Below are 72,089 nucleotides of genomic sequence, written 5' to 3' on the forward strand. Positions count from 1 at the left end.
CATTGTCAGTTTACCTGCGATAGCTGCCGCTAAAAACATTGCCAAGGCTGACAGCGACAACTAATGCTAATCATATGCAGAGTAGGCGTTCCCGTCCAAAAACTCACAATATCACCACTTTGCGACATTCTCAACGACCAGCCAGATCGGCGGGCCAAAAACAGGCGAGAAGGCACGTTAGCAGCAGGATCTTAAGACCTGCTTTTTCTGGTCTTAAGTAGGACGAAAACCTACAGTAGAAAGGGAGCCCAGCGCAGAGCCACATCTGAAGACCAACAGATGCCATGGAGCTACTGATCATGCAGCTCGGAGACCCAAGACAACACCCACCGCCACCAGCCCCAGGACCACCCCCCCCCCCCCCCGGACTACCACAGAGGCAGCGCAGAGCAAGACAGCGTACCTTCCAAAAATGCACCAGCCTCGGAGACTTAACGCCAGAGGATGTCATTGCCCACTACAGGCTCAAAAGGACAACCATCCTCCGCATCCTGACCCACATTGCACACAGGCTAACAGTACCAACACAGCGGACAACCACCATCCCTCTGCAGACAAAGCTGCTGGCTGTGCTGCACTTGTTGGCCTCTGGTACCTTCCAACCAACAACTGCCACAGCCAGCCCTATCAAAGTTCCTCACACCTGTCTTGGATGCCATCATCAGCTCGATACCTCAGCACCTTCACTTACCCCACACTACGCAGGAACAGCTGGAGACCAAGCAAGGCTTCTACGCCATATCTGGCTTCCCGCACGTGTTAGGGGCAGTTCACTGCACACATGCCCTACTTGTGCCCCCTGTCGACAGTGCACACAATTACTGCAACAGAAAGCACACGCATTCCATCAATGTGAAGGCAATAGTGGACCACCGAGGACTGTTCACCAATGTTATCGTCAACTTCCCAGGCAGTGTGCATGATTCCTACATCTTCCGACAGTCCATCATCAACCAGCGCTTCCAGGATGGCACCTATGGAAATGGACTGCTCGTTGATAAGTACCAGCGGAACACACCACACACCTCAACTCAACAATCATACAACTCACAGCTGTGGGAATGCACACATAACAAAATTACATACAACATGCCAAACAACATGCCCACCTACCAGACACGACAACACAAGTAACTGCAGTAACATGGGCCGGACATGTAGACAAATCATCCACAAAGGCATTGCCCCGTGGAATGTGGGGAGAGGTGGGAACCAAGAATGTGTGAAGGAGGCAAGTGACCCATGAATAAGAATGTACACAATGCCAAGTGTGGCAGTGATGTGCTGGAGAGTCTTGAATATGCAGAGCACAGACATGTCCATGTGGACATATACTACTGGTGTTTGCAGTGTTGTGAACAGTGGACGCAACCATGTTACCTCAAGCAGTGGGGAAGACCTTGGACATGTAGCTATGTCACCCCCCCTGTAAGCGTAAGGGTAGTGGGCTGGGTCGGCGTACGCCAGTCCAGCGCAGGAGTGTGAATAAATAGCCCGGGGATCCGGGCGTGGTTCACTTCCGGGATGGCCACCAAAGTAAATACTGCGTGTGTCTCTGTGACCGCCATATCCTGACCATAGGCCTACACACACGTGGCCGAACACCTTCAATGGACAAATCTACACCGGAGACAAGGTGGCTACGTCACCCGCCACCCGGCGCACGTCTCGTCATCCCCTGCATGGGCGTGTCTGCCAGGGCGGCGCCCCTCACCCTGCCACGAGGCCGCCTCCGTGACCGTTGGTGCCTGCGCGATCCTGTGCGCCTGCTGCACCCCAGACTGCTGGTCCCCAGACCCATTCGGCGCCCAGCGGTGATTGCCTGCCCCTGTGCACCCAGGCCTCACTGCTCACCTGCCGCCACTGGCGTGTCTCCAAGAGGGCTCACCATGTGCAGGTGCAATCTTCAAGCCCAAGGCCCGCGAACTTGGCAACCTCCTCAGCCAATCGCTGGCTTCCGCCCACCAGGCACCCAGCGCACCCAGTGGCACTGCACTGCGGTGTTCTGTGTGTGCTGACTGCTCCCTTTGGCCTACACTGCGGTCCAGCAGGTTTCAGACAAATCCATTCCAGTCCGCCCCAACAGGCCCACTGTATCATCGCAGGCTGCACACCTGCTCATCTCTTCCCATGGGCCTAGCTCAGTGCGCCACAAGAGACCGTCCCGCCTCCAGGCCACTGCAGCATCGCAGGCTGCACATCTGCTCAGCTCTTCCGGTGGGCCTAACTCAGTGCACCACAAGTCATCGCCACATGGCGGTAGGCCCGTGCCGGAAGCAGTGCCTCAGGTGCCACTACCTCAGTGCACCACAAGTCATTGTCCAGCCTTCAGGCCACGGCATCATCGCAGGCTGCACACCCACTCAGCTCTTCCGGTGGGACTAACTCCGTGGGGCTACCCCACAAGTCTGCCTCCAGCAGCCAACATCATGTCCTCGGTAACGCCACTGGAGCCCTTCACAGTCACGGGGCCACCCCCGTCCCAGGCAGGCCACTGGAGAGCCTGGGTGGAACATCTGGAGACGGACTCCGAAGCGCACGTCATCCCAGCGCTGCAGCGGTGGACCATGTGTAGGCGTGTGAGGAGTGTGAAGAAATGGCCCGGGGCTTTGGGCGTGGTTCAGTTCTAGGCTCTGGGCGTGGTTTAGTTCTGGGCTCAGGGCGTGGTTCAGTTCCGGGCTCAGGGCGTGGTTCAGTTCCGGGCTGGCCACAGAAGTGACTATGGCGTGTGTCTCTGTTGTAGTGTCGGCACCACCCAGCCCTTAATCGACAATGTTGCAATGTAGCATGCATCCGGAGGGTGGGCTCGCCCGAATGGATAAATAAAAGAGCGCAAGATCGCTCGGGTTCTTGGCTCATACATGCCAACTATTGTGTGTATATCTTCATTGCCGCAGCATAAGCCAAAGGCCTAGCCTCAATCACAGCACGAGTTCAGCTAGGCCTGAGCTCTTCATCTGTGTGCGCCCTATCCTTACCATGGGCCTACACACACGTGGCCACCCACCTTCAGTGGCCCACATTACAGTGTTGTTGTCAGGCTTGCGGACATGCGCAGACAGGCATAACAATGGTGTGCCGTAGGAGTGCAAGTGATGCAACCGTGCAGCGCACACAAGTAAATAGGCTTGGGGGAGGGAGGAGCAGCTGTAAGGCTATGTAATTCACATTGATCCCGCACATTTGCCAGAAGCAAAACATGGCAAACCTGAATCCCAAAGTCACACAAATCACACGCCACACAACTTCTGAGTCTGCCAACACAGCATGCAGAACCACCAATTTACACTAATCTCATTTACCTCTCACAGGTGATCAAGGATATGTACTCTGCCCGTGGATGATGACACCCCTCGGAGCCCCGAACACCCCGGCCCAGAGGCAGTACAATGTGGGCCACAAACGCACCAGGGGCATTGTTGAGCACACATTTGGCATGTTAAAGTCACATTTCAGGTGCCTGGACCTCACAGGTGGAAGACTCTTGTACAGCCCAGAAATAGTGTGCAAGATGATCATTGCATGTTGTGTATTTCACAACATATGTGTACGCACCAATACCTCATAGATCCAAGTGCCAGATGCACCGGACGATAATGAGGAAGATGAGGCAGGTGGATCACACCCCGCTGCAGCTGCAGCAGGAATAGCCCGAAGGAACACAATCATTGACAATTTCTTCGCATGAGCACGTCACATTGTGACTGTCCTTAGCAATCATGGAACAGTACAAAATGACCACATGAACAGTATGCGCTAGTAAATTTATTGAAACACACATTCCCTGTGTGCATGTCAGTCCTCTGCATTAGCACATCACTCTGACAACTGTAAGTGCAACATTAAGTGCTAACAATCTCACAAATAGCAAATAGATATCGGGGATGTCACCTCTGTGCAGAGAGGCTGTTTAGGGTGTCACATATTCGAAATGCCATTTCAGGGTGTCAGATGTAGTACGTAATCCCACTCATCAGCGTATCACATGTGTACAAAAACATGACATGAAGGCTGTCATTGGTGTTCAAAAAAAGACAACAGGGTGTCATCTGGGGTCAGATATGAAATTTTGGGTGTCATTTTGAGTTAAATATGAACCACTCTGATGCAGTGATGCACCCTGTGACTCAAGTCCCACAACATGAGCATCATGGACGTAAGGGGGATGACGTCAGGGGTTGTTTATGCATGCGGATGTGTCAGAGTGTGACCTACTCCTTTACGGATGTGGTCCACACTCAGTCACCTCAGTGTCGTGGCGTGCATGATAATTGGACTGCAGCCATGCTAATCATCATACAGTGTCACTTGCATTGTCAGTGTGGCTTTTCTGGGTTCAGCACATGTGCATGGGTTTGTTGTGAGATTAGTGATGTGTGGGGAGGGTCCCCTCTGGGCACATTGTCGATGGGGGCCTACTTGCTGTTTCTATGTGTGCTGCAGTATGCCAAGGAGATCAGGGACATGATCCAGAGTCATTGTGGTTGTGCACTGTGCTATACTTAATTGTGCATGTGTGCCATTATGCCCATCTCCCCCCGCTCCCCCGTCCCTGGTTGCTACGCACCCTATTGCTGTTGGGTCAGGTCATGTTGAGCAGTGTCCGGTCTCCCAACACCTGCCACCGTCTCCCCACTGATGACTGTGGACACCATTTCCTCCATCTCGTCCACCTTCTGCTGTGGTGCTGGACTCCCACGTCCAGTCTGCATTGCTGCTTTCTGGTTGTTAGCGAGTTTCAGCTTAGTTTTGCGCTTCACATCATTCCAGCGCTTCTTGCAGCCATCCACTTCCCTTCTCTTCACTCCGACTGCATTCACCTTGGCAAAGATGGACTGCCATATTGCATTTTTTGTTGCCAATGACACAGTGGAGGTGATGAACAGTTGTTGGTGGTGTTCTATCACCTCCGTAATCAGGATCTTGTTTTCCTGCGTACTGAATCGCGGGTTCCTCTTCTTCTTCTCCTTCTCCTTCCCGAGGTCCCTGGCTGGTCTTCCAGGGGGTTTATGGGGGTTCTGGTTGGCCTTTGTAGTTGCTCCAGCTTCCTCCATGGTGCTTCTCAGTTCTTTTTTTTAGGCAGCTTTTCTGGTGAATTTTCCCGCCTGACTTGGGAATAGCAAGCCTGGCGCTGGTTATCGCTGATATCTTTATCGCTGTTGGGCCCATCGCAACTTTTTTCACGTTCAGGTTTCCTTTCTTATCGGCGTCCCAGTAATTTTAACGTGGACATTTGACGCGTTATCGGGGAACTATCGCCTGTTGCTGCCGTTAACACAGCGTTAGTTTCCGGCGATAGATGGCGTATGTAAAATTGCGTTAGCCTAGGTTGGCGATGATTATCGCACGTTCTTGAGAATATCCCCTCCTCGGCCTCTGCAGCTGTAGTGCCTGCTCTTCTCTCTGCCTCCCGGTGTAGCTGCACTGAGTTACAGAAACCAACCACTGGAGGGGACCCCATAGGAGCAGGGGCAGCAGCGAGTGTTGAGTCACCATTGTGGAAGTAGAACTTCCCTTTACACAGTGACAATCCATCCAATGTGGCACTGCCCTAGTACTATATAAAATCCTTGCGTTTCTTGGTTTGTTTTTTGCTTCCCTTTTTTTGTATTTAGGGTGATGTGGGCTGTCCCTCAGTGCCTCACAACGCTCCTGGTTTCATTTGCTCATGGAACTGTCACTCCTTGTGTAATACATATTTTTTTACCTCTGTCTGTGTTGCCCTTTTTTGAACTCAGAACATCACTATCTTGGATTTGTTTATTGTACTGTTACATTTGTTTCTGCCTGTGGTGTGGCTTAGGCAATTGTACTGTTAACCTTTATGCCTTGCAAATCTTCTGCTCCAGTGTCACAGTTCTAATATTTCCAGGGTTTTTATGCCACTTGATTTTTCCTTTTATAGCAGTGATTCATTTTGTGGAGATCTTTGCATACATTTCAGCTTCCATACTATTCCAAATGTGCATCTCAAGACCATGCTTTGCAACTGTCCTCTTGCTCCACAAATCACCCTTGCATTGGGAGAGTATCACAGCACGTGCTGGCGCTGTCCAATTGCAACAAGGAATAATATATGAAACCAATGAAGGATGCTACAACTTGGATCCGTGTGCATTGCCTATATTTAAATGGACTTTCATTATGGCCTTGTATTATATAGCACCTTGCTATAGAGTGATGAACCTAACTTGGTTAAATTTAATTTACTGAATAAGGGCAGCAGTTTTTATGATCCCGTTTAAGTGTGGAGTGTGGTGAATGATCGCCTAGTGCTCAGAGTATTACAGTACACGATTAATATGTGCAACATATCTTATTGCCCTAATTGCCAATTGTAAATTATTTGTTGTCAATATTTGCACAGGACGATATTTTTATAGTCAGTGCTGTGTCATACAACCTCACAGAACTCTGTGCCAAATCTCAGTCTTCCATCACCTTAGGCTGATTCTGAGGAGCCTTGCGGTCCTCTCATCTCGGAGCCTGTCACAGCATCCCAGCCTCCTGTCATGAGCAGGTGATCGTCTGTTGTGCTTACTTGGCGGTCGACCCTCCTCCAATGGCAATCTCTAGTTTCTGGCCAGTCCTATGCCTGTTCCGGGCTCATGATGAATGTTGATTGTTCCCCATCAATAACTTGAAGCATCTGGCTTCTTCTTTGCTTCTGGGTCAGTTGTGCATAATTCGTAAACAAAGCAGTGTGGTGGTGTTGTCATATTTTATCGGGTCTGGCATCTAGCCACCCGCAAGACAAGTGTCTCTGTCCCTATAGTGAAGAAGTTGACATATAATGATTCTTGGCGGAGTAGGAAGACTTGGCAGTGTGACTGAGGTTCTGTGAGCCCTTTCAACTCAAAAGAAGGTGCAGAGATCTGTGGCACGCAGTATCTTTGAATCTGTTCCTCTATAAAGAGTTCAATGCTTGGCTTTTCATCTCCCTCAGGAAAGCCACCATAAAGGGCTTGATTCCGATCTCGTTCAGAAGGGCTCCTGATGGGATCCAGAACAACCAAATCTGATTCGGAGCCACTTTTCCGTCTGAATCGTCCCCCATTCCAAACGACCAAGTATGATGCGAAGATCTCGTACGCTCCGACCAAATTGTTTAAGAACCCAAATCTGTCCGTCCGACTCGTCTGGAGACGAATCGTGCCGCGCAATCGACCAGGCTTCCGAATGAGCGAGTACGATGCATGATTCGGACAGCTGTATCGACTTGGTCTCGGCGAGATGAAACAGCTTTCGGAATCAGACTTTGGGGGACCAGAGCAGGCCCCCTTCACCTGGAGCCCTCCGAATCGGTTGCAGGGGGATGCGCATGGGTCCCCTCGATCCAAGCCTGCACAGTGTGGCGGGCAACATGGGGTGCCCACCACTAGGTGTACGCTTTTCCGTTCCCACCCCCTTTTTGCTATGGGAGCCTGTGTACGCGTCGGTATACGGGCTCCCATTGTGTTCAATGGGAGTCCAGGCGAACCGAGTCCTTTAACATAAGGCTGCATTGTACTCGTTCAGTTGGACTCGTACCGCGCGATTCGCTTGGGTAGGCCTCCGGATCCGAGTCGTACAAAGGGCTTTCCTAGCGACATCAAAATCGGGCCCATAGATGTTATTACCTCAAGAGCTCCCTGTAGCATCTTAAGCATGCCATTCCAATTATTCTTGTTGTCTCCTGTGGATTAGATATTGCAGCTGACATGCATTTGACATCCTCCACGTTTTTTTTTTATAAATCTTTTTATTAATCAATAAGTGTCAGCAAGGTAGCATATAACAAATTGACTTGATGTACATGGGAGGTATCCTCCACTGTTTTTGATGTGGTCCTCCCCATGTACTTGAATCTATATGACACCTTATAGAGGTCAGCCCTGCCCAGGTTTATGCCTTTAGCGACTTCGTCAATACAAGATTCTGATGAGGAATAGGTTGTCTTAAATGCATGCAAGACACTGCAATTAAGGAGCTGGTTGTGTCAATGGATTTGTTGTGGAAATACTAAGCTGAATTAATTTGTGAATTCCTTTTTCCCAAGGATATATACTTATATTTATTGTTCTAATGTAAGTATCTGGGAAGCTTTTCCCTGGCCATGATGACTAGACAGCATTCCACCTGCTGTCAGTTGTGCAGCTGGTACCTGATGAAGGGTGACACATGGTCCTCAACCCCTGCTAGTGTGCCACAGTTCCAACACTCCTCGGTCTGCTGCATGATATCTATATTGCATGTCAAAGGGTCAACCCTGACCACATCCGGGACATGTCTTTTGGCTGCAGGGAAAGTGCAGTTACACCAACCTGTCAGCTTGAGCAGTAAAAATGGACAGGTGGCGTCTCATGGGACTCCATTGAACCTACCAAGAAAGAGTGTGTGTTTGAAACAAAGGTCCCTGTCAGAAGAATGGGGCCTTACTTATGTGGGATATAAAGCATTCTTTTAAGGGGTTGCGGAAGCCAGTCAATTGCAAAACATACATAAAACTATTGTAGCTGATATTAAAATAAATTATGAATTATGAATTTAGAGATTATGAAATATTGTAGACATAGACAACATAATACAATAAATACATTTCCTTTGTATTTAATTTTGACTGCTAATAATGAGTACTACAAAGATTTGCCATTGTGAAGGGTGCACAGTATTAGTCACACACCGGAATTCCCAAGGCAAACAGCTCAGAACTGCCTGCAAGGACACTTTATATCTTTGAAACTCCAAGTTCCCGAGGAGTTCCTCTCTTCCCAAGGGGACTGAAAATATAGGGGCATCTCCGCTAATCAGCAGGGATGAGCCAGAAGAGTTGCGACACATCTGCCCACCCGTGCGCCACCACTGATGCGCCGCATTTACAATGCGGAGCACCGTGGTGCACGGATGGGCAGATGCGTGTCGCATCCCCCCTGTGGAAAGGCAGCGCATTGCTGGAGATCCGTCGCAAGTGCGACGGAGCTCCAGCAACGCTCGGGGTGCCCCTATCCCCAACATGCTGCGTCAATCCTTACGCCTGCTTCAAGCAGGCACAGGGTTTTGACGCAGCATGGCCGTAAAAGTGACTGAGTGAAATCTTGTAGATTTCACTCAGCCACTTTTCGGAGGCGTTCCTGCGCCGGAACGCCCCCCCCCCCCGTGCACGCCCCCCGTGCAGGAACGCCCACATGTAGCGCAGGGCGTTACAACATGACGCATCCCCCTAGATGCGTCACGTTGTAAATAGCCCCCAGCATGGCGCTGGCTTTGCGCCGCCGCTGCATCACAAAAGTGACGCAACGTTGGCACAAATCTGGTGTAAGGGGCTTGTAAATTTGCCCCTCAGTTTTTATGTTGATTGTCACAACCATCTGGAAAAATAATAATTGTTATTTTTTATTTAAAGTAAGAGAACACTCAGGAGAATACTTAACCCATTCTACACATACAGTGTATACTGACATTGAAACACAATTCGAAATTGAGCACATGAATATGAAAACTAAATGCACACTATCAGAACTCATAGTGAACATAAAACACACTGTCATAATAACAATAATAATAATAGTCGTAGTAAACAGAGATACATGCACAACAGTTTTAAACCTATGAGACCTGTAGGCCCTAAAAAAAATGATAGGCAGGTGCACAAGATGAAGGCTCCTGTACAAACAATACAAATCTACAAGACCCAAGTAGAGTGCAGCACCTCACCACCTGATGTGCACCACATGTCTATGAAGTGTCCACCTAGTCATAGGATACAGCTGCCAAATCACCTGCTATAACCACAAGGAAAGGAACAGAGAAACGTCCCTTCATACTACAAATGTATCCCAAGCCCTTGGCTTGATGCAACCATTTATGACACTGACTCTACACAGTACTCCAGTAATTCATGATGACAGCTTCCAGTTCTTAGTGACAGGTACCCCTTGAAGACATCATTTTGACAACCTACCACAACCGAGCCACCAGAGAAACAGATGCAGCACGACAGGAAACAAGATGCACCATCAAGTAAGCCACTATGTTGTTCAAACTGAATAGTAGTAGCAGCAGCAAAGAAAATGTTGGAGCCTGAAGGCAAGCGTTTGCCGTAGGTTTGCCAGTCTGCCACATGGCCGACTGGCAAAAAGAGACTTCCTCATTAAGACCCTTGTTTTGGTCCATAGGGCCCTGAACCAGGCTGGCACTGGTTATCTTAGGGCACAGATTAGTTTCTATGCTCCTTCCAGATGTTTTCGCTCCACCAATGCTTTTTTGGCCAAAATTCCCAAGATCTGATGATCTAGGGCCGGAGCCAAATCTTTCTCTTTTTTAGGACAATCCGCCTGAAATAAACTGGGAAACAGCGTTTATATCGTGGATTTTACACCGCATGCAAACACAACGCGGTTGTTACAACTACCGCGTTGTTACAACGCAGTGCAATTACTACGCAAGTAGTTACAATGAATTGCACCAGATGGCGCTCTAGGATAAGGAATAGTATGATTTACTATTCCAACACTTTCCCTAGTGTTGCTCACACTGGAGTTGGAATAGTAAATCATACTATTCCTAAGTCCAGCGCGCCATCTAGCGCAAGTCGTTGTAACGACTTGCGTTGTAATGGCAGTAATGGCATCGCAGAGAAAAATCTGCGTTGTAGAGTCATATTTAATAAACTACTTCCTGAACTTTGGGCCATCTCAGCTACCTCCGCGTTCAGAAGAAACTAAATCCATGGCTTTTTAATTTAGCTTAAATCTGCTTTGGTCCCCAGTGTAGTATTTATAGAAGTGCAGAGTGCCAGGACACTCTCTGGAGTAACAGTGCGCTATACAAATGCCCTTTCATTCATTCATTCATTCATTCATTCAATCATCAGATGGTGATCAATAGTCAACTGCCAATCCTGGATGATTTCAACCAACACTTACCAGGGCACATTTCACAACTACTTTTACATTTCACAACAATTTCTAAATGGGATTGTCGGGAAATGCTGTTACATCAATGTATGGGTACAGCTGCAGTGAAGGGCGTCACTAGTCTGTGTCAGTTTCGCTGACACATGCACCATTAAGAACCACACACAGCACTAATAAGCCCCAAGGCAGCACTGGGAGTACCAGGATCTATCTGGCATCTTATGGTTGAAGCACAACTATGCCCACACCACCAACTATGGATCCTTGACTTTACAGTCCCTCAGCAAACCCACTCACTGCAATCTGACACTTCTTAGGTCCACAGGGCCTGTCAATGCAAAATGGGAGTGGTGGTCAAAGCTGATGTAACCTGTAAAGCTGTAGGGGCTTATTTACAAGCCCATTGTGTCGCCTGTGCATCACTTATTTCGATGCACCGGCGGCCCTCTGTGCCTGCCCGCATTTACAAGGCCTTGTAAAGCCACCCTGAGTGGCTTTTCATGGCCTTGTAAATATGGCCCCCTTTCACGCATTACTATGCGTAAAAGGGCCGTTCCGTGGGTGTTGCTGTGATTGTTCCCATTCAACATCCATGGAACCAGATGCATTCCCAAATTCACAAGGTTTTGTAAAGCTAGGAATGCGTCAAATTCCTACGCCTCCCCAGAAAAGGTGTAAGGGAGGCGCAATGAGGAAAAAGGAATGTTTTTCTCCTCGTTTTTCCTTTTTATATGTGTACTGCATTCTGCAGTACATATGAAAGACGGAAACACTCTTGTGATTGTTTCTGTGCAGGAGGATGTCCCATGGCGTTGGCTCATGGCAGCCCATTGTGCGTCAGTGCAGGGGAAAAGGACAGGAATGCGCTGTATGTTGTAGATATGGCGCATTCCTACCATTTGCTTTTGACGCATGGCTGCGCAGCAGGAAGGCTTGCTGTGTTGCCGCGCGTCAACATTTTGTAAATAAGGCCTGTAATGCATATAGCCTTCAGGCTCAGATGACATTTGTTCCAACAGTTTCATAGGGGGAAGAGAACACACCCTCAAACAGACTTGAACCCTCGCTTATGGTATCCTTAGGGACATGCCTTCCAACAAATGACCAAGCCCATACTTGCCTCTTCTACCTGGCAGCAACATGATGCTGGAGCCTAGCATCCTCATTTCCTGCCTACATTGTACCTTAACTTGTGAATTGTCCTTCCCGCCTCTGTACGGCCTCCAATGCCTTGTTATGAACTCTGTTTTCATTTCCTTGTCACACTGAGACTCAACCAATATTTCCCGCTCCTGATCAGATTCAGGTGAACCATGTGGGAGACACTGGCAATTTGTGGTGTTCAGTTTCTGTTCTCACAGATCGCATCTGTTTGCCTCTGTTCACTGTTCTCCTTTGGCATACCTGACACCACACTCTTTCTCTCTATCTTGGAGCCATTTTCGTCGCCAGCACAACTTGTCCTTCAGGCATGGTACCCCTACAGGTGGCTCAGAAGTGTCAATTCAAGAGCATCTTTAGCTCCTCACTTGCCCATTGCTACTTTCCATTGTGTGCAAGATATCCTGCTCTCCCACAGCTAGGACTAATACCCTCTTAAATCTGTTGCCAGCTAAGGCTCCCAGCATCAGAATGGACTGGCTCCATGTGTCCTCCCTTCGTGTGCTGATGTTCTAGAGAGTCAAACACTTTTCCAATGTGGGGATGTTGAGCAAGACCACTGGCCACTGTTTGTGTAGCTCCTGCATGGGCATAACAAGTACATTTCTGAGAAACCAGATTGTAGGGTAATAGATGTCTCTGTGACTTTGTGGGTGGAGGGTTGGAGGATAAAGTGTCTCTAAATTTCTACTTCTCCCAAGACAAACTGCTGGGAAATCATTTGCTGCCTGAGCTTGTTGTGGAATGTGTGTACACCTGTCTATGCTTCCAGTAGTTGGTTACACTGTCTGTATTTTGGGAGTATCACCATGTCCTTTGTGTTCTCACCAAAGTGAAGTATTCAGCAGGATTAAAGTTTCTTCCAAGTGAGCCGACGCATTCTAGCTTGTTGTATTACACCGGGCGTGTCTCCCAATACATTGTATAGTGTGTCCTTTGGGCATGTTCTAAGACTCCCTGAAGTGATGCTTAGTTTGTAAAAAACAGAAGTGCCGGGGCCCTCACCAGGTGGCCAGTGCAACTTGCACCTCCCATTGCTCCGGCCAGCGCTGCTCAGGACAGTAACAACACAACTATTAACTATCACACTCCTAAAAGTATGACTATTAAGACAATGCCAGGCCCTCAAAGCTATAAGAATGGCATGAGCACTCATAATAGTCACTTTAATGTATCTTGAATTAACAAGCATGTGTTGTTGTGCTCGTCTCTAATTTAGACAGTCAGCACCACCATGGTACAGACTATCATAAGTACTGGTGTGCTGAGCACCGAGAACCACCGGCTCAAATTAAGCACTGCCCTGAAGCCCTTCCTCTTGTTGGTGTTCTATGTCAGGATTCTTTTAGTGCCTTCCCAACAGGGATGTGAGGCCTGTGTGATAGCATACTATGGAATCACTCGACACCTGATCTTTCAACGTCTGATAGTGAAGGTGATACAGAGGTAATTTTCCTTTATGTGGCACCAGGACATAAAGATGCACTTGGCTTTAGTTCTGGTCTGTCCACACAGAGAAGGTGCTTGCAAAATTGGAGCTGTGGACTTTCTATTGGGGATGTGTCTATTTTGTATACCCTCATTGCTCTTTGACCCCACACCTCACTCTTGGGGATATTCTCAAGAACGTGCGATAATCATTGCCAAACTAGGTTAACGCAATGTTTCATATCACCGTCTATCGCGGGAAAAAAACTCTGTGTTAACGTCCTATTAACAACACGGCGGTAACATGCGATAGTTTCCCGATAACACGTCAAATGTCCGCGATAAAATCACCGGGATGGCGATAAAAATCTAAACCCGAAAGTGAAAAAAGTTGCGTTGGGCCCAACCGCGATAAAAAAATCAGCGATAGTCTGCACCAGGCCTGCAATTCACACACATCAGGCAGGAAAAATCACTATGAAAGTAGAAAAAAAACCACAAACAAAACCAAAACCACTGTGAAGCACAATGGAGGTAGCCGGAGTAAGTACAGAGGACAACCAGAACCCCACAAGCCCCACGGAGGACCAGCCTGGGACCATGGGGTCAGGGGAGGCCAAGAAGACGAAGAAGAGGAAGACGCGGTTCAGTCCGCAGGAAAACAGGATCCTGATAACGGAGGTGATAGAACACCATCAACTACTGTTCATCACCTTCACTGTGTCATTGGCAACAAAAAATGAAGTATGGAAGTCTATTGTGGACAAGGTGAATGCAGTCGGAGTGCTGAGGAGGACAATGGAAGAGGTCAAGAGGTGCTGGAATGATGTGAAGCGCAAAACCAAGCAGAAACTCAGAAACAACCAGAAGGCAGCAATGCAGACTGGAGGTGGAAGTCCAGCGTCACAGGAGGAGCTGGATGAGATGGAGGAAATGGTGTCCACAGTCATCAGTGTGGAGATGGTGGCAGGATGGGGATCCGGACACTGCTCAACATGACCTGACACAACAGCGACAGGGTGAGTAACGACCAGGTACTGGGGGGACAGGGGAAGATGGGCACAATGGCACACATGCACAATTAAGTATAGCACAGTGCACACCCACAATGACTCTGGATCATGTCCCTGACCCCCTTGGCACACTGCAGCACACCTAGAAACAGCAAGTAGGCCCCCGTCGACTATGTGCCCAGAGGTGGCCCTTCCCACACACCACCAATCTCACAATCAACCCATGCACATGTGCTAAACCTAGAAAAATGGAGTGTCTGTGAGCAACACTGACAATGCAAGTGACACTGCATGATGAATAGCATTGCTGCAGTCAATATATCATGAAATGTTGCACGCCAAGACACTGAGGTGGCTGACTGTGGACCACATCCGTAAAGGAGCACGTCACACTCTGATATATCCATGTGCACAAACAACCCCTGACCTCAACAACACATCTGCGGAAAAACCATGCCCCACACTCCCAAATCCCACCAAGAGCCAAATGTACCCTAGTATGCAACATCTCAGTTCTGTATAAGCAAAGAAGTCAAAGGGACACCGCATGAAAGGGATAAGGGCAGCAAAATCGGAGCTGCAGGGGCGACTCTCCCAAAATGCAGCACACACACATAACATTCAGAGCACATCAACATTGACAACAATGTGGTACAAACTGCAACACGTTCACAACAGAACAGAGGACACAACTGGTGCTGCTTGTGTGTAGAAACTGGCCAATCACATCTGGCATAGCAGGGAAATGTGAAGTGATGATGTACAAGTACAAACACACATACGTGATGTTGGTGAAATGTCCACTGTCCCACATCAAATAGGCAGCTCCTTCCAAACAGTCACAATGTACACTGTCATGCAGTCTGTATGTTAGCATGTTCAATGTGCTAACATACATGTGAACACAATGTTAAACTGCATCTCCCCTTCACATTGCAGAGGGAATATCAACAACTCCTGCAGAGCAGACCGAACATCTCTGCACTGATGACGAACAGGACCTCCACACCATCGACCCCGACTCCCTCCAACAGCTCATGGACAGCCTCAGCACCCCACCTCCAGGAGCAGGGCAGCCCAGCCACATCGAGGAGACCCCAACCCCTGCACAGACCACACAGCAGGAAGCACTCTCCACCATGGCTGTCTCCCAGGACCCCCACGAACAACGCATGGCCTTCCAACGCCGTGTGTTGGGGTGCCAGGAGAAGATGGCTGAACAGGTGCGGGTGGGGTTTGACCTCAAGGCATCTAAACTAGATGCCATACGCTGATGTCTAAGTCCCATCAGGGACCACTGACAGTCCCTAACGGACACCCACAGTCCGCTCCATGCTCTCCAATGATCCATGGCTGACATCACTGGAGTCATGACTCTGAGACAAAAACAACTGTCTAGTCAGAGTGGCTGCAGCAATGTCACCTGGGAGTTGGGACACATGCGGAGGATCATGGAGAACATGGAGCAGATGCAGGCAGAAAGAACAGCTGCCACGGCTGCACACCAGCAAGAGGTAGCTGGGTTCTTCCATGCCCTGCAGACCCTCATCATGGCATTGCTGCCACAAGGCTGCAGATGAATGCTGCTGCTACCACTCCATCCACATCTCCGCCCCCTGAAGTGTCAGTGCCACACAGTGCAACAGATATTCCACCTCTGGCCCCTGATGTGTCACTGCCACACAGTGATGCAGACAAAACAACACCACCCACATGTGAGGCACATGATACATCAGAGGACGAAGATGCGGAAGATTCTGCCTCAGTGGTAAGACGGACGCAGTAGCATTCATCTTCGCCATATGGCCTGTTTCTTCTTGGCTCTGCCCTCTGCATCATCACCTTCCACTGTCCCCCGATACACTCTGCGACACTCACCTTGGACCTCGACATGGACTGCCATATTCTGTTTGGTTACTAATGACACAGCAATCAGACTGCGGACTGAACTCTTCCTCTTCCGATGAACTTGTCATTCTCCAAAGGACTCTGGCTGGCCCTCCACGGGGCAACACTGTAAAGTGGGGTTTGCATGGCCCTATACTGCTCCAGCTACAACACTCCACTGAATGTGCATTAAACATTCAAATTCACACATATGTGTCATGTCTATGATTATTTAAGTGTGAAAGTATGGATGAATATAGGGTCAGTGATTCCCCCTTACGTCCATGTTGCTCATGTTGTGGGACTTGAGTCACAGGGTGCAACATTACCAATTGCGGTCCGGGTGGTGCGACACTACAACAGAGACACACACATTAGTTACTTCTTTGTCCAGCCCCAGAACGGAACCACACCCAGAGCCCCGGGTCATTGTTCACACCCCTATGCTGGACTGGCATATGCCAGGTCAGCCCACTCCGCTTACGCTTACAGGGGGGGTGGAACCACGCTACATGTCCCAGGTCTTCCCTGGAGTGATCTGCTGATCACAGGTCTAGTTATCAGCATGCCACAGCCACTCCCTGAGGGCCGATTTACACTCTCACCACACCCATCCAGCACAGGCGTCACAGGATATGTGACCCTGCCAACAAAACAGGCCGGGCGCACGTGCTCGAGGCCATTTCCATTATCATTCTGAGTGTGTCCGTGTGGTCATTATTTATGCATGAGAGCCTAGGGTCCTACCACATCACATTCCCCATTGCCGGAGGTGACATGGTGGCGTCCGCACCACGAGACTCAATCATAAAGGGCCCATGACTTGTGGTGCACAGAGCTGGTGGCAGCCGAGGCACTTGGGCCGGCACGGGCCTACAGCCACGAGACGGTGACTTGCGGTGCACAAAGTTAGTGGCACCAGAGTTGAGCGGGTGTGCAGCCTGCAATGATGCGTAGGCCTCGATACGCCATCCTGCCAATCAAGATTCGATTTGAATCGTGAGCCCAGCTGGACTACAGTGTATGCCGACAGCAGCAGTCTGCACAGACATGACTCCGCGGCGTGGAGCAGCAGGGTGCGCAGGAGGCCTATCGCGCAGAATCCAGCGATCGGCTGAGGAGGTTGCACCGGCACGTAGTGGGCCCTCTTGGAGACACACCGGTGGTGACAGGTGAGCATTTAGGCCTGGGTGCGCAGGGGCAGGCAGTCATCGCTGGGCGGTGGACCAGTCTGGGTACCAGGGCTGGGGTGCAGCAGGCGCACAGGGTTGTGTAGGCACCACCGGTCACAGCGGCGCCCACGTGGCTGGGTGGAGGGAGTGAAGGTGCATGGGTATCAAGCTGATACCAACTGTGATGCTTACAGGTATGAGAAATCCTGCATCATGAGACCTTAACAGGGGTTCGTGTGACGTACCTTCCTTTTTTTTCCTACGAAGGTTACGACCATACGTACTTCTGTTATGGTCTTTTTTAGCAGGATTTGTCTTTCCTGTAAGCGTTCCGGTTTGTCCAAGTGCTATACACTGTACCAGATTGGGTTTGTGACTATACGGACGCTTGACCATTGTCACCATTTGTCCAACAGGTTTCTGAATACTGACTTCCCGAGTATGGAATTGTATTGGGGAGTACCTGCAGCATATGCAGTTACTTTAATCCACACGTTGCCCTGATGAAGTTCCCCGTTGGGCGTTGGCTGTGCTTTTCGTATTTGTTATTTGTGTATTTGTATTAAAGGACTGTTTTTGCACTACTGTTGACTACTGGACTTCATGACCGTGCACACCCCCATTTCAGTTACTACAATCTTGGATCTGGGGCACAGAGGCGTCTGGCAACGGCAGGCGTTGGGGTTGGTGGTGCAGGAACACTACGAATTGGAACTGTCGGTTGGTGCGGATACAAGGGCCCGCCGTTGCTATTGTGGACATGCATACAAGACTCGTGTGAGGAAGTTTGATAGGGCTGGCCGTGAGACTCCTCCGACTCTGGTAGTTGTTGGTTGGGAGGTACCAGGGGCCAACAGGTGCAGCACAGCCAGCAGCTTTGTCTGTGGAGGGATGTTGGTTGTCAGCTGTGTTGGTACCGTCAGCCTGTGGGCAATGTGGGTCGGGATGCAGAGGATGGTTGTCCTTTTGTGCCTGTAGTGGGCAATGACTTCCTCTGGCATTGAGTCTCTCGGGCTGGTGCGTGTTAGGAACGTCCGCTGTCCTGTTCTGCGCTGCCTCTGTGGTAGTCCGGGGGAGTAGTCGGGGGGGGCATGTGATTGGTGGCGGTGGGTGTTATGGACCTCTTGGGTCTCCGAGCTGCATGATCAGTGTCTCCATGACATGTGTTGGTCTTCAGATGTGGCTCTGGGCTGGGCCCCCTTTCATACTGCAGGGAGTCGTCCTGCTTTACTCTAGTAAAAGGCAGGTGTTAAATACCTGCTGCTAACGCGCCTTATCACCTGTTTCTGGATCGCATCGCAAATCTGGCTGGTCGTTGAGAATATCGCGAAGTGGTGTTTTCATGTGTTTTTGCACGAAAACGCCTACTCTGCATATTATTAGCGTTAGTTGTCGCTCTCATCCGTGGCGATGTTTGTTGCGGAAGCTATTGCTGGAAAACTGGCGATATCGGCAGTTTGCACCAGCTTGAGAATGGGGCGATAATTCTTTCGCCACTTTTGTGCCGATAACTCGCCGATAAGTCCTTGAGAATATGCCCCTCGAGTTATTGTATCACTGGTAAAATGATCTGCAAGGATGGTGGTGGTAGAGTTACCTTGTGAATTACTTCACCTGCACCATGCCTGTGCATGCTTCTCATGTTGGTAGTTGTATTTTCTGTACCACAAGTCCTTCTGCGCCATAAAAATCAGGAATAGAGTGTTATTGGGATTCACTCGATTAACAAATATTTTTTCTTCTTACTTTCTTACGTGTGAAAGTGTTTTTTCTCTGAAATCAATATGTCTAGGGCTTGGCTGCTCAGCATTATGTCGGGTGCAGCTTGCAGTTGGTGTCTTGTTTCGCAGCTCTTTTATCCTGCACACACATCTGTGAGGTCGGCTGGTCTTCGGTGACTTTCAGTTTATGCTCGTGTAGTAGTGCTGGAGGGGCAGCGTTCAGGTATCTCTCTTTGAATGAACAGTATTTTTGGTTTTGTAGAAATGTATTGATCGTAAAGGCAGACACATTCAAACTAAGTTGTGGAAGTTATTGACCATCACATACTTACATGCTACTATTATAGCATATGTGTTCCTCTTCCACCTCAACCATGTAGACATCAGCACCCCATGACAGATGGACTGGATAACACCCAGTACCCTCTAACACAGTTCTACTCTGTAGATGTCTTGATAGTGTATTGGTTCCAGGAAACTATCAATCCATTTTCCTCCTCTCCTCCATCCTTAGCACTTTCCTACTGCCTTCCAACAGTTTACTGTACTGCATATGTGTTGTCTTTCTATTTTTATCCTATAAAGGCATTTCTCAGTTCCTGTCCAGTACCCAGATCCAATCTGCCCCATCCTGCTCCAGGGGCAGATTTACAGGCCCCTTGCGCATATTTTATGCCGCCGTTGCGTCACTTTTGCGACGCAGTGGTGGCACAAAACCAGCGCCATGCTGCGGGGTATTTGCAACGTGACGCATCTGGGAGATGCATCACGTTGTAAAGCCCTGCGCCAGAAGTAGGTGTTCCTGCGCAGGGGGGTGGCGGTCCGTCGCAGGAACGCCTTTTTAAAGTGGCTGAGTGAAATCTACAAGATTTCACTCAGTCACTTTTGAGCCCATGCTGCATCAAAATCCTGCGCCTGCCTGAAGCAGGCGTAAGGATTGATGCAGCATTGTAAAGATAGGGCACCCCAGAGCCTTGCTGGAGCTGCGTCGCGCTTGCGACGCAATTCCAGCAATGCGCCGCCTTTACGGCACAGATGCGTCACGAATCTGTCCGTTTTTTGCCCCATGGTGCTCCGCATTGTAAATGCGGTGCATGCATGGTGGCGGAGCCGTGACGCACAATAACTGGCGCATCCCTGCTGATATGCAGGGATGCGCCAGTTATTGTAAATCTGCCCCCCAGTCTTTAGCTTCTGCCCTGTCCTTCTCCTCCCAGGTTTCCCGTGCACATGCTAAACCCCTCCTCCCGAATTCACTTATCCCTGCAGAGAGCAGACTCTCCCTCTTAATAAGCTTGTGCTGTTCTCTGTCGGGTTTCTAACATGTTTGTGATAATGCGGAATCTACCCTGTGTATAGCTACAAGCAGTGCTTTAAGTGGGAAAAAAAGCTGGGGGTGCTCTAAAAGGGGCGTGGTTAATGTCTTGAAGGGGCGTGGCCTATCCGAGTAGGGGCGTGGTCTAAATCAAAATAACTAGCACTGTGTGCTTAAGAAAATCATGAGTACCGGCACTTCTCCGTGTTCTCCCATTGAGTACCGGGACAACTGGTGCATAAGTGACTGTCACTCTTTGTGCTCTGCAAATAGGCAAAGGATCAGATGTGCATGTTTTCTGAACACTTTTACATGAGTCACTGATGGTCACCGTGAGCAGCTCGCATTGCACTCAACTCCTACTACAGAGCTCTCAATAGTGGCCTGCCATAAAGACCCAACTACAACATGAATTCACACCCAGACATATGGAGGCAACTCAGTTCACTGTGCTCTATACAAGAGCTGCATGACAAAAACTACAGAAACACAGCATCAGCAAAAACAAACACTTACGAAAAGAGAGATGAACTAATATATGTGAAATGTAATCAGAGACTGCAATATTGATATGGATTACCTTTGGGTTTTTACAGTTATTGTGGAATAAGCAAGGCGTGTGGTTGCCTGTAAATGTAAGGACACGAATATGGGGTCCGGTAGGGAACGGCTTCAAGTCAGTTTTTTATTACTAATGGGTATGAGACCGAGAGGACCCGTCCAACTTAAAGGCCTGAGTCCAAGTACTTCCACTCGTTATCGAGGAATGGAAGGCAATGTCCGTCTGAGGGTGCACAGACAGTGATAGAGATGTTGCATTGTATTGATCGGAGTTAGGTGCTCCTGGGCGTTTTTTCTTAGCCAACTGTGCAGACTTCAGGCTTGGAGTGACTGGCCTGTCAGTCTGATGCATGAGTGGGCCGCACAGAGCTCCTACGTGCATCATTTGGAAGGTAAGGTCGTGTTTGCCGAGGGATATGCCTTTTCTTGTCTACCGCAAGCCCCAGCAATACAGAATGCTAGTATTCGGTGCTGCCACTCTAAGGGCAGAGGCGCCCAGTGTCGTCGGATCGTCTGGAAACAAACAATGTGTGATGCAACAAGGGCGATTACGGGTCAGAGGCGCAACTAGAGCCAAATTTCGGGGGGGGGGGGGGGGGGGGCTGAGCAAAAGTTTCGGGGGGGGGGGCTGAACTTTAAGCAATAGGCAGAGTGGAGCTGCAGGGGCTCTTAGAAGGGGTGAAACAACAGCGAGGCCTCATTAACATGCAAATGGTCTTTTAAAGACCTGTGAAGTGCTCGGGTGCGGCTGCTTTTTTGCCCGGGAAGGTGTCTCATCCCGGGCTGCCACACACGACGGGGGGGGGGCTGAAGCCCTGTGAGTCCAATGGGTGTTGCGCGCCTGTTACGGGTTGCATATTAACTTCGGTCTCTGGCGGCACACGATGTAAGGTCTTATGCGCTTACAGAGTCTGAGCACCGGCAGTTTTTTTTTGGGCCCTCAAAACGGGTCCGAAAAAAATAAATAAAGAACGGACTACCTTTAGTAGCCACGAAAATAGAGCCCGATAGAGACCCGTTTCGAGGGCCCCAAAAAAAAACTGCCGGTGCTCAGACCCGGACAGACCCGGCCCACTTAAAGCCCTGGCTACAAGGGACTTTGTCCATGCCGCTCTAACAGCACTTTAAAAAACACAACAATCATGAATTTTGACCCCAGTTTCTGGCCCAGTGGCGGTGATGCTCGCTAGATTTTATTGCACATGTCCCTTTTATGCGTCCATTCGTCTTGGGTCGGTTTACGATTGCTCCTCGCGTATCTCAAACGATTCAGGCCAGTAGAGTACAGCCGCAACGGACTTGGTCAAGCGGGCCGCAGAGTCACTTTATTATATCAAAGGTTAAAATTGCACCTTAGTTACGGGGGAGCTGCAGAGTCGCTTTGTAATGCACGATGCACTTTACCAACAACATTCAGCTTACTGCCCATTGGTCCGCTACAGAAGCCTCGAGCACACAGGTCATTTTGCTGCCCAGAGAAGACTTCTTTGGCCCCAGAACCCCTGCAATCCTCTCAGGTAAGGGTTCAGTTCGGTCCCTACTTCAATTCATTCGATCCTCCAAGTGCATGAAGGGCACTTCTGAGCAGAATATGGCATCTGTTGGGGCTCCAGAAGATGTCTTAATTCTTTCCACCTCCCCGGACATTGCGGGTCATCCCTACTGACTCTCATGTGACTTCAGCACAGTGTCCAGCCCCCCATCCAGGGCTCGAACTGTCCCCTTACCTCTTTGTTGCACGGCATTGCACCCTGCACTTTAGTGGCTCATGCTTATGACTGAGTGCATTGAGTTGCAGTGCGATTGCCTGGTTGACCACGGTTGTTAGATTATGCTAAATGTTGGAATTGAACATGCTATATTAGGCCATCCTGCAGCTTTTATTATTTTTAAGAAGAATGTTGTTTTTATATTGTGATGATTTTAAATAACTTGAAACAATAAAAATGTATCTATTTATCCTGTGAGGTTGGGTCATCTGATCACATTTGCACTGCAAAGTCGTTCTCTTTCACACGCAAGGGAAAAAAATCAAAGCGCCCCAGAAATGCTATAACCCGCATAACTGATGTATGACGCCCAATGAGGGTACTGATTGCCCGCCACTGTGAGAAATTATACCTATTAATTAACTGCCCCACAATTATGGACCTGGGTATAGTCTGAAAGTTAGCCAGGTAGGGTGGTTTAATTAAATGGATAGGTTTATAGGCCAGGTGCCGTTCATAAATTTAATCTTAGCTTGCAGTGGAAACCAGTAACTTTAGTACTAGGAAAATCTGGCGTATATTTTTTTGCATTTAATATTAATCTTGCTGTAGAATACAAAATCACCTTCTTCAGTGGTATAAGAGAGGAACATGGAATTCCAGATTGAATAGCATTTCTACGGGCAAGCGGTGATGGACAGTAAAAGCATATGAGAGAAATACTTCTGAGGTATCTAAAAATATCCAAGGTACTTGGTCCACGAAATATCCCTTTTTTGCGTTTAATTAATGTTTTTGATTGCCACATATATTTGTCCTGGGATGTTGAGTTTGCTATCAGTTGCATGTAGAGAGGTTTGTTTCTGGATGCATGTGGTGGAAATGTGAAGCTGTGATTTTACTTCAACAGTGATAAATGATCAATTCAAAACTCAACGATTCTAAAGTGAAAAACCAACATATTCAAAATTAAGATAAACACATTTTGAGAAATGGGAAAAATATGGAAAAAGGAAATCAAGGAACCATAAACAAAAGAGTGAATAAAGAAGAAGGAAGGGAATAGAAAGTAGTTGTACATAGAAAATGAAATAGAAAAAAGTAAACGCCAACTAAGAAAGATAAGAAAAATGGGCTAAAGCTAAACAAAGTAAAAAATAAAAAAGTAATTGGAAGAAACAGAAAAACGTGGGTGCAGGGGGCCAAGTTGCATAAAGAAAAAGAAAAGAGGAAAAATAGACAAACAGAAGAAAAAGGTGGAAGGAAGTGGACATACTGGGGAAACAATTTAAAGCTACAAAAAAGAAGTAAAGACGAAAAGAAGTGAAAAATTGTGACGTAAAAAAAGTTTAAGTTATACAGCTGATACAGTTTAGGAGTAAGAACTTTAATTTTCTAAGTAGTGCATTAAAACTTCAAAAAAATATAAGAGGAAATAAGAAGACAGACAAAAGGATATTAATATTATATTATTATTATTATTAGTATATAGATTATGGATACTAAAAATAATAACTATGCCTATGGTACCATTATGATTTTGCCTTTTTGCAAAGTTTACCTGAAAAGCATGTATTACCTCAGTGACATAACAATCTATGAATCGAAAATGAATGTTTGTGGTTGTGCTTCGTATCTGTATTGAACTAGTGGTCAATAAAAGGCCTGGATTACATATTTGGGTGATTTTATTGCACAAAATCCTGTGGTATAAAAACCCATGGGGGCATATCAGCAAGGGCCTGCGATAATTATCGCTCAGCGCTTTTAGCGCAAGGATAATTATCGCAGGCTAACGCTGGATTCTATCGCGGAGATAGCATGCTATCAGCAACGCTTATCTCCCAAGTGATAGGAATCCATGCGTTAGCTGGAAAACAGTGTGATTATTGCTGGAAATCCAGTGATTATCTCACTGCGACCAGCGATACCTTGCTGATAGGGCAGGGTGGTCTTAGCCATGTAATCCACCTCCCATTGGACTACATGGCTAAATCAGATTACAAGCAGGCGTAAGGAAAGTAGCGATAACTGTGGTTAGCGCTACTTTTCTTATCGCTCTGCCTGTTTGCGTGCAGCTTGATAATTGGAGAAATGTCGGTTAGCGACATTTCTCCAGTTATTTGGCACGGAACGCCCACTTTGCATCTTATTAGAGATGCAAAGCTGGGTGTTGTTGTAAGGGGCGCTAAATCAGCAAAACACGCGACAGCGTGTCTTTGCTGATAAGGCGATGAAATTATCGCCGCTTTTTGCCCGAAAACGGACGCAAAAGCGATGATAATTTCAGAGCGCCGCCTTTCTGATATTCCCCCATATTTCTGTGAGAAACATGAATTTCTTCGTCATAATCACAGTCCCAAAACCACTCTGCAAAGCTTTACCTTTGTCACAGCTACTAGGCTTATGTGGCATGGTGGGCCAGAGGCCGAAGATACCTGTAAAATATGCTACGATATTGCCACCTCGTTGTTCTGGTGGCGTCAACAAGTGGTTTGCCAATGTCACCAGAGTCCCGAGATTTCAATATTGAACCATATTCCACAGTTACCCCTTATCTGTTTGTTATATTACATTTGTATTTGCAGTAATTAGCAGGAAAACTAAATTTTCTTCAATGTGTAGCTGGCAAAGGGTGCTGATTGGAATTAGAGTGATTAGGTTTTGTTTACCTTTCCTTAATAACTTGTTGATAAAATAATGGGCACTGGTGAGGATAACTGGGTTTATGCAAATCCGTGGATGCATCATTTGCCACATAATTATGGATTCCCCACATTTGCCACATAATTTCTAAGTATCACAAAACATATTGTTTCTAGCTGAAGTGGATAAAAATAGCAGTTAACGTGGGGCATAATTTGCCACATAATTTAGAAAATTGGCCACATGATTTGGCCCCAGTGCTTAATTTGTGCCGGTGCTTTCTTGTTGCTGAACTGTTGAGGAGCCATACAAATCAGATGCATTCCCCTGAATGTAAATCTGGGAATCTGCCAGAGTCCAAGGGTAGATGGGTGGGAACAGCCACACTCCACTTATTGCACACATCCCTGCTGCAAAGTAATGCAAGTTAGCGTTTCCGTTCACTTGCTTTACTCTAGATGTATTAATCCATGCAGGTTCACGCAACATGGACTTCCAAAAGGATATTTAGAGTTAGTGTCACCCTTGCATCCTCTTGCATGTTGCAAGGGAGAGGCAAAACCATTGAAACATTATGCCCAGTATTTGCTCCTTATGCACACAAATGTTACATACACATGAAAATATACTTCATTTGGATGTACTTTGAGTAGCGGATTTAGGTAATGTGTCATGCCCCAGTTCCATGCAAGGACACATGGTGAAATATACTCGACATATATATATTAGTCTACCCACAAAAAAATAACTTGTGCAGCATGGCTAATGATATGCATTGACATTCTAGCCTTGGTGTCACTCTGTCTTGCCTTGTGTGTCACAAGGCATTCAAACATCGCTACTATGTTTTGCAAAAGATATTTTATTTTATTAATTACCTTACATGACCACAAGTTAATAGTAAATGGATACATAGCTACATGATCTCCAACCTCAAACCCCAGTAGGTCAAGCACATCCGTCTCACGAGTCTCCATGTACACCTATTGATGTTTCAGTTGATCGGCGGACCTCTCTTCCTGTGACACTTTCAACATGTGCATCAGCACATGCTCCCATCTGTTATTTCACTCCTTGCCAGGGAACCCTTGACTCACCCTCCCTCCAGCGCCAATCATACGTGGGAGGTAGTGTGTTATCAGCCAGATAAGAGGACCTACCTCCCCTCATTGACATTGCAGCCTCTCCCCTTCCCAGATATGGCCCTATATGGCACAAGCCCTATTCCTAAAAATCTAACTACGAACAAACCCCTTAAGCCCCTACTTATAACTAACAAAAAATGCCCTTAAATAGACAGACACCCAACAATACTCAGACACAAAGATGTATAAACAACACCACTTAAGCACAACAATAAGGTAGACTATATCAAAAGCACAGTAGGACACAGACTCAACAAGATGCACTGTGAAATCACTTCAACACTCTTTCTATTCTCCTCTCAACACATCCACCAGCCACTAGTCACAAAAAGACATTGAAAGAAACATTTACACTTCCTGGTATGCAGCCACAACAATTGCATCATTTCCTGGGTGTGAATGGCAGGTTGTCATATTTTGCGTCCATTTTTCAGATGCATTTCTACGCAAATAAACATTGTGTGACACACTATTCCCCCCCTATGAACGTAAGGGTCCACACTAAACCTATGTTCCTATGCAGTGACTCATATAGAGCAACACAAAGGGCCAAGCAAGTCATATGTTTTTTACGCAGTGAGCCATATAGCGCAATGCAAAGGGCCATGCAGTGGTTCATATAGTGAAGTGCAAAGGGCCAAGCAGTTGCCCATATAGAGCAATTCATAGGGCCACACAGTGTCCCATATAGTGCAAGGTAAAGGGCAACACAGTGGCCCATATAGAGCAACGGAAAGGGCCACGCAGTAGCCCATAAAGAAGAACTTAAAGGCAACGTAGTGGCCCATAAACAGCAATGCAAAGGGCCACGCAATTCATATGTAAATGGTGTTCTATTAACCATCATTAAAAAAATACAAATTATGTGATGGTGGCTTACAGCAATATAGTACAGCAGTAACACAACAAATCACTACATATTTGTGAACAAGTACATACTGCAGATATACATGTAACCCAGCACAGTAATTCACAATAAGACCTATATAAAGAAATCATGCGACACAACACAGCAAACCACCTTGCTGACCTGCGCTGTGTGAAAGGGAAAGGGCACTATTTACCATTATAGGGCCCATTCCTGTCCTTTCATAGTGCTGGTGCATTTTTGGCTGACTAGCGCCAACGCAGGCTTTCTTGCGTCATTGTGCAGGAGTGCCTGCATTGTAGGCAGGATTGTTTTTGTGCAGGAAGGGATGTCTTCCTGCACACGAAAAATTCTGAGAGCCATGTTCCTTTTTCTCTATGTGTGCTGCAGAATGCAGCAAATGGAGAAGGAGGAAAAAATGAGTGGAAATGAAAAGATTTCTCATTGTTACGCCTCACCTGGGGAGGATTTGCATTTTGATGCATTCCCAGGTCAACCACAAATGGTAAATCTTGGAAAGCGCCAAAATCCATGGGTGAATACGTGGTAACACCCACGCAACACCAAGGTAATGCCTCCCTGCCGCAGAGTAAAGAAAGGCAGCGAATTGCGCTGCCTTGAGTTACTCTAGATTTATCAAGCCATGCAGTTCCATGCAAGGTGGCCCTGCGTGGCTTGATAAATCTCACTTAGGTTTTGCTTTTCCCTTGCTCCCCTTCGCATGGAGCAAGAGTGATGCAAAACCTTGATCAATTTGGCATTTAATATGGGAAGATTGTTATGACTGACTTAGATACCTTCATCCACTAGATATCTAACTCCATTTTGCTCACAAATCAATCTTGACCTTTTGTTGTGATTTGTGGCCATTCTGGTGATGATGTACCTATATCGTGGTATATGTAAGTTCCATAAGATGAGATGGTGAACAAAAAATGAAATATGTATAACTTTGTACACATACATGTTTGTCTTTTTACAGTTTCAAGGATTAGTGCCTTATTCGAATCTTGCAGCTGCAGTGGCACTTTTTGTTTTATCTTTAAAGGTAATGAGTGCTCCATCAATATTATTAACATTGTACTATACATTACACTCATGCATTACTGTGAGCTCTATAACATGATATCCTTCAACATGTATATGTACGGATGGATCCAATTACATCTATATTACTGACTGGGTGATACACTTTCTCAACTAGCATTTTGATAATTATCAGTACCTTACACAGCTGATTGTTGCATATCGCAATCTGAGTGTCATTCCCAGCCAGCTGAAGGGACCGGTATGTCACACATCCGCAACATCATGGAGGTACACTGGCGTGACACCAGGGAGATCAGCCAGGTAGTGGGGACCCTCACAGAGATCAAAAACCAGCAGGCCGAGCAACACGCCAGTCAACAACAACACCAAAGACGGATGGAGGCAAGACTGGCTGAGCTCCTGGTGGTGCAAAGGGACATAAGCCATTCACTCCATCAGATCGGCGACAACATGGGCAACCCTCCCTGTGACACCAGGCGCAGACCAGCACCAGCCACATGGAGGGAGGAGGAGGAGGATTCGTCCGACGGAGCGTCCCAAACATCGTCAAGCCTTGCATCTGAGGGTCCCCGGAGGAAGGTTGGTCGTCCATGGAAAAGACCGTGAGAGGCAGCGGGCCATCCACATCTCCCAGGTCACCTGGCCAGGCACCTGGCCTTCATGTGCGACAGCATCACCCCATGGACTGACATCATCTGCCACATGGACTTGCTGGTCACAGTCTGACCAATGATGCCAAACACTGTGGGCTGGACTCTGATGACTTCAAATGCCAAGGATCCCATCTCCGCCTGTGATCTTTGGATTCTATGGTCCCTGCATTTCCCCATTTTCTGTGCACAAATCACGCCCCAGAGCTCAAAATTAAAAATTTAATAATTGAAATTTCATGTTGCAGTCATTTAGCATGAGTCCACAACCTACGTGTGGGGATATTGTTAAAGTATGCCTGAGTGTGGAACTAACTCCAGCCATCCATACACTTGGATCTGAGTCCGGTCGAAGACACACATGGCTCACAATGTATCACAAAATACAGACATGGAGCCTAACACTCACCCGTGATGGCCTCAAGCTGCTGAGGGGGGGCTTGCTATATTGCTCTGACAGACCAATTTGGTAGAGTTACATGAAGGTGTAGAGGTCATGGGTCATGTTGATGTGCCCGGGGAGGGAGTACCAGGTCTGTTTTGCGAGGTGGGAGAACTATCTCCTGCGTGCAGAGGTTATGTGGGTGTGATGAATGGTGGCCAGGGCAAGGTGGGCTGCATGGAGTAGGGCCAATGGGGTGTTGGATGACACACGTCCAAGGTCGGTTTGAGTCTGGGGTAATGGACTGCCTCCTGAGTGTGGTTGAGGAGTCTGAAGGTGATCCTGCAGCACACAGTGAGCCATTGTACCTCTCTCAGGTGGACGGTGATATGGCTGGGGCGGGGGATGTTGCAGATGAGGTGTGCGGATGCACCCTGGATGTGGATAAGTTCTCCTGCATGTTTGCTGTTGTCCTCTGTAGAGGCCGGTGCTGTATTTGAGCCGGCTGGTGTCCTGGACCAGGGGGACGGTCTGTCTTGCCTTGGAGTGGATCTATCTGGAGGTCATCAGCAGCATGTGGAGGGTGTTGCAGCATGGGGTACAGATGTTGGTGAGTTGCATGTTAATTGTGAGCGATGAGTCCATGATGAACAACAGCTTGCCTGCGTGGCCACTGGGTGCTGGTGCGGTGCACAGACCAGTGGGATGCAAGGAGTTGACCCAGCCATAAGGGGACAATCCTCAGATGATGACCTCTGTCCCGTCCAAGTCCTGCCTCAGATGGCTGATGTTCAGCCATTCATCAACGGATCTCATGCCTTCTTGAAGTTTGCATCTGGAAATGGCTGACTCTTTGGTGAGTTTGAGGAGCAGCTGGGTGTCAATGGCATACCAGATGATGATGAGGTTGTGTGTGCATGTGATGGTGGAGAGGGGGGTCATGGAGACATTGAAGATCGTCACGCTGAGAGAAGAGCCCTGTGGCATGGGCCAGATGACCCCAGTGTACTACATGTTGCAGGGTGGAGGCAGACTCCCTGAGCCTTGCTGGTGAACTACTTCCTGATTAAATCCTGGGCCCTCCTCTGGATACCAGTGTTGGAGATGTGTGAGCTGACAGTGTGGTAGCACATGGTGTAGAATGGCATTGAGAGGTCAAGGGTGGTGGCCTCACCATTGTTGAGCTGGGCAAAGTAGTCGTTGTTGTTGGCAATGATGACGGTTGCAGTGGTGTGATTACTGTGTAAAGCGGTCTGGTGCCAGTTGGCTGGAGCTGGTTGCATGTAGGAAATTGGTCATTTGCTAGTTGAGTGTCTTCCTGGTGACATTTGCTGGGTAGGGAAGTAGGCTGCTGTACCAGGAGATCCTGCGGTACTGCCGTCCGTTGTTTAAGAAGGGCCTGGGGCTCTGCATGCCTCCTGCAGCCATGGAATGTGGCTAACTCAAAGGAGACATTCATGACGCGCAGGACGTGGGCTTCAAGGATGGCGAATGATGTGGTTGAGATGTTGTGTGGGAAGGGGCCTGATGGAGAGCCAGAGTGGATGGTGCACATGATCCCGGTTGTGTACTTGCTGCTGACGGGAGTCCATGACCTGAGGGGGGTTTGTCCAGCGGATAATAGTCCTGTCTGCCTTTGTGTGCCAAGGCTGTTGTCCATGGCCATGAGCTTGCAGTGGTACAAAGTAGCAAGGGATGGGATCTGCCTTGCAAGGGTGGGGTGTCTTGGATGGAGATCTGCTGTCAGTTCACTCACAATGCTGATGAGCTCCTTGATGTCGTGTGTTTGGGTGTCTCGGCACTATCTGAAGGATCTCCACTTGCCCTTGCTGATGATATGGTGATGGCTGTGTGTGGTGTTTTCCAGGGCTGTAAGGAAAATTATGTCTCTTTGTGTTGCAAGGTTTGCACAAGAGTCCGACTAGGTCTGTAGGAGTCCAGTAGGTCTGCCTTGTCCCAGGTACCTTAACTGTTGTTGTGCTTCACAGGAAAGTCGGTCAATGTGGCAAGATTGACGGATCAGTTGCTGATCCAGTGTGTGAGTTTGCAGGGTGTGGCGGTGGTGTTGTTTTGAGTGTCCCACACAGCTTGTCTGTGGCGACTTACATCAGGCATCTTTGAGGGATCGGTAGCGGGGTGAGTGGCACTGTGTTGCTTGTTGGAGACGTGGATTCAAATGTTGATGGACCAATGATGGATGGTGGTGTGTGTCCCCTCCAGCAAGAAGTTACTGGCCCCCAGCCACATGTAGCCTGTGGAGGTGAGGGCCTGTGTGCAGATGTACGTGTTGATGGCTTAGCGGAATTGTGGATGCAGGCCTGCAGATCTGTAGATGAGTGTTACTCCGAGGGTTGCTAGGGAGTTGCTGTGAACCCGGACGTTTGACTCTGAGGGTGTACTTGTCAATAATTACCAATTCAGCCCCCGGGAGTGGTGTTGGCGTCCCTGCGGGTGATCTTGGATCCGTCTGAGATGGCAATGAAGACGTCATGTGCTGAGGATGCTTTTGTCCAGGTTACTGTCATGAAGGTGATGTGTGGGGCTGTAGTGTTGAGGAGGTAACAGAGTCCAATAGCGTGCTGGTGGATGGAGCGGGTGTGGAGTAGGAGGCACATAACCTGGTTGGAATGACAGGGTCTGGGAGGCTGGGCAGCGCTGTGTAGGCAGTTGGAGTAGCACACTCAGCATGCAAAGGTGGTGTGTGTGTGCTGAGGGGTTGCCTGATGGCAGGAGCATGATTGTCATGAGAACATTGCTTGGAGAGTGGCTGCAGCATGAGCCTGTTGTGTGATGTGGGTCATGCAAAAACTAGAGGGTCGTGCACTGTGCATGTTGCAGGCGCAGACGGTCCGGCCTTTGGCACGGCGCTGGGGCTATAGTAGCACAGAAAAGCTGCTGGCTGCATTACAAATGGGTGGAGGAGGAAGGGCTGAGCATTTCTGAGTTGTGGGGGTTGCAGAATCAGGGCACTCGGAGTGGCGGGGCCGCAGGTGAGGCAGCAGCAGGCGGAAGGGGTAAGAAATCATGCAAAAATCAACACACAAAGACAAGGAGGTCAGCAAGGCACAGTGCAACAGGTGTATGTCAAGGAAGGAATGTCAGCTCACTCATAGGTCATTCCCAGAAAGTGTATGATCAATCACCATAAATGACAGCCACTGTGTCAGGCAACAAAATGCGGAGATGCGCAAAGGAGACACACCATCAGCAGGCATTCACGTCCCGTTGTGGTCAGCAACCTGCACAAATACATACACAACCAGGCACGACATGCACAATAGAGATCATTAGCCATGAAGCACTGCATGCATGTTGCCAAAGTACACATACACTCTTATGCTCAATCTTTGTCAATTCTGCCATAGATGACGCATGCAAACTGGTAAGAGATCTGCAGTGACCGAGATGAGGCACTTTGGATTGTGCTGAACACCGTTATTCCACATACACACACACAGGGATATGCCTCCATATTAACAGACTCACAGGTCAGTTGACAGAACATGTGGGACATACGCTGGACCCCCCCTTCACAACACGGATGATGTCAATCCCAATGAACTGGCACACAAGGTAAGGGGATGAGCAAAACACATCCTGCTGCACAAGGAGAGGCTGCAATTCCTCATAAAGCATGTTGTTGTGATGTCCCCCACTATGTCCACCCGTAGCATCTGCAATGTTTCAGAGCCAAGGTACACACACATTGAAGCCTTCATCAGACGCCATATTCCACTACAGATGACTGTCAAGAAGGCTGACTATCATGTCATGGGAGTGATTCTACATGTCATATGCTCCATGGTGAGAAGACATGTATGCATGGTACCACAACATGCACAGAAGCAGTCACCACACATTCAGAACCTGTATCACCACAAAAAAGCCTTGCTGCAATACTTACCCAAACTGACATTTCCACATGTCCGTGCATGGAAGGCTGATTCAGCACACGTTGCAATCCACACGAGGAATAGCAGGAGGACAACGATGACACGATCAGACAACAGGTGCCAAATACCTGGGAATGACAGACACACGAGAAGTCACCAAAAAAAGATTCTCAACGCACACATGGAAGTGTACAAAACAGCAACAATGTTGGACACATGTAAATTGCCAATCAAGTCTCTCTGCAAAATTGTGTTGCATGACATCATCACTCGAGTGACACATCAGAACACATATCCAAGTCACTTTGCATTCAGTCAGCTGGACACACACATTGCAACACATGCCACTCAACGCAACAAGATTGCACACTCATTGCCAGTGACTCACCATTATGAGAAGAAGTTGCGTATGAGCTGACTCTGGATATCATCCCCCTCCTCCTCATCATCACTAGCCTCGTGACCAAGCCCTTGATCCTCCACGGGTGGATGCTCCTGCTCATCTGGATCCAGGATGAGTGGCACTGCCTTCTCAACTGCCATGTTGTGCAGCATGCAGCACACAATGAAGATTTTGCAGACCTTCTCTGGGGCATAAGGGAGGGACCCGCCTGTCTTGTCCAGGCACCGGAATCGGCTCTTCAGGAGTCCAAACGTCCTCTCAATCACTCGCCTGGTCTGGCCGTGTGCATCATTGTACCGGTGATCTGCAGCTGTTCTTGGGTTGCGGAGAGGTGTCAGCAGCCATGGCATGTTGGGATAGCCAGAGTCCCCTACTTGGAAACATCATGTAAATAAGTGGGTCACGACTCGAGATGCCGTAAGAGACAAAGATACCGCAACACATAGGACAAAAAGACTATACCCACCAACAAGACATGCTGGTTCGTTGTGCAGCCGCAGCATCATTTGTGGCACCCTGCTACGCCTCATGATGTAGGCATCATGTGCAGATCCTGGAAAACGTGCACAGACATGTGAAATCAGCATGTTAGCAAGACACACCACAAGGGCATTTATTGAGTGGTAATGTTTGCGGTTGCGATAGGCTTGTTCCTGTGCCTGTGGCGGCACAAAAGCCACATGTGTACCATCAATGGACCCAATTACATGGGGCATCCCACCCAGGTCATAGAAATCCCCCTTGACATCCCTCAACCCCTCTGGAGTCGGAAATTTGATGAATTCATCAAGGTGCTCCAACATGGCTGCTAAAACATCATGCAGGACACAGCTGAACATAGTCTGGGACATCCCACCCACATCAGCTATTGTCAATTGAAACGTACCTGTTGTAAAAAAATGTAATGCTGCCAGCGCAGTAGGATACCTGTATTGCAGTTGGAGGTGTGGTGCTAGCCTCTTTGTCAGGTCCTCAATCAACTGTTGAGTGAATCTGTAACGGCGGATGCAGGCACGTTCCCTCATGGCACCCAAGTCTGGCATTAGTCTTGGGACAGGTGGTGCCCTGCAAAACATAGTTTTGAAGAATGAAGCTTGAGAGTCGCCAAACATCAATGTCAATGAACATAGCACATGCTACACTGCTAATACACATCAGGTAACTATGGAGTCGGGTGTGTGCAATACATCCAGGACACAGATGGCAGCTTGCTGGCACTCCTACAAAATGCATCATACACCTGTTGATTGTCAAGTCAACATGACATGCCCTGAAAAGATTTGGGGGCCAGTCTGAGTGAAGAGTCACAGATATCACCGGAGTGACACACAACCACATAGCTGCATTTGAAGGATGTCATCTCATCCAGACAGCTGACTGCAAGGCACACGCACAGGTCACATGGAATGTCAAATGTACATGTCAAACACAGTGCGATGAAGGGGTACACGTGACAACACAAAGACACAGCCATTGAGACAAAAAACACATGTATGACTGAAAATATATGATGTCCCATGCACACAGACCCTACAGGCTTGGGAATCCACATGTGGCATTGTGTGCGTAGATGTGTTACATGCCCATCTCCACACAGACCCCTGTTGGATGCACCAACAGCAGATGCCGTTGACGGGACACTGACATGAAGCTCATGTGAACACATGACACACAACCGACATAGTCCCAAAGGGGCATGCTGATCGTGACAGGTCAGTTCATAAAGTGTCCCTGTCCCTGGCATCAGGAGACAGGTGCGGATGTTCATGACTGTGCCACCCACTGCTGCTATGCATGACACAGTTGGCCTACAGACACACATGTGGCACGTGTCAAGGTGATGTGTGCCACATCGTGCCCCATCACACATGACATGTGTCCACAGGTCAGATAACATCAATTGTGCAACGAGATGGAAGGACCTGTGCAAGATCACTGGCTAACACATCTAGGGCCTGCACATGAAAGTATGCAATGACAAGTACTTGATGGACATCCATGTGCGACTTGTAGCCCTCCATTACTGGCATGTGTACGGCTGTATCACCATTGTAAGCGTGTGAAATGCGTACCCGTACGTGTAGGCACTGGTAGTACACGTACGTGTACAACTAGTGTGTACACATACGTGTACAGGTACGTGTAGGAACTGGTAGTACACGTACGTGTATGCACTGGTAATACACGTACGTGTACTACCAGTGCCTACATGTACATGTACTACCATGGCGTACACGTACTTGTACATGTGCGTGTATGCACTAGTTGTACTCGTACATGTAGGCATTACACGTATGTGTACTACCAGTGCGTACATGTACGTGTACTACCAGTGCCTACACGTACTTGTACACGTACATGTACGTACTAGTTGTACTCGTACGTGTACTACCAGTGCCTACCCGTACGTGTACCACCAGTGCCTACACGTACGAGTACAACTAGTGCATACACATACGTGTACAAGTACGTGTATGCCGTGGTAGTACACGTACGTGTAGGCACTGGTAGTACACGTACGTGTACGCCCCAGTTGTACACGTATGTGTACTACCAGTGCCTACACGTACCTGTACACGTACGTGTACGCACTAGTTGGACACGTACATGTACTACCAGTGCCTACACGTACGTGTACAGGTACGTGTAGGCACTGGTAGTAAACGTACGTGTACAACTAGTGCCTACACGTACCTGTACACGTACGTGTATGCACCAGTTGTCCATGTACGTGTACTACCAGTGCCTACACGTACCTGTACACGTACGTGTACGCACCAGTTGTCCACGTACGTGTACTACCAGTGCCTACACGTACCTGTACACGTACATGTGTGCACTAGTTGTGCAAGTACGTGTACTACCAGTGCCTACACGTACGTGTTCTACCAGTGCCTACACGTACCTGTATATGTACGTGTACGCACTAGTTGTACACGTACATGTACTACCAGTGCCTACACGTACGTGTACTACCAGTGCCTACACGTACCTGTACAGGTGCGTGTAGGCACTGGTAGTACACGTACGTGTACAACTAGTGCCTACACATACCTGTACACGTACGTGTACGCACCAGTTGTACACGTACGTGTACTACCAGTGCCTACACGTACGTGTACTACCAGTGCCTACACACACCTGTACAAGTACGTGTAGGCACTGGTAGTACACGTACGTGTACAACTCGTGCGTACACGTACGTGTACAGGTACGTGTACGCACTAGTTGTACTTGTACGTGTACTACCAGTGCCTACATGTACGAGTACAACTATTGCGTACATGTACGTGTACAAGTATGTGTACGCCATGGTAGTACACATATGTGTAGGCACTGGTAGTACACGTACGTGTGCCTACACGTACCTGTACACGTACGTGTACGCACTAGTTGTACACGTACGTGTACTACTAGTGCCTACACGTACCTGTACACGTACGTGTAGGCACTGGTAGTACACATACGTGTACTACCAGTGCCTACACGTATGTGTCAAACGCACTGTGCAACTGGTGCCGTAGGGGTACGTGTGAAACGCACCGTACCTGTGTGTGGCTTTCAAATTTACATAGGGGACACATAAGGGACAGGTATTAGGCCCTAAATGCATGCAGGTTGCCATGGATACCGAGTTTTCTCTTCATATTTTTCCAGCAGGTGTCCTGGAAAAGTCAGTTGGCCACAAAATACAATGTTGCAAAGTGGTTGTTGACTTGACATGATGCTCTAAATTTGAACGATGCAAATGCTGTCACTGGTGTATGTTTAAAGGGATTGGAGTAAACGTAAGATGCAAATGATTCAGACCAATCACTATGTACTCCTCAAAATGAATGCCCCTCAGCAAAACAGATATAAGGCAGCCAGAAGCCATGAGAGGGCACTTGCCTGCACAACTTTCCTGTCGACAGCATTGCTGCTGTCTCTGCTTCCCTGGACCATGTCTTGTGCTGTGGAGAGGGCCCAGCCATTCACCCTGGAGGAGAATCAGGCCCTGCTGGACGTCCTCCTCCCACAGTACACCAGCCTGTATGGGAGACCAGGGGAGCAGGTGAGTTATGAGTCCACTACCTTTGCCTATGCACCTGTTGTGTGACTGTCAATATTGTGTCCAGGTGGGACTGACATGCAATGTTGTTCAGAGTTTGTCCCGGGGGGGCATGCTTATGTCACTGATGCAGTGCATCATGTAGTTCCTGTGTGCACTCCTCACTTGCATGGTGCTTACAGTGACTTTCACTGCATAGTGCATGAGACATTCAGCCTGGCTAATCCTTGGGGGCTTTTATTCATGGTGTCCTGAGGTGATTCAGTGGTCCCCCGGTGTGACAGGTGACTGTACCCACAGATGTGTATGAGTTGGGTGGACCTGTGGTGAGAGTGTCCAAATGACGTGTACGACCTCATGGACATTGACGTGTGTGAATGTTCCTTGTCATGTGGGGGAGTGTCTATGTGAAGTGTTGCACCACAGCTGCATGTTGAAGGCTACTGATATAACCATCTGATGTGACAAGTGAGCAGTGCTTTGTGTCTGACTTGCAGAGCTGGCACGACACCTGTGACTCCCCCTGGCAAATGGCACATGTGCAGAGTGAGGGTTGTATCCGCTGTAGTCAATGACAGGCCAGTGATCAGTGGCTGGGTGTGTCTGTCTAGTCTGCTGAGGGTGCGTCAGTGGAGTGGGACATGTGACTGCATGGCACGTGCTGCACATCAGCCTGCTGTTGCATGTGCTGCACAGTGTGTGGCATGCTCATTGAGGGTTTTCCACCCCTCATGCCACCTGTAGACTTTCAATGCCATGTACTGCATTGGTGCTTGCACACAGGCCACTTGCATGTTGTGAATGAGGCTATTCCTGTCAGCATCCTATGCCCTGTTCAACTTTTCAAAGATGTTCTGATGTGTGTTTCTGGGACATGGAGCAGGTGTATTGATGTTGTGTCACTTTGTCATCCTGACAGGTAACTGCCTAAGACAAGGGGGTCATCTGGACCAACGTCGTCAGGGCCGTGAGGACTGCGGGGGGGCGTGATCGGCAGCTGGCCCAGGTCCGCAAGAGGTGGCAGGAAATCCGGTGCTGGACCCTGCAGATAGCCCGGGTCCAGCTCAAGCTCTCTCCACCTCGCCGCCACGGCGGGCGCCGACACCTGACCCACCACATGAAACGTGTCCTGGCGGTGGTCTTCCCTAACCTCGATAGGCAGTTAGAGTAGAGACTGCAGCAAGGAGGGGGTGGGTACATGGCTTTTTGTTGTGTTATGTCTCGCCAGCTTTAGGAAGTGCTATTTTGCGTGAATACACTCCCAGAGTTCATATGTGCAGTGCATTTTCTCTTTCCAAATGTCACCTGGGGATCTTTTTCATCCCTTCCTCTCCTTTACATGTGTCCCCTGGTGTGTGTGTAATCACATTTGCACATGGTCATCTAGGGTGCCAGTACATCTAAGTGCACATTGCTTTCTGCATCATGTGGGAGGGTGGTCTGTGACTTGTGTTGGTACCTTGCCTGTGCCATGACCTGTTCACTATGTAGGGGGTCCATAGTTGTTGTCACTGATGCTGATTCTCAACATAGGAGTGTGAGCTTTCAACTGGACACCCTTGCAGCATGCATGTGCAATGTTGTGGCCTCCGAAATGATGTGCATGAGTGTGAGATATGCATAGTGCCATGACGGTTGTACATGGTAGAGTCAGCTCAGTCCCGGACCATGGAGCAGTGTGCCCACTACAGTCCCCTGAGACACCCTGGCGTCCTAATCATGTGTGTCATCCAACACTGTGCACATTCTCTGTGTGTGCTGCATAGGTCTGCCTCTGTGGCATTGTTCCCTGGCCTAGTTTTATTTGGTTAATATGTGCTACATGTGTCCACTGGACAGGGATACAACATTTTGCTTTTGCATACTCACACTGGGCAGTGCCTGTGTGACTATTCACAACAATCTGTTGATGGTTGTTTGTCACAAATATGTGTTGTCAGCCCCACGAGGTGATGTGGTGTCAATGAAGCAATTTTGCAAGCACAGTTGTTGTAACCCTGAATAAGAGGTGTCACTTCTTGATCTGTATAAATCACATAGACTCAGGTATTGGGGGAGGGGGGTGCGGGAGAGGCATACATGTTCAACTCTGATTTTTCAGTGGCAGGTCTGACTTGTGTGTGAGAATTGCCTGGACTAAAATACACTGGGCAGTGCCCCTGTGATGCTGGCCAGTGCTTAATGTAAGTGCTTTGCAGCCTGTGTCTTTTTTACCAACAAGAATCTTGCTCATACATTTTTGGCACGTGTGTGTTTCAGATGCAACGCAGTTTGGACTGTGTGTGCTGACATCTGTGTGTACATTCAGGCTTGCCATGAGGGTGTCCCCACAGTACAGCTGGCCTTTTTTACCACCCAATTGCAGGCCCATTAGCTTATGCATTGTCCTGGGTGTGGACTTGGGTGCCACTCCAGATGACAGGCAGTAGGTCATGTGTGTAGCCAACTGTGTAATCAGCTGACGGATGGCCTGGTGACAACTGACATGATTCAAGTTGTCACTCTTCATGATTTGTACCTTGGCACTCACAGCACTTATCAACAGTTGTTCATGTTTCACATGTGGAAATCTGTTGATTTGTGTTAAGAACACTAATGTGCCTGCATGCAATATGTCGCACAAGGCAGTGAACACAAAAGTACATTGACACTGTCATGGAATGAGCTGGCACATTTTCAATGAAGCCACTGTTATAAATAAATGTTGTCGCAGATTCTCCATATACATGTGCCCACGGTGGTCTTGATTTTGTGAGACTCATTAGTGTCAAGTTGTCCAGACCTCCGTAGGCCCATGTATATGTACTTTCTGCAACACCATCTATTTCTAACAGAGGCTCCTCTGAAAAGGTGCCAGCTTCTTCAATGACAGTGTCAATGTACTTTTGTGTGCACTGCCTTGTGCAACATCTTGCATGCAGGCACATCAGTGTTCTTTTTGCAAAATGGCCAATTGGCACATCCCAAACATGTAGATTGGTTGAAGTTGTGTGAGTCCCAAGGTACCAACATTTGTTCGTTTTGTGTTCCAAGGGACTTACAGGTCTCTGAGTGTGGTGACACCTTGAGTATTGAGGTGTGTTAGTTAACCTTGAGTGCACCACTCCTGTTTCTTTCAGGGTAAACAAGAGGTGTCATGACTTCATTGTATTGCTGTGCTCACCGGTTCACAGACACTAGCTTCTCAGTGTATTGCTCATTCAAGTTGTGGCCTTTTGTGTATTGAGTTTCCTGGTGTCAAAGTGGCATGGTGGGTCTACCAACTGGGCAGTACAGGGCTTACATATGTGCGGAGTAATCCAGCTGTTACTCATGATGCATAGCCTGATATGCACTGTGACCTATTGTTCTTGTGCTCATGTGTCAGATGTATACAGGTGACTGATGCTTTCTGGTTTCTTCTCCTTGCCCACAGCATCATCATCCACACGCGAGGGAGACACTGGCATGGACCTTGAGGAGGGACCCAGCGACAGTGCCACCAGTGCTGTGGAGTCAGCAGGAGACAGTGGCACGGAGGGCGAGGGGAGTCAGTCGGAGTACCTGCCCGGAGGCGAGAGCATGTAGGACACCGACGGGTCCCAGGCTGACATCCTTGAGGAGGCGGAGGATGCAACAACATCTGGCAGCATCCCACCATCTGTACCCGCCTCCTCCATTGCCATTTCCGTCCTCCCAGTTGCTCCCGTCCCTTCTGTCCGTGCACGGTCCCACCGTGTCTCCTTCAGACCAGGCACCGCAGCCCCTGCCCCTATCACCCCTGCTGCCCTCAGTGAAGAGTCTGTGGACACACTGCACCAGTTGCAGGTTGGTCAGGCATCGATGCTGCATGTCCTCTATGAACACACTAGACTGCTCACACAGTTGGTGTCGTTCGTGGAGGGCATGTCATCAACGATGAATGAGCAACGCAGGTTTCTGCAGTCCATGGACTCTTCACTGATGGAAGCAGTGTCTCTCCTGCGGCGCTCCGTCCCCCCCTACCCCAGACCCATCCACACTGCCCTCTCCCATGCCTGTCCAAAGCACACACAGACAGTCACAGGCACACAGCACAACAGACACATCCAGCACACCCTCAACTAAGGCACAGCGCACACCTCCTGGCACGCACACTCAGGGGGATGTAGTCACACCCACAGAGTCTGGGGGCAAACGGCAGACATGCAGCAACAGTCAGAGTCCGCAGTCCTCATGACCCACTTCCTCCAAATCCACTCCCCTTAGCTCCCCTGCCAAGACATCACCCAAAGTGACCTACATGGCTAGTCAGTCCCTCAGCCCCACTGTGACACCACCCCGCAAGCGGTTGAGGAAGTCTCCGGCCAGGGGAGTTGAGTCCCCCCCATGTTCACCACCTCCCCCGAGAGCGCTGCACCCCATCCCTCGGACACCCCCCCCCCTCCGTTGGCCCTGGTGTTCGTTCTGGTGCAGGGGTTCCTCTGGCCACCCTGGCAGCAGTGTGCAGCGAGCTGCTCACCACCACTTTTGGCGCTGCACCACCCCCTGTGGTGGATACGTCCAGCCCTGCACCCACCACACCTACCCAACCCACTCCTGTCCCTGCAGTGCCTGGTACTCCCACTGATGATGCCCCCCCCCCCGGTCGACAACCCTTGAGGTGACTTTGTGCAGGCAAGGAAGGGGTGGACACAGTCGCATACGTCCACCCTTGGACTCGAACTATGGACTGGCCATTGGCCTTTGTAAATAGTGTTTTATAACAATTTTGTTTTTTGTGTGCTGAATAAAGCCTTTTCTTTTAGTTTCCACACTATTGCATTTCAGGTACTTGATGTTGGTGATGAGGCCCATGAAGTTGGTGTACTGGTAATGCGTTAGGGTTCTGAGAAATGTTTTAGTATGATGGTCATGAGGTGGACCATGGTATTTGTGTGCCATCTCAATGTCTGTGAAAATATTAATTGGTAGTGTGTGTTCCTTTGTATTGTGAGACATTGTCCCAGGAAGTGTTCCTTCCTCTGTGGCACCTGACATGTTCCCTGCAAACAGTTGCACAATTGTTGTGCTAACCTGTGTCAACATATCCTTTGTTGGTGACGGATCCCTTCAACAATGGCCATGCATGCTCACCGATGTCTCCTGCTGACTCGTCTGTGCCATCCTTGCCAGTCACTGTACTTGTGTTTTGTGTATGTAGGAATGGCATCAGGGACCAATTGCCCCTTTTCAGCACTATGCATGTGTGTAATCACGGCCTAACACACAAATGGCACGTGTAATGCAGGGTATTTGGGCACCTGACTCACAATTGTGGGCAATGTATCTAGTCGCAGTGAACCCTATTCCTTACATGAGAGACAACATCTGGGTGGCTGGACCAGCACCTGGACATTCCTATCACTCCTGTGATGTGCGTGACAGTGTGTGTTCCCCTTGGCTAACTTATTTTAGTATGCATTTCCATGACTATACAGTCTGTTGGCATTACATCCGGGTGTGTATTGTGGGGCATCTGCCATGGGTGGGTATACATGTGTTGTATGTCCTCACACCCACATGTGGTGTGTCATGCAGTGTGTGAATGACATCCATCCTCCTGGGAGTGGGGCACTGCTGGGAGTCCTCTGCACCCACCCCTCATATGTCTGGGCACTGCTGGGAGTCCTCTGCACCCACCCCTCATATGTCTGGGCACTGCTGGGAGTGATATGCACCCACCCCTCATATGTCTGTCCACTGCTGGGAGGCCTCTGCACCCACCCCTCATATGTCTGGGCACTGCTGGGAGTCCTCTGCACCCATCCCTCATATGTCTGGGCACTGCTGGGAGTCCTCTGCACCCACCCCTCATATGTCTGGGCACTGCTGGGAGGCCTCTGCACCCACCCATGCACCCCCTTGGAGCTGTACACTGCTGGCAAGGACCTACACACACAACAATTTGTAGGTAACAGGCAGAGCAAGTCCTCTATGCCCACATTCCAGGCGTGTGGACGCCTAGTATCCAAATTTTCCTGCTGCCGTAACGGGGTACGTGTGGTACAGATCGTATCCACGCATGTATGCGTGGGTACTGTCCGTACCTGATTAATCATGGGGCCGTAGGGGTACGCACCATACCCACGCATTCATGGGTGGGTACGGTCCGTACCTGAGTACTCATGGGGCCAAAGGGGTATGCACCGTGCCCACATATTCATGCGTGGGTACAGTCCGTACCACTGTTGGTATGGTGCCATAGGGGTACGTATGGTACGCACCGTACCCATGCATTCATGCGTGGGTACGGTCCGTACCTGAGTACTCATGGTGCCGTAGAGGTACGCACCGTACCCACGTATTCATGCATGGGTACGGTCCGTACCACTGTTGGCATGGTGCCGTATGGGTACGTATGGTACGCACCGTACCCACGCATTCATGCGTGGGTATGGTCCGTACCTAAGTACTCATGGGGCCGTAGGGGTATGCACCGTACCCACGTATTCATGCGTGGGTACGGTCTGTACCACTGTTGGCATGGTGCCGTAGGGGTACGTATGGTACGCACCGTACCCACGCATTCATGCATGGGTATGGTCAGTACCTGAGTACTCATGGGGCTGTAGAGGTACGCACCGTACCCACGTATTCATGCGTGGGTACGGTCCGTACCACTGTTGACATGGTGCCGTAGGGGTACGTATGGTATGCACCGTATCCACGCATTTATGCGTGGGTACGGTCGACACCTGGGTACTCATGGGGCCGTAGGGGTACGCACCGTACCCACGTATTAACGCGTGAGTACGGTCCGTGCCACTGTTGTCATGGCGCCGTAGGGGTACGTGTGGTACGCACCGTACCCATGCATTCATGCGTAGGTACAGTCCGTACCACTGTTGTCATGGCACTGTAGGGGTACGTGGGGTACGCACCATACCCACGCATGTTGTTCTCACCTTCTGCGGCGTGTGCGTCGGGTGCGGTGCACCAGGTCATAGGCCAAGAGGACCGGGATGACACGTACGATGGGGTTCATGGCTGTACGTCGCGTACCGGGGCTCCGTGGCGTTGCCGTTCGCGTCGGACTCTGCTTTTCCGGCAGTGTTTGGCTCCCGTAAACAAAGAGCCGTACGGAGTGACGTCGGTACGAATTGTACTTGCTGGGCTGGAAAACGCTGGTGAAATACGTACGGACGTCGCGTACAAGCATTTCCGGATCGGAATCGTGGGTATTTTTTTGCTGTACGGTCTTTTGTACGATTCGTACAGAAAAAGGCTTCCTGTACGAATCGTACTTCCTAGGTTGTGAAATGAGTTTACCTGGTACGAGTCGTACGGAGAAAACGCTCCGTACGACTATTCGTAGGGCCTTTTTACAGGATTGGCATCGACCCCTAAGTATATATATATTATTTTGTATGTATATGTTTAATTTATTTTAACATTTTATGTATTTATTATTTTTAATTTTTTTAAAATATTTTTAACTATGTTTCTTTTAATTATATATATTATTTATTTTATTTTACATTATTTTTTAACATTTAAAAACAACGTTATTTTTTACAACGATATTTTTGACATTGATATTTTTTGTTCTTACCATGATGTAGATAGGATTTCGATATTCTTGACTTCGATATTTTTGTCATGATTTTTTTGTACCTCGATATTTTTGTAATCGATATTTTGTTTGTGTTCACGGTGGCCTGGGTTTGCCTCATTAGAAGCAGTGATAGTAATATTCCCTGCATTTTTTGGGTGCTAATTCATCTAGAACACTAGGGAACAAACTAGATATTTATCTGGAATTGATTATAAGTATAAGTATAAAAAAGGCTTATAGAGCGCTCGAATACCAAGTGGTGTCTTGGCGCTTTGGTGTGTGTGATTTGCAGGAAAGTGAATTATAGTTGGGCCTGGAATAGGCGATGCTTGAGCATTTTTCTGAATAGGGCATAGCCAGGTTGGAGTCGCAACACCACAGGCAGTTGGTTCCACAATCTGGCTGCACAAATGGCGAAGGAGCGGCCGCCCCATCTAGCAAGTTTGTATCTGGAAATACAGATAAGGCCAAGATTGGCCGACCGCAAAGCACGGGGCGGAATGTAAGGTAGAAACCTGTCGGTCCCATCATTCGCGCCCCCGCCAAAACGGGCCCGATGCACCAGACAGAGTGCTTTGAACTCGATTCTTTGTTGAACCGGGAGCCAGTGGAGGGAATTCCTTCCCGCTGAGGTGGAACAGCTCCTGGGTAAGTTGAGAATTACCCGAACCGCGGCGTTCTGGAAGGATTGAAGCTTTCTGACCTGAAACTTGTCAATGCCCAGAAACATGGCGTTGCAATAGTCCAATCTGGACATGAAAAGTGCAGCCATCACAGTCTTTTGTAACGACGAGGGTATATATGGAAGGATCTTCCGCAAAGTTTTAAGCAGAAAGAAACAGGAAGACGTTAGGCTGTTGACCTGAGCTGACATGTTTAGCTTTTGGTTAAACACCACCCCCAGATTCCTCACCTTGGTGACCGGGAGGGGGCATTGCCCTGCCGCCGATGGCCACCAGAGGGAGTTCCAGACTGAGGGACCTTTCCCAAATTCCATCACTTCCGTCTTTTCAGTATTGATTTTTAAAAAGCTCAGATGAATCCACTTCATCACATCAGAGAGGCAAGCGTGGAATTTGGCTGCTATTTGATCAGGATGCTCAACAGCTGATATCACAAGCTGTGAATCATCAGCATAGGATACCAGCATGAAGCCATGTTTCCTGACCATACTCGCCAGAGGTCTAACATAGATGGTAAAAAGGGTCGGGGAAAGAGCCGAGCCTTGGGGGACACCGCAAGGCAGAGCAAAACTGTCAGAATGTAGACCGGCCCAATTTAAACATTGCTTTCTGTCTTCCAAAAAGGAAGAAAGCAGAGTCAAGGCTCGGCCTGCAATCCCGACCTCCCTAAGGTGCTGAATCAGCACCAGATGATTCACGGTATCGAACGCAGCAGACAAATCCAGGAGGACGAGAATAGCTTGCCCCCCTTCGTCTACTGTCGTCCGAATCGCCTCGGCTGCCATTATAAGGGCAGACTCTGTAGAGTGCCTGGGCCGGAAGCCGTGCTGGGAGCTGTCCAGCAGGGCATTCTTGTCCAGATACCCCATCAGGTTTTGGTTAATGGCCTTCTCAATGACTTTAGCCATCAAAGGGTGTGGTACTGAAAATTCTGGACCCGTGTTATAAACATCGTCGTATCATGACGATTTTGGTATCAGCAGACCGCAAATGATTAGGATACTATGCACAAGCATTTTCGCCATATTCGGGTGAAGAAATCACCCTGAAATCATAGTTTCCGTTCTGATCCCTCGGTTTCCATTGTACGGCAGCCATTTTGTTATTGCCCTCACATAGGCCAATGACTAGGCCAAAAACCGAGTCTGAAGGACACATACACCTTTGCTGACTCCTCTGTGACCTGGGCAAGCTGACTCCACTGCCTTAAGCCAAAACCTGTTCGGCCAGTTCCTTTCCCAGTGGCCGAATGTGATTAGTATCAAGGCACAACATATCATAAAACCTTTCATCACACACAAACCATGCCTAATCTTACACACACCTGTCCCTGTTTCTTACTTTATGACTTACTTTACGAGGAGGAGGTGCCCGTTTTTATTGGGGGTCCGTCGATATCTGATGAAAGTACTAAGCCTCGCCGGGTAATTGATTGAGGGCTGGACAAACTGAAATATGGGCTTGTCATCATGACTTTGCTTTTTCTTTGTAGTGAAAATATGTGAATGGTCAACTGTAAAATAAGGAATGTTTGCCTAAAGCATAATATTTTGTATAAAAGAGAAGGCTGGCTTTGTAAGGTTGAGCAGTCTCCTGAGACTATACACCGTGTTGTACTTCTAGGATACCTGTTCCTGGTTGCAGCCAATAAATACGATCTTTGACTTCACCAAGAAGACTCTGGGTTTCTGTAGTCTAAAACAGGAAGAACTCAAAGTCTTAGGGTGTGTTCCCTGGCACCGCTGGGTTCTGAAAAACCCAGTACTTCAGTTGGCGCCCAACGTGGAGCGATTTCAGCGGTACCGGTCCAAGCCAGAGGTTCGTGAGGAGCTTTGTGTGAAAATTCTGGAGGAAGGCCGCCACTTCATCGACCCCTGCATGTCGACGTGGTCCAAAAGTCTTTGCTGCGAGGTTCCCCGCTTCCCGACGGCTACGAAGGACTGCTGCCCTGACTATCACCCAGTTTTGGACCCTTGATGATTGGTAGAGCGAAACGATAGACGAGTCTTCTGGTGACGTCATCGATACCTCAGTTAAGTATAAGTGGAGCGTCTCCCAGTCCTTAGTTTGGTTCTTAGTTTGGTATCCCCTTGGGATCTTTGATTTGGAACTTGCGCCGAGGGACTCGTGTATTCACGAGACTATCGTATTCGATAATCCTTTGAAGTTTGAAGCTAGACTAGAGAGCAAAGATGCCTGGTCTTAGCAGACTTGGAAATTTGTTTTGTCTTGGTTGTAATAGGGATTCCCGATTGGAGGACTCGTGTCCGGTTCCTCCGATTGGAACTCCAACCTATGAACTATATGTGAAACATGGCGTAGGCCCCATCACATATAATGAAGTATGGATCCGATACACCAGGAAAGATGGTGTTTTAAAATGGCCCCAATATGGTAGTTTTGACACTTTTTAAAAAGAAAGCCTGGCCGGCGATGTTTGACTCTTTCCGCCTTTGGCGTAAGGAAGCCAAACAGAAGGAAATTAAATTAGCAAAGAGAAATAAGAGAGAAAAGGGTATCTCGGTAATGCAAGCTGCTATGCAGTTTAAAGATAATGAAGAAGAACAGATGAGTGAGCAGTTGCACAGGCAACGTAAAATGGTGATCGATAGATGCTATCCAGTTTTGCTGCTTCTTCAGCAAGATGCAGCAAAAGAAATTGAGAAAGATCCTTTAATGTCACACTTGTTGAGTTCGCCACCCCCTTATGCGCAGAGTGCTACAGCACCTCTGCAACCTTTAGTTGTGCAACCTCCGGTTATTGAGCCTCAGGTTCTTCCGCCAGCTCCTCTTCAGTTGGCTCCTACCCCTATGGCGCAGCCCCCTCAAGGGCCGCCGACTTTGCTTCCTGCTTCATCTGTACTTCCTACGATTTTGTCTGCTACATCGACTGCCTCTTCTGGTGTTCTTCCTGATACTGCCTCTGTGTCTGCATCTGCGTCTGCCTTGCCTCCCTCTGTTTTTCCTCCTGTTCTTTTTGTCAACTTCTCCTTCTATCCGACAGAGAATGACTGATACTGTTGCTAGCATTATATTTCCTCTCTTCGGGTCATCTGGTGTGACCCCTAATTCGGAGCGTAAGCAGTCGCGTAGTCAACTGCCTGATTCTCGAGAGAGAGAAGCGTTTGACCATATGGCGCGTAAATGGGTTACTTTCCCTTTTAAATATGATGTAGAGTCTGTTATGGATGTCTTCCGTCAGTGGGAAGCACCGAAACAAAGATACGTTTTTGAGAAAATGTGTGCTTTCCTTTGTGAGGAATTGGAGGATAATGAGTTAGAAACAAATCCGCCTGAGTTGTGCCTGGTACGGTTTGAGTTTTCAAAGGGCACGATTGTGGGTTCTGATGTTGAGAAAGCACTCACGACGTTGTTGTCCTTTAGGAATAAGGATCCTTCCCAGTCACTGTTTGAGCAGGACTCCTCAGTTAAGAAAAAAGTGCGACAGTACCCAATGAGAGAAGTCCCTCCGGTATGGATGGACGCAGTTGCGGCTGATGCCGTAAATAAAATTGATGCTACTCCAGCTAATTTTCAGCGTGTTTCGGTGCATGTTCCTTGGAAGCGAGCTGAAGTTTTAGCCCTTAAGCAGACTTTGCCTGATCCTCGTAAAAACCCTGCAGGGTATTATAAGGAATTATCACAGACTGCAGACTCATGCATTATGAATTTAGCCAACATAGACATGTTATTTGGGAATGTTGTTCCACAGCCTTTGTGGAGATTGATTCGCCATACAGATCATGCGCAAGAGTTAGGTGACACATGGGCTAATATTAGTACTACAAATGATAGACAAGTTGGTGGTGCCAAGCCTGAGCCTTTGGTAGCAGAACTTCCTGCTAGGATCATTACTTACATGAAGACTTTAATGCCTGCGATGCGTGTGAATTGGGATAAATTGTCTGTGTGTAAGCAGAAGAAAGATGAAACAGTGTCTGATTTCTTCACTAGGTTTGAGGAAACGTTTATCGACCACAGTGGTCAAGATATGAGTACAGAAGGTGGTCAACGGTTGTTCGTTGACAAGTTTGTGCACAATTTGCTTCCCGAACTGTGTAAGAAATTGAAAGATTCAGAGAGTTCTTGGGCCGTTTCCTCTTCAGCACAAATATTGGCTACTGCACAGTACTACGAAACTAGGGATAAAGATGAGAAGGATAGAGCAGACAAGAAAACTAAAGAATTAAAGATGAAGGTTCTTTTACAACAGGCGTGTCCGCCACGTGGTGGTCAGAGTAACTATCAGCAACCTCAACAGTTTCAGAGAAACTCGCAAAGGTTCGAGTATTCTCAACCACGTGTTCCTGTAGGTCCCAATCAGTGTTCATATTGTAAAGAAGAGGGTCATTTCAAATATAGTTGTCCTATTTTGTTACAGCGTACGAATGGTGTTTCTGGCGCAAGAGGTCGATGTGTTCAACAAGCTCCTAGAGGTAGAGGACGTGGAAGTGTCCCCCAGAACGCGCGTTCCCTTCCGTCTCAGAATTCAATGAATAGTTTTGACCAGCAAAATAACGCGTCTGGTAGGACGGCTCAGTACTATGCAGAAGATGAGAATATGGAAGGTAATGATTGCTAGGACAGCCATAGACAAAGAGAGGGAGTTGTTTCAGTTCCAGTAGATCAGAGTGGACCTTATGTTAAGGTGATTACATCAGGTGTGTCAGAGCCTTTTCTGTTGGATACTGGTGCTACAAAGAGTTCTATTATGCACTCAAAACTCCCTGGCGCACCTTTGTCTGGCAAGATGAATGTTTCAGTAGGTTTTTCTGGCGCCCCGGTTAGGAACCCGATTTCTAGTCCTATGTCCCTTTCTGTTGGACCTTGTGAATTGGAAGCACCCCTTATTCTGACGACAGGTTGTGGTGAAAACTTGTTAGGATTGGATTTGTTGAAAAGATTGTATGCGACATTATATTGTTCTCCTTCGGGAGTACAACTTACTCTGGGTAGGAAAGTGATCTCTCCAATGTATTTGTCGAAGGATAAACTTCCGACAGAATTGTCGTTTCTTCCTGATATTCTTTGGGCTACTGGTCCTAATGATGTGGGTCTTTTGGAAATACCGCCATATGTTGTGACATTGAAAGCCAATGTTAAATTGCCGCGCATTCCCCAATACAAGATCTCTAGTGAAGGTGAAAAGGCGTTGCTAGCGATCATTTATGATTTGATTGAAAAAGATGTAATTGAAGAGACAAGAGGCAACGTTTGTAATAGTCCTGTTCTGCCTGTTTTGAAACGTACTGACCCTTCTCAGCCACCTGTTTACAGGTTCGTGATTGATCTTAGCGAGGTCAATAAAATAGTTGTGCCACAGTTTCCAGTTGTTCCTGATATCACTGCCCTATTGACTATGATTCCAGCTTCCGCCACCTGGTTCTCGGTGATTGACTTGAAGAATGCTTTCTTCAGCATCCCGATTGCCGAGGAGAGCAGGGATATTTTTGGCTTCAGTTTAGGAGGCCGAAGTTTCCGCTTCAAACGCGCTCCTCAAGGCTACTGTGAAAGTCCATCAATATATAGTCAGGCTTTAAAAACACAGCTTGATGCAATTGTTTTACCTGATGGCGCTACCCTTATTCAATACGTCGACGATTTGCTAATAGCTGCAGATACTGAGGAAATTTGTAAAGAAGCTACCTTGTCGTTGTTGCGTCATTTGTCTGATTTAAATCACAAAGTGTCTCTTTCAAAACTGCAATATTGTCGACAAGAAGTGACCTACTTAGGTCATCTCTAATCGAAGGAGGGAAGGAAACTGACCCCAGAAAGAATTCAGGCAATTGCAAAATTGAGTGTGCCAAGGACACAGAGAGAAGTACGTGCTTTCTTGGGCATTACATCATACTGCAGACATTGGATACCGAATTTCTCTTTGCTGGCCAAACCTTTGGTAGCTTTGACCTGTAAAGATACACCGAATCCCGTTCCATGGTCTGAAGATTGTCAGAAAAGTTTTTCTGAATTGCGTAATGCACTGTGTTCGGCTCCCGTGTTGGGTACCCCCAACTACAGTAAGCCCTTTACACTGTATGTCCATGAGAAAGAGGGTTGTGCATTGTCAGTGCTGACACAGTCTTTTGGAGACAAGCAGCGTCCATGCGCGTATTTTTCGTCGACTTTGGATCCGGTAGCTAAAGCATTGCCGAGTTGCTTGAGAGCCACAGCAGCAGCAGCTGTTTCTATTCGACAGTCTGCTGGGTTAGTGATGAATAATATGTTGATCCTGATGGTTCCACATGCAGTGGACACGTTGTTAAACAGGACCAAGACACAGCACTTAACTAGTGCTCGTGTGTCAGGTTACGAGTTGACACTGTTAGCGAGTCATGTGCACATAAAGAGGTGCAATACGTTGAATCCAGCCACGTTATTGCCAATTTAAGTAGAGACAGATAATGTTTAACAGCATGATTGTTTTCTTAGGACAGAAGAAGAAACGAAAGGAAGAGTAGATCTTAAAGATACTCCTCTTGTAAAGTGTGATGGTACCTTATGGGTGGATGGTTCATGCTTCAAGCTTCCGAATGGTGATACGACTGCAGCATATGCTGTCACGACTTTGCATACGATTGTTGAAGCTGCACGTATACCACACAATTCATCTCAAGCAGCAGAGTTGATTGCACTTATGAGAGCGTGTGTGTTATCAAAAGGAATGAAGGTGACCATATATACTGACAGCCAGTATGCGTTTGGTGTAGCTCATAGTTTTGGACGATTGTGGAAAGAGCGTGGGTTCCTGACTTCGCATGGAGCTAAGATTCAGCATGGTCAGTTGGTGAATGAACTTCTTGAGTCACTGACCTTGCCGCTACAAGTTGCGATTGTGAAATGCAGTGCACACAGGAAGGTTACTGATGATGTTGGTCGAGGTAATGCATTTGCTGACGAAATCGCAAAAGAAACAGCAAAAGATGTGATGAATCGAATGTATGTTGCAGGCCCTGCAAGATGGATTGGTGACGTTGGAATGTGTGAAGATACGATAGAGAGTGTGAAGTCTCTTCAAGCTGAAGCTACAGAGAAAGACTTGAGTGTGTGGAGAGAAAGTACGGGTAAATTGGATGAAAATGGTTGTTGGGTTGACTTGTCAGAACATCAGCGATGGTTGTTACCCGATGCGTATGTGCTTTTAGTGGTGACAATGGCTCATGGAATGGTCCATATCAGTGTGAAAGGGATTTGCAAGTTGTTGGCTCCAGTATGGCAAAATGCTGGAATTCCTAAATGTGCAGAGAATGTGGTCAAGAATTGCATGGTGTGTCTGAAATACAATCCTGGTAGGGGAACCCCAACTCCAGTTGGTCATTTTGCGCCTCCAACGTATCCGTTTGAGGTTTTGCAGCTAGATTTCATCCACATGGAAAGGTGCAACAATTTGAAATACGTACTCGTTGTTGTTTGTGCCTTTTCAAGATGGGTAGAAGCATATCCCTTAAAAGACAACACTGCCTTATCCACAGCTAAAGCCCTTGCCAAAGAATTCTTGCCTAGGTTTGGAATGCAGAGAATGGTCTGGAGTGATAATGGGAGTGAATTTGTGGGCCGAGTGATGAAGAAAGTATGTGAGGGGCTAAGTATTCAGCAGAAATTTCACGCTGCAAATCACCCCCAATCAGCTGGACTAGTAGAGTGCTATAATGGCACATTAAAATTGAAGTTGGCAAAGATACAAGCAAGCTCTGGTCTTAAATGGCCTGACGCTCTGCCCTTAGCACCCCTATCAACAAGAATGACTGTGCATTCGCGAGTGGGACTTAGTCCCTATGAAATTGTGTTCGGCCGCCCGGCTAACATATGGGGAGTGCCAAGGCCGACAAAATTCAGTGAGATCGAACACCCTGTACTGCTTGATTATCTATATGAATTGACGGCTAAATTGCGTGTTTTACACCAACAGGTTCACGATACTCTGCCTCAGGTCTCTGAAGCTCCAGGACATCTTATCGATCCTGGATCATGGGTGCTGGTCAAAAACTTCCAACGGACGAAGAATGATCAGCCCTGTTGGACCGGTCCCCATCTCATCCTTCGCTCAACAAGATCAGCTGTTCGAGTGGAAGGGAAAAAGAACTGGATCCACGGCGTACACTGCAAGAGGGTCCCTTTGCCTCTACCGTACGACCGGTGGGCCCAGGAGGGGATCGCCAACTCTGAGACTGAGACTGTGCCTCGTTTTCTGCCTTTTAGCGATGCACGTGTAAAAGGAACACTTTCTGAACAAGAAAGTGACAATATTTTGCAAGAAGCTGTGCCACCGTCAATTCGACTGAACACTACAGAGCCTGAACTCTTGTTCCAGAACCAGACAGTACCTGGAAAAAGCCGCTACAATTTGAGGCCGAGAACTATGGACAAATAAAAAATTCATTTTCTTTCCTATTTTTGAAAGTGCAGCTCTCTCATCTGAGAAACTTTCTAATTTTTGTTTTTCGAACCGCCATCCGGGTTCAGCTGTAGGGTCGTGGTTGCCCAAGTCTTTGGAGTGCAGCTGGAGACGTTAGGTCGACAGTTCTGGTCGGTCTAAGGGAGTTGCCCTGGACTGACAGAGGCATTCCTTAGCATAGAACACCCTACCACCACGAGCAGCAATTAGAGAGGATGGAGTTTTTCGGGAATGAGAGACCTGCCAAACAGATGAACTTTAAAGCCAGAATGTGTACAATGATGACAAAGAAACGATTTTTGATATTATGTATTTTCATGTTGCTTAGTGTAATGACGTTTTTAATGGGATATGTTTTATTCTCTTTTCAAGTGACATTTGCACCCACTACACAGCCCATACCTCCTTCTACTGTTTCCTCACATTCTTTTCACCCTCTGCCTGAACACGAGTCTGCTAGAAGATTAGAATTTGTCAATAGTTCTTCATTCAGCTTCTACACCAACACCAATTAGTAGCGAACACAACTAACTGTTGGGTGTGTGGTCTTATGCCTCATACTACTGATAAAGGTATCCCTTATCTGGTCCTGCCTTTCAGCCATAATGGTTCTGTGTGGGCATATAGAACGATATTCATATACGCTCATGAAGCCAACCCCCTACGTTCTATGAAAGATAATCCTAAGAATAGTGCTCTAGTTAAGGGTATAGTAGATATGATTAGGGAAGATATTTCTTATGAGACTATCCCGAGAGATGAGACACTAGCATATATTGGATGGAACATAACAGGATATGGAGTTACTCTGAGTGAGAACCAGCGAGCAAAGAGATCCTCCCCGATTTGGATTGTACCCCATCAGGGTCACCTATGTCTGCAAGGTAATGGCAAGAATACCAGAGCTCAGTTAGGGAGAAGTATCTGCACTGAAACATATGTTTTTGCGTCTCAGACTTCCCCTTCGTTCTTAGCAGCTAAGGGTACCTATTTCATCTGCCATAATAGAGCCTATGCATGGTTTCCCCCTGACTTCTCAGGCACATGTTTTGTTTCTTTCCTGTTGCCTCCCACCTACACGACCGCGGCAGATTACCACAAGACAAGGATAGTTAGAGGTGTCATCAGTAAAGAAGACACTGCAGGACAAGAACTTGGAGATTTCGTAAAGGGTTTTCTGCCGTTTTGGGGGCCTATGGTTAACAGCAGGAACATAAGGCAATTGACAAGGGTGGTTGAATCCACGGTAGATGAAACCGCCGGTGCCCTTGGTAATTTGACTGCTGAGCTCCAGTCGGATCGCCTTATGACTCTTCAGAACAGGGTCGCATTAGACGTCATACTTGCAGACCGAGGTGGGGTATGTACAGTGATCCAATCAAGTTGCTGTGTTTTCATTCCAGATAACGCTCCGACAGTTTACCAGGCCATTTCCAAACTGCATAAGATCTCCGAATCTATTCACGCGTATAAAGGAGATTGGTCATTGATGGGGTGGTTCTGGGAACTGATATCCGCCTGGGGATGGAAGATTCTGATAGTCATTGGGATGATCTTAGCCATTCTTTTCCTGTTCTGTCTGTGTGTACAGTGTGCTCCTGCAATATGTGGCCTCTGTGCTACATCGTGTGTAAGGAAACCTGTATCAAGAGACGAGCTAAGTAATAGGATGATGCTACAGCAACATCTCAATGACTTTATGAATATAGACATGGACTCAGACCTAGACTCAGATTAATGTGAGTATAGGTTATTGCCTATGTAAGGGCAAAAGGAGGGTCTGTGGTACTGAAAATTCTGGACCCGTGTTATAAACATCGTCGTATCATGACGATTTTGGTATCAGCAGACCGCAAATGATTAGGATACTATGCACAAGCATTTTCGCCATATTCGGGTGAAGAAATCACACTGAAATCATAGTTTCCGTTCTGATCCCTCGGTTTCCATTGTACAGCAGCCATTTTGTGATTGCCCTCACATAGGCCAATGACTAAAAATCGAGTCTGAAGGACACATACACCTTTGCTGACTCCTCTGTGACCTGGGCAAGCTGACTCCACTGCCTTAAGCCAAAACCTGTTCGGCCAGTTCCTTTCCCAGTGGCCGAATGTGATTAGTATCAAGGCACAACATATCATAAAACCTTTCATCACACACAAACCATGCCTAATCTTACACACACCTGTCCCTGTTTCTTACTTTATGACTTGCTTTACGAGGAGGAGGTGCCCGTTTTTATTGGGGGTCCGTCGATATCTGATGAAAGTACTAAGCCTCGCCGGGTAATTGATTGAGGGCTGGACAAACTGAAATATGGGCTTGTCATCATGACTTTGCTTTTTCTTTGTAGTGAAAATATGTGAATGGTCAACTGTAAAATAAGGAATGTTTGCCTAAAGCATAATATTTTGTATAAAAGAGAAGGCTGGCTTTGTAAGGTTGAGCAGTTTCCTGAGAATATACACCGTGTTGTACTTCTAGGATACCTGTTCCTGGTTGCAGCCAATAAATACGATCCTGACTTCACCAAGAAGACTCTGGGTTTCTGTAGTCTGAAACAGGAAGAACTCGAAGTCTTAGGGTGTGTTCCCTGGCACCGCTCCGTTCTGAAAAACCCAGTACTTCAAGGGAGGCTAGAGATGGGGCGATAATTTTTGAGTTCAGAGGGGTCCAGGGAGGCCTTCTTGAGAAGGGGTTTAACACATGCTGATTTCCAGGTGACTGGATAGGTACCTACTGCTAGAACCTGATTGATTAGGATCGTGAGACATGGCACTATCCTGTCCGCCACCAAGTGGATGATATGAGGGGGACATGGATCGGAAGCAGCACCAGACTTTATGGAGCCTAATAGTGTCAGAACCTCCCTGCTGGTTAAAGGATCGAAGTTAGTCAGCCTACATGTGGGCGGCGCCTGCTGAAGATCCAAGGTGGGGGGTCCCAAAGTGTTTAATAAGTCATTGTAGATGGTGGCCACCTTAGTGTGAAAAAAGGTAGCTACCTGGTTGCAGAAGGACTGATCCGGACTGAACTGGTTAGTCTGCTGCGGACTTGACAGGAAGGCTACCATTTTAAATAGTTCTTTAGAGGAATTCCCAGCCTCGGAGATTTTACGGGAGAAGTAGTCCTGCTTAGATTTCCAAATGGCCCGCTTGTAGTTGTGCAGGGCCAGATTGTAGGCCAACTTATGGTCCCTGTTGTAGTCAGTTCTCCAAAGCCGTTCCCGCCGTCTACACTCTACCTTCAGGGCTTTCAACTCCGGGCCATACCAAGGGGCACCCGGAGGACGCCTGTTCTGGGTAGCTGACTGGAGAGGGGCAACCTGATTAATAGCGTCCCCAATCCAGTTGGTGAGCTGGGCAACAGCTGTATCATTATTATCCTCCAAGATAGGAGGGGGGCTACCCAGTGCCTCCATCAGGGACACTTGGGCAACCCTACTCCATCTCCTGAAAAGGATCTTGTTAGGTATGTGGGGATCACTTCTTGCCCTTGATTTTAGCCCAATCTTGAAGAACACTGCCCTGTGATCGGTCCATGGGAGGGATTCAACCCTGAGATGTACCAGGTCTGGGTGGCTGGAAAAGAGACCATCCAGGGTGTGGCCCCCGTCATGAGTTGGGGCTGTCACCAATTGAGGTAGTCCATAAGCCTCCAAGCTGTCCAGAAGTCTCGTAGTATCCGAGTTATTAAACCAACATTAACACCAACCTCTCTAATAAATGTCTGCTAACTCAACCCCTCTTTAGTTCATCAAAGTGTGTACAACTTAACTTTGACCAATTTACAATTTTTTTCACGTATTATACATAATTTACAAATGAACCTAAGTACCTTTCTCCGCTACTATGCTCCTTTTCACTCTCTCTCCTTTGTCTGTCTTTCTAGCTCAGTTTTTCTTCTTTGTATTACAAATAACTTATCTTCAATTTCTACACACACTGTATTCAATTACATGCCACACTTTGCCATAACAGACCTTTTTAACCATGTATTTCTATACCAGACCTTGTGCTGTCTTATTTTTTGGTAAATATTTAGCAGCGGATGGTAAGGATAGTGGAGGAATAGGGTGGAAATAATTTTCTATAATTCTTTTAATATTAATATTCAATAGTTAAAATTTGAAGTATTTTATTGATATTTGTAATATAAATAATATAATATGTTTTAATACATTTTTTAATTTTGTAAAGTCATAATCTTTTGATTTATTGTTACATTTATAACATTTTATTATGCTTTATTGTTTTCAAAATTTTGGAATGAATGGAAATGTTTTAATATAGGCTGAAAACATGTTAAATTAGATTTTACATTTTTGTTTATTTAAAAAAAATTAAATGATATATTATAATTTTAGTTTTCAATTCTTTTTATATTAAAATTGCTATTGTTATTGTTCTCTATTTTCGTCAGGAATAACATTGTATATATTTAATTATAATGACTGCATTAACGCCATTTTTATGGTTTTTATGTTATGTACTTTTTAAATATAAATTATTCAGATATTTATAATTTCAGTAAACTGTGCATGTTTTGATTGAAAAAAGTGAATTTGAGTTTTCCCTAAAATGGATGGTTTTGCACTATGTAGTTGAGTTTTGCATGGGAATATTAGGTATTTAGGCAAAATAAAGAAAACTGAAATTTCATGCACTAGTGAGGTCTGCAAAACACAGATAAAGCGATTCTGACTTAGCTCTTGCATACTTCCCAATTAAGAGTTCAAGGTTTAGACATTGCTCCACTGTCCCAAGCCCCTTCCTGAATCCATACTTTGCCTCAGTCAGAATGGAGTTGTCGGTTGCCCAATCCTCTAGTCTCCTTAGGATGAGCATGCCCAGGAGTTTTGAGGAAGAATCCAAGAGGGAGATGGGTCAGTAGCATTTCGGGTCTGCTTTATCCCCTTTCTTATATATACACACTGTGACAGACTTATCTCTGGAAAAGGGAAAATACCATAGGCTGCCGTGTGAAAAATGCAAGTAAGTATTTGGGTCTACAGCGCTCCCATTTCTATAAAGGCATTGGCCGGAACCCTATCGGGTCCAGGGGCTTTCTCTCTGGCACACTTACGCATTGAGTCCAGGATTTTATCTGGCGTAAATACCGAGGTCAAGATACTAATGGAAGTTGAACTTTCGACCAGATTATTTAAGTCTGGTAATGTAAACTTGATTCATTAGGAGATACTGGGTCAAAAAGTCTCTCAAAAAGGTCAACCCAAGCCTGTGAGTGGACAAAGGATGTGAGTGCATGGGCCGGAATCATTCTTCAAGAAAGTGATATTTACAGTATTCCAGAACAGCGATATATCATTAGTTTCAGCAGCCTGCACCCAATTTTCCCGCAACTCCTTCATTGCTAGTAGGGCCTCATTGTATTACTACTTTTGAAGCTTAACAGAAGTATGATCTCTAGGGACCTGATGTAAAGCAGTCCTTAGTTATGTTAAAGTCTGAGTACATTCATTAATGAACCATCCCGTTTTAACAGGCAACCCTGTTTTTGCCGTAAGAACCAAAAGAGAGTTGAGGGCTACATTTTTCTGCTCAAAGGCTAAGACCAAGATGTTGTTATCCACATCAGGGCTAAGCAAATGTCGAACTCATTGCACACTTGGGACAAAAGATTCCAAAATATGCACTCAGGATAAATTCCAGTCTGTTTTATGTGGATTCCATTTGACCTGCTGGGAGCAATATGTGAGATCTTGGTAAGGACTGTGGAACAGTAAGCTTGTAAAAGGATAGATAAAACAAAAGGGATATTATCGCTAACTACTGTTTGTTTAACTCTAATATTAGTGTAGAGGAAATTAATGACTAAATCCCCAGAGTTACATGCGGTTTGTGAATTAACGTAGTTAACAACAAACTTTCAAAGAATATATTAAAAAATGTGATAGAAAACATGATTTATTTTATTTACAGTTTCCCTTATCAGGGGGATTATTGCCTGATCGGGCCGACATGAATAGAAGTTTATATGTGAGAGACTGAATAATATTTGACACAGGTGAGAACTAACAAAACAAATGCACATCACAAACTACTCATAGAGTTATTAAGAAGTGGAAGGTGATGTTAAGATAATTGAATCAGGAATAGGAACTATTGAACAAGTGTAGAATTCACACTATCTGGATGTTGTAATATGGACCTTTATATAAAAAGTATTTTTATGGTCAATATTCTGTAATACTCAAGTTTAGTTAAAATTTCCTTTTCTTATGCAGTGAGGGATTTTTATGCAGACACAACAGACTTAAGACTTGATTCGAGAGGCAGGATTCAGCCCATTGAACTATAATAAATAACTTGAGAGGTAAATTCCAGAATAATAAACTATTTTAATAAGGATAAGAAGTAGTCTCAGTCCAGCTTCTATCATTCAAAAGAGATAGACCAGAAGAAGAATAAGAATGAAAATGTTATAATGGTAAATTACTAAATTTTCAATGAGTCAACCCTGGGACGGAATTATAGTATTGCACAAAGCAAGTTTTCTGGCAGACCTAGAAGCCTTCCAATTGAGACAGCATGTGCCTGAGGCCACCCATGTAGCCGGCCATTTGCTGGATCCTGTTATTTCCAACCTTCCTCATATCGCAATGCGTACTCCAATTCCACAGGCCTGGACCGACCATTTTTTGGTCTCCTTCTCCCTACAATTACAGACTAAGACAGACCCCATTTGCCCTACTAAAATTCTTAAACGCCCTTGGCACAGGTTTAACCCAGAGGTTCTCTCTGTCTGGTTATCTAGCCATCAACCTCAGTTATCCTCGAATGCGGACGCAGCTAATCGGTGTTACCACGATTGGCTGACGGCCGGCCTGGATAATTGCATTCCAGTTAAATGGAGAAGGAAAGGTCGTCGGCCATCTAATTCATGGTTCGACGACGCCCTTTCCCTAGCCAAGAAGGGCTGCAAACAGCTGGAGCGTGTTTGGAGACGCTCTTATGATGCAACAGCTAAACTCGAATATCGGATGGCCCTCAAGCAATACCATAAGGGTATCCGAAGAGCGCGGGCGGATTTTGTGCCCAGTAAAATTCTGGGCAGCTCCAACCCCGCCAAGACTATTTTTTCTTTGCTGGGCGACATGAAGAATACAGGAGACAACAGGGTTTCTCCTGTTGCCTCCAATCATCAATGCAATGAGCTAGCCCAGCATTTTATCAATAAGGTGGAACAGATCTATCTGGGACTTCCGCAAGTAGCTTCCCTGCCTGTGGAAGTGGACCCGAAAGGGGGTGAGGCTGTGGAAGGTCGTAATCTGGTGGCATTTCCTTCCATCTCGCCTTTGGAGTTTGTGGCTTTATGCTCAAAAATGAAATCAGGCTCCCCAGCAGACCCAGTGACTCCCACTCGCTTCCATCAGCTCTAGCCTTCCATTTCAGGTGTGTGTCTGGATGTGGTTAATCTATCATTGTTAATAGCATCAGTCCCACGGGCTTGGAAACATGCTAAAGTCGTCCCCTTGCTGAAAAACCCTTCCCTAGACACTGCCGAACCGGGTAACTATCGACCTATCTCTCAATTACCCTTCCTGGCCAAAGTGGCGGAGGCGCATGTGAATTCCATTCTGGCTAACTTTGTTGAGCAACATGCCATATTTGACTCTACGCAACATGGCTTCCGGCCCCGGCACAGTACCGAATCTGCGCTCCTGGCCATGTCGGAGGCCATTAGGAGTAATCTAGACGTCGGGGACTCAGCGGCCTTGGTCCTCTTGGACTTAAGTGCCGCTTTTGATACGGTGTCCCATAAAATACTCCTGAAACATCTGCAGGACATTGGGATCAGGGATTCAGCCTTGGCCTGGATTAAATCATTTCTATCGGAAAGATCTTTTCAGGTCTTGGCACCTCCCTTTTCCTCACATGAGTTTGCTCTGCACCAGGGGGTACCACAGGGCTCCATATTGAGCCCACTATTATTCAATCTTTATATTAGCCCGCTGGTGGAGCTGGCAAAGGGGAGGGGGCTGTCGTTGGTATCGTACGCTGACGATACCCAATTGGTGATAGCCTTCTCTAGGAATTGTACCATCAATCTTGACAATTTCAAGGACGATCTGTTGGCTATCTCCGATTGGATGGCAGCTAATTGCCTACAGCTCAATTCCGGTAAATCGGAAATCCTGCTATTTGGGAAGGACAGGGAGCTGTGGACCGATCTTTACTGGCCGGACCGCCTAAAACCTGCCCCAGTCCCTAAGGATACCGTAAAAAATCTTGGGGTATGGTTTGACCGAGGATTGACCTTTGAGAAACAAACAAAAGCTGTCGCAGGGGTCTGTTTTGGACTCCTGCGGGGTCTAAAGCCGTTGCTCGGGTTTTTCCCCCCTTCGGTGCGCCAGACTATCATCCAGGCATCTGTTTTATCTAGACTGGATTACGGCAACTGCCTATATTTGGGAGCAACAAGGGCCAGCGTAAAGCGCCTCCAGAGGGTCCAGAATGCAGCAGCACGGTTTCTGGTCTCACTACCTAAGCACTGCTCAGTCGCCCAGGTGCTTCCCAATCTCCATTGGCTGCCAGTAGATAAGCGGATATAATTTAAAGCATTGTGCATCTCACACAAGATCCTTGCAAAACAGGCTGCGCCGGGCCTTCTCCATTTGGTGGAGGCCTATGTACCCAAGCGCCCATTGCGCTCTGCTGATCAAGCTATGGTCTGCGCTCCTCGAGTGTGGAGGGCTAGGGCAGGGGGACATTCGTTCCGCTGCCTGGCGGCAAAACTGTGGAACTCACTTCCGACCTCTACTAGAACTATTTCTAATCACCTGGCTTTCCACAAGGCCTTGAAGACATGGCTTTTTCCCATTGCTACCATTTAACTGCCTCGACTCTCTTAAGCTCTCGTTTCTGGTCCCCTGTGCTGCGCTGGGACGCCTCGTTGCTGTGGCAGCCATGCGCATTATAAATTCGAAATAAATAAAAATAAATAAATAAAGAACGACACAAGAATTAGTACAAGAATTTTTATTTTGTGTTGTTGTAAAAAGTCTCAGTAAAGTGTTTTATGTATTTTATTTACTATACTGGTGGGGACCAGTAACTGAGACGATAGTACTGGGCATTATTCCTAGTACCCAAAAGTTGATAATATATATATATGCGTAGACATTTGTTTGCCTACACGCCACCTTTTTGATTGCAAAATATTTGTTTTTTAGTTAGGACCTAGTTTCTCTGCCCATATATAATGCTCATATAATTTCCAATGTGGGGCCTAAAGAATGCTCATTGGTGAAGACTGGCAGCGTGGTTATTGGCAATGGTACTCACCAGTTGGTACTGCGAAATGCCTAGTGAGAAAACTGTCCCTGCCCTGTGACTGGCACCCGCTTGGTATGGTTGCCCATTACAGGGGTGCGCTTCCTAAATTTGTCGCTGGAATGCTATAGCTGTAGCAACGGGATTATTGGAGAGTCTGAATGCCTAATGCTCTTCATACCAGTGGTAGACATAGGTAGATCTGAAAGTGTAAGGGCAAGGTATGTGTGCAGCAGTTTGTGGTTGTGACCTACAAAAACAAATGATTACACCTGATCCTATCACAATACTGGACTTTAGCAATGCAAGAAAGTATCATCACCACATTCCCTTTATGAAATGGCACTCCCTGCAGTTTATAAACAACCACAACAATTTATGAAAGCGACGATGTGGAGGAAAAATACCCAGTGTAGATTTTAGTAGGTGCACCCATATACTTTGGTTGATGTCGTAGTTGCATCCTTATACTACTGTGCATGCGTACATTTTTTGAATTGTGGAAATCATAGCTTGTTTAAAATCAATAATGATTTTTTGGGGATTGGAATTATTATTTTGTTTGATTTGTGTTCAGAGTTCATTATAGGTTGCAGTATGCTTGTTTAGTGTTCAGAGTTCACTATAGGTTGCAATATGCTTATTTGGCAGTATTGCATATATTAAAGGGATATTTTTGTTATGGTATTGTCCATGTATAGTGTACACTTGCGAAAATGGGAGTTGGCAAATCTAAACATCCCACCCATCCTTAATGTGTTGCATTGTGTTAGGAATAGTAAATTATTTCTAATTGTATTGACAATTATCTTTTTTGGTTATTTTCATTTTGATACAGTATGAAATTCTGGTTATTCTGTGTTATTGTTGGGCGATTTGTATTTCTTCACATGTTCTGGATGCTCTTGGTGTTTTAGTTGTAATCCCCTATATTTTCCCAGTGTAGTTTTTTAGATTTTTTATGTCAGGGAGTTACACAGTTGCTTCTCCAGGAACTTGGGGACTTATATTTTCTGAGTATAGTTCCAGTAGGCTCTTGTAAGCTTGCCATAGCAAGCAACCATTATAGTAATATTTATTGCATAAAGGACCAACCTTCACTCTATGCCACCCCACTGTACAACACTCCACTGTACGCTTTTTCACTCTACGCCACTCCACTCTACACCACTCCACTCTATATCACTCGACTATGCGCCACTCCACTCTACACTACTTTACTCTATGCCGCTCCACTCTACTCTACACCACTCCACTCTACACCACTCCACTATACACCTTACGCAACTCCATTCTACAACACTCCAGTCTATGTCACTCCACTGTATAGCCATCCACTCAAGACCACAACACTATTCCACTGTACACAGCTGCACTCTACGCCAATCTATGCTATTTCACTCTATGCTACTCCACTCTGCTATTCCACTGTACACCACTACCCTGTACCTCACTCCACTCTAAACCACTCCACTCCATGCCACTCCACTCTATGCCACTCTACTGTACGCTATTCCACTCTACGCCACTCCACTTTATGCCACACCACTCTATACCACTCCACTGCACGCCACTCCACTCTACCAAACTTTACTCTACGCCAAAGTATTTTGGTATTTCGGTATTCACAGAAGTTAGGAGTCCTAACTTTAGGAGTCCTAAATGCCTTCTGTGAATACCGAAAGTCTTAAAGTTACGATTTTTCTCAGTTTAGGTGTATTAAAGTTAGGACTCCTAACTTTAGGACTCCTAAATGCCTTCTGCGAATACCGAAAGTCTTAAAGTTAGGATTTTTCTCAGTTTAGGAGTAGTAAAGTTAGGACTCTTAACTTTAGGACTCCTAAATACCTTCTGCGAATACCGAAGGCTTAAAGTTAGGATTTTTCTCAGTTTAGGAGTAGTAAAGTTAGGACTCCTAACTTTAGGACTCCTAAACTGAGAAAAATCCTAACTTTAAGACTTTCGGTATTCACAGAAGGCATTTAGGAGTCCTAAAGTTAGGACTCCTAACTTCTGTGAATACCGAAATGAGTAAGTGCCTTCTGTGAATACCAAAATGAGTAAGTGCCTTTTGTGAATACAAAAATGGTAGTAAGTTTAGGATTTTGTCTTAAGTTAGTTCTGTGAATCGGGCCCTATGTCACTCCACTGTACACCACTCCACTGTCCACTCTAGGCCACTCCAATCTACCTCACTCCACTATACACCACTCCACTCTAAACTAATCCACTTTACACCACTCAACTTTACGGCATTCCACTTAACCCCACTCCACTCTACGCCACTCCACTCTACACCACTTTGCTCTACACTATTACACTCTATTCAACTTCATTCTACGAAACTTCAGTCCAGGCCACTCCACTGTACTGCCCTCCACTGTACGCCACTCCACTCTACACTATTCAACAGTACACAACTCCACTCTATGCCGCTGTACTCTATGCTATTCCACTCTATGCCACTCTACTCCAATCTCTACCACACCAATATATGCTACTGCACTGTACCTCACTATACTCAACACCACTCTTCTGTGCGCCACTCTACTCTATGCCACTCTACTGTACGTTATTCCACTCTACGTGGCTCCACTCTATGCCACACCACTCTATGCCACTCCACTCTATGTCACTCCACTGTACGCCACTCCACTTTACCATACGGTTGTGTTATACATATTGCCTTGCGATGTCTTCCTGGCTGTATGCACACGCCCAGTGTTCTATGACGTCCACTGATTCTGGAATAGAACCTTGGGCATGGGCGACGGTTGGGAAGACTGTTGGGGCTGACCTCTTGATCGAGAGGACACGCTTTATGGTGTCAGGGCATATTCTTCAATAAAGACTTCTTACTTTTACTTCAATGCCTATGAGTCTTTACAATTTGGCAATGACCTGTTCTGCCCTGGCACCACGATGGACCCGCTGCCTTCTCCTTCACTGCCGATGCCAGTCGTGCGCCCTCAAACCTTCTCCTGCTTTCATCTTCCTCAGTTATGTGATGAGATCTGCGTGATTTGCCCCTCTTACGTGCAGTTACTGTTCATTTTTACCAGCGCTGTTCCCACGCTGTGGGTTGCCTTCCTTTCTACAGTTATACCGGCGTTCAGCTGCTTGCTTCACTTTACTTTGTGACTCTGAGGTCTGGGGAGCGTTTTACTGTGAGGCTCCCTCTCCTCAGACTGAGGTAATTCAGTTTTCCGATCCCGTTCGTATTTAGCCACCATTTTGTGTCTTTCCGCCATTTTGTGTTGCCCTCACTCAGGCAGCATGGTGAACGAGGTGTTGTTTCCCTCTTCCTACTGCAATGTGTCAAATAACCTCCTGCCTCTGTTTAAAGTTGGTGTCAGGGTCCGGCCGACTCCACTAATCCTCGTCTGGTTTGACTGATCCCTGTTTCAACTATCTGTTGGTTCGCACCATTCTTTCCTGACTTTATCTTATCCTCTGGCCTTCGCTATTCTTTACTCGTATTCTCTCATTTTACAACTGTCCTCCGGGGCATACAAATGTGTCCTGCCACCTGCAAGTCGACTTATAAACACTACCACTGATTAACTTGTGGGGAAGGGTGACAAACACAGTTGGGAGAGAGGCTTATTTGAGTTACTTAATATCTTGTTTTCACATTCTTCTCATTGGTTAACCCTGTATGCATTGGGAGTGTTCTTTGTGAATATGTGTGTTATAAAAGATTGTGCGCCACGAAGTAAAGTGGCAGTCTCCTAAGAACATACCGAGTGTACTTCTGGGACAACTGTACTTAGCTGCAGCTAATAAACCTTATCTTCTACGCCTAACGGAGTGTCCCGTGTCTCTGTAAGACAAAGCAGGTGAACTCAGGAGATTAAGGTGTACCCTGCGCTGCCAGGCCCATAAGGTCTTGGTTCTTCAATTGGCGCCCAATGTGGGGTGGCTTCAGAGGTAGCAGTTCTGCCCGAGGATCGTGAGGAGCCCCGCAAGAAAATTCTGGAGGAATCGCGAACCACGTCAAGCGACCCCTGTATGTCAAAGTGGTCCGAAGGTCTTTTGCAGTGCGGTTTCTCCTTTTTGACGGCTGCTGATGACTGCTGCCCTGACTGCCACCCTGCTTTGGTCCCTTTGATGATGTTTGGTATCGCGAGACATTAGACGGGCCTCTGTTGGCGTAAGAAGACACTTAGTTAAGTATTGGTGGGTAGCTCCCACTATTTTGTTTTGATTTGGGTCTTTGATTCGGCTATTGCAAAAGCCGAAGCCGAGGGGTGAGTACGTTTGTGCTGTATTATTTGATTTAAACCCTTGATATTTGTCAACAGTCCAGTGAAATAACGATGCCTGGTCTGAGTAAGTTTAGGAAGTTCTGTTGCTTTGGTTGTAATAGGGATTCCCGGCTGGAGGACTCTTGTCCGATTCCTCCGGTTGGAACTCCCACCTATGAGCTTTATTCAAAACATGGTGTCGGCCCCATTGCCTTTAATAAGGGATGGATCCGATACACGAAGAACGATGGCGTTCTACAGTGGCCACAGAATGGTAGTTTTGAGCCTGACATATTAGACAATTTGGAAGCGATATTGTTCAAAAGACAAGCCCGGCCGGCAATGTTTGACTCTTTCCGCCTCTGGCGTAAGGAAGCCAAACAGAAAGAAATTAAGCAGGCAAAACGAGATAAGAAAGCACAAAATATGACGATTATACAGGCTGCCCAGCAGTTTAAAGATAATGAGATTGATAATGCAATGGAAATTTCAGAGAGACAGCATCGAATGGCAATAGATAGATGCTATCCGGTGTTGCCTAATTCCCCTTCTGATAAAAGTAAGGATCTGGAGGAAGACCCTTTGATGTCTCACCTACTGAGATTGCCTCCACCCTATGTACAAGGTGCTAATGCAGCCCCGTTGTTACAACCTGTTCAGTTGCCTGTTGTCCCCCCACCTGTTCCGGTTCTTCCACATTTGCCCTTTCCGGTATTGCCACTCCCACCTCTTGTGCCACCGATTCCTTTGTCTCCATCTCCTGAACATCAATCTTCTTCGCCTTCGGCTCCCCTTATAACTGCCAGTTCCTCTCCTGTATTGCCTAATACCTTGTCCCCTGCCCTTCTGTCTAATTCTCCTACTGTGCGCAAACGAATAACAGATACTGTCTCTGGTTTTTTGTCCCCTTTCTTTGGGACTCTGAACATGTCTCCGGCTTTTTCTTGAAGACAGTCTCGTAGTCAACTTCCAGGTTCCGACGAACGGGTGGTGTTGGACTCTCTCACTCGCAAATGGATCGAGAAGGGTCCCCAGTATAGTGTGAAAGATATCATGATCACCTTTTATTAGTGGGATGCGCCCACGCAGAGATATGTATTTAATGTTATGTGTGACACTCTCGCTAAAGGATGGGAGGATATGGATTTGGGTTTACTTCCCCAGGGTCTGTTGGATGTTCAGGCTAATTTCGATAAAGGACTCATTGTGGGTTCTAAGGTTGAGGATGCCGTAAGGACACTTGTTACTGTTAGGTCCTTATTTTCTTCACACACTTTTCTTGATTCTGATCCTGCTGTTCGGCAGACATTGAAACATTACCCAATGAGAGAGGTTCCTCCGATATGGAGGGAAGAGGTTGCGCAAGCAGGTAATAATCCGGCTATTCCCGCTCACTTCCAGCGTATATGGGTACATGTGCCCTGGAAGAGATCTGGGGCCTCATGTAGGTAGCTAAATACCAGTCGGTAACGGACGAAATTCGGTAAATATCCTGTTACCGACCGGTATTTAGCTATTTGAGATGTAGTAGGCATAATTTCAGGATTCGGTAAATTACCGAATCGGTAAAATACCGATTCGGTAAATACCGAATCCTGAAATCAGATGTAGGGAGCACTCTAAAGAGTGAAAATTAGTATTAAGAATTCGTTATTTACCACCAAATACAGGTTGGTGATAAATAACGATTACCTTGCAAAAAGTAATATTTTGCAGATTTAAGAGTGCCATGTGGCAGACATATATGCCCTTAGGGCATGTATGTGCGCCACATGTGCACGCATGCAAGATTCAGGGGTGCAACAGGGTGTCAATGTGACACCCTGCCACCCTTGAATATGCTCCCCCCATTACCGAATCGGTATTTACCGAATCCGTAATGGTGAATGGCTTCCCATTGATTCCTATGGGCCTCCAGGCCCATAGGAATCAATGGGAAGGTATGCCTCATTACCGAATCGGTAGATACCTATTCATAATTACCGAATTTTTCCGATTCGGTAAAATTTACCGAATTATTACCTACATCTTATTTACCGATTCATAAATACCGAATCGGTAAAATTCGGTATTTATGAATCGGTAAATGTGATGCTACCTACATATGGCCCCTGATGTTTTGGCCCTCAAACAATCTTTACCGGATCCCCGTAAAAACCCTGCTGGTTACTATAAAGAATTGTCCCAGACTGTTGATGCCTGTATTATGAATTTGGCCGATATTGACATGTTGATGGGAAATGTAGTCCCACAAGCGTTATGGGCTCGGATTCGTAGAGAAGATCATGTTCAAGAATTGGGTGGTACATGGAATGCTATAACTGCCTCGGATAGAGCACAAGTGGGTGGTGCTAAGCCTGATGTTTTGATCACAGAACTCCCTGGTAGGATTATTACTTTAATGAAAACAATGATGTCCGCCTTACGAGTTAATTGGGATAAATTAGCTGCGTGTAGACAGAAGAAAGATAGGAGTGTCTCCGATTTCTTCACTCGTTTTGAGGAGACGTTTATTGATCACAGTGGTCAGGATACGACTACGGAGGGTGGACAGCGATTATTTGTAGATAAATTCGTATTTAATTTGCTCCCCGAGTTGTCACATAAGTTAAAAGACTCTGAAAGTTCATGGGCTGTTTCTTCTTCTGCTCAGATATTGGCTACTGCTCAATATTACGAAAACAGGGACAAAGAGGAAAAAGACAAGCAAGAGAAGAAGTCTAAAGAATTAAAAATGAAGGTTCTTCTGCAACAAGCTTATCCTCCTCGCTCTGCTCAGCGCCAGTTTCAACAGCCTCCCCAATTTCAGAGGGTGTTTCAAAAGCCTGAGCCCTATATTCCGCGACCTTTGTTAGGTCCTAACCAATGCGCCTATTGTAGGGAGGAAGGTCACTTTAAGAATGGCTGCCCGGTTTTATTACAGCGTAATGGAGGACTATCTACTCCACGAGGTCGTGGTGGTTCCCAGTTAGCACCCAGGGGTAGAGGTCGAGGTATGTCGCCCCAGACACAGCGTTTCTTTCCACCTCCACATTCTATGAACTACTTTGATCAGCAAAATACTCAGTCTACACAGTATTACAATGATGATTACTATGTTGAAGGTGAGAATGACGGTCTTCAAGCTAACTAGGATAGCCATAGACAAAGTGAGGGAGTTGTACCGATTCCAGTAGATCAGAATGGGCCTTATGTTAATGTCACTACAATGGGTGTTTCAGAGCCATTTCTTTTAGATACTGGTGCGATGAGAAGTTCTATTATTCACTCCAAACTCCCTGGGGCACCTTTGTCTGGCTTAACAAACGTATCCGTAGGATTTTCTGGCGCCCCAGTTCATAGCCCGGTCTCTTGTCCTCTGCCTATTTCAATTGGTTCTTATGATTTGGAAGCTCCACTTCTTTTAACGACTGGTTGCGGAGAAAATCTGTTGGGTTTGGATTTATTGAAAAGATTACATGCAACGATATATTGTTCTCCTTCTGGTGTGCATCTCGTTTTGGGGCAGAAACTGACTTCTCCAATGTATTTGTCTAAAGATCAATTTCCACCTGAATTGCTCTCTGTCCCTGCAACACTTTGGGCTACGGGTCCAAATGATATTGGTTGTCTTGAGATCCCACCCTATGTTGTTACCCTCAAGCCCAATGCTAAATTGCCACGCATCCCTCAATACAAAATTCCCAATGATGGTGAAAGAGCACTTTTTGCTATTATTTATGATTTGGTTCAGAAGGGTGTGGTCGAGGAGACGAGGGGAAATGTATGCAATAGTCCTGTTCTCCCAGTTCTTAAACGCACTGATCCTTCTCAGCCTCCTCTTTATCGCTTTGTTATTGATCTTTGGGAGGTTAATAAAATTGTTGTACCACAGTTTCCTGTTGTGCCAGATATCACTGCCCTGTTAACTATGATACCTGCCTCGGCAGCTTGGTTTTCTGTTATCGATCTGAAAAATGCTTT

The 72,089-nt window shown here is 47.0% G+C and overlaps 1 protein-coding gene across 1 annotated transcript; it reads left to right on the plus strand.

Moving 5' to 3' along the window:
* The first annotated feature begins 22,546 nt into the window (after window positions 1-22,546).
* On the plus strand, window positions 22,547-54,559 carry LOC146816774 (uncharacterized). The gene is made up of 3 exons (XM_085609564.1): window positions 22,547-22,670; window positions 52,048-52,071; window positions 54,081-54,559. The coding sequence occupies exons 1-3, from the start codon at window positions 22,547-22,549 to the stop codon at window positions 54,557-54,559; spliced, it is 627 nt and encodes a 208-aa protein (XP_085465690.1).
* Window positions 54,560-72,089: the final 17,530 nt, after the last annotated feature.

The sequence above is a fragment of the Triturus cristatus genome, chromosome 6 (genome assembly GCF_964204655.1).
Source record: "Triturus cristatus chromosome 6, aTriCri1.1, whole genome shotgun sequence".
NCBI lineage: Eukaryota > Metazoa > Chordata > Amphibia > Caudata > Salamandridae > Triturus > Triturus cristatus.

Excerpts from the sequence above, each read along its gene's own strand:
- LOC146816774 (XM_085609564.1), top strand. The coding sequence starts at position 22,547 with ATGCACTTTACCAACAACATTCAGCTTACTGCCCATTGGTCCGCTACA. Across the intron at positions 22,671-52,047 it reads AACCCCTGCAATCCTCTCAG|ACATTGGATACCGAATTTCT; the intron begins GTAAGGGTTCAG and ends ATCATACTGCAG. Across the intron at positions 52,072-54,080 it reads TGGATACCGAATTTCTCTTT|GTGTTTTACACCAACAGGTT; the intron begins GCTGGCCAAACC and ends CGGCTAAATTGC.